Here is a 69,869-nt window from a genome sequence, read left to right as displayed (position 1 = left end):
GGGATCACTGTAATTAAATGTTTTGTCATTGCAAGGCAAAGCTGCATGTGCTTCAGCTGAGAGCAGTACCTAAAATGCAACCTCTGAGAGTTTGCTTTTTTGGCAGCTCTTTAAGGAAACTTTATGTAGAAGGAGTTTCAAGACACTCGTAATTAGATCTCACCCCCCTTCACTTCCTCCCCCCTTTAAATGCAAAGGGCAAGTTTTATTTTTTCTCTCGTGTCAAGGAAACGGAGTTTAAATCTCTCTTTTATTGTAGCAGGGCTTATCTCCCTGGTTTGCTGCTTTTCCGTGAGATTGCTGCTAGGGTTTCTAGTAACACTTCTGTGAAGCCAATACTTTCTGGGAAGTTTATTACAGCAGCTGCTTCAGGCAGAGCAGAGGCATCCAAAGAGCACAGGAACACGCATTTACCACACTTGCAACTCCAACAGATTTAGTTACAAGAACTGCTGCAATTTTTCCTGTATTTTTTTTTTCTCTCTCCTTTCTATACTGTGCAGTCTTAGGAAGGCTGAAGAAAGGCTGCAGTCCCTGGTACCACATTATAAGTGAGGCTGGAGGCTGGAGGCAGTGTGGGAGGGCTCCTGGTGCCAGAGAGGGGTTGAGAAGTGGGAAGGGGTGTGGGGTGCATGGCTGAGTATCCAGGGAGACAGCATCTTTTATGGGTTTTGTGCACACTGTGAGCTCTCTGCAGAGCTTTCATCACCCCAGTGTGTTGTGAGGATGCTCAAAAAGCAAAACATGTTGCAAACCCATGGCCTGGAGAGGTTGGGAAGCGGGACAAGCTCTCAAGAGGGAGCACTGCCAGTGGCTCTGTGGAAGGATCACCAGCCCACCTCCCTGCCCTTGACCCAAGGAGGTGGCAGCAGATGATGCTGACCAGGAGCTTTGGGAGTTTCCTGCGCAGGTTTCATTTCTTTCCTAATAGTTTTTCAGAGGGGATGCTGATGCTGCTTTGAATAGAAGAGCACACAAGACAGTCTTCATTTCCCTGCCCCCAGTGCTGCTGCTTTAAGTAGTTTCCCACCCCAGCCGGTAAGAGTCAGGAGAACAGCACAAGAGCAGAGTGTCAGAGAGGCAGCACTACTTGCACTGCTCTTAATGCTTTTTTCTTTTTTTTTTGCTTTAAGCTAAGCATTGTGAGCAGTGATTTCCACTTCAGTTTGGTGCTTTTCTTCCCCTCTGCTGGCATGGTGCCACAGAGTCGTGCTGCACTCCCAAATTCTGCTACTGCCGAATAACCAGCGTTGCTCCTGAGTGCAGCTCCTGCGTGCCAAGCTGCTGTGGACAACCTTCCCATAACACTTATCTCAGGATTTTCACTTTTCAGGCTCCACTCTTTCATATATGATATGAAAATATACCGACAACTGTGCTATGTTTTACTTTAGCTTAGCAAAATTCCCATTTTTGTATTTTATTGGCTTTAACCACAGCTCCTTGGGAAGGATGGCAAGGGAGACTTACTGGCCACATTGTCTTCAGGAGACAGTGTTTCTTAACAACACCTGCTAATTCATTGCAATGAGGCCCAACTCGAGGGCTCCTCGCCGCTTAGGCAAGGTTTTATACGAGCATGGGAGCGTGTGATTACATGGCCAGCCAAGTCTGAGCAGAACTCAAACCTGCAGCGGGCCGCATCACTTGGTCTGTTTGTTTGTCTTCTAGGTGTTGCAGAGGGATGTAATTTATTTTATTATTATTATTATTATTAAAAATCCCCCTGATCCATGGAACAACCCATCCCCCTGCATGCAGAGTCTTGTTGGGCCAGGAACGCGCGTGTGAGCTGCCGGCGCGCTCCCAAGGAGCCGCTGCTCTATGCCTGCCTCCACCAGCAGAGTCCTGGTGAACCTCAGTGCAAAGCTTGCTGTCAGCTGCAGAGCTGGCTGAAAAAGGAAGCAGAACAAGCAAGGCTGTTCTCACTCCAAGAGCAAGGAAAATAATTCAGTACAAGCAATGCAGCCACCTAATCCTATTACGGATTCTTCTGGAAGGCAAAATTCCCAGGCTGCTCCATTAATAATTTCAAAGAAATCCCAAATATTAACAGTGAAACCAGAGGGAGGCAGGGAAGCAGAGGTGCTTTTGGCTCCCTTGCAATGCTCCACGTGATGCCAGAGGGAGCAGGAGTGCCCTTTCCCTCTGCACCAGAGATGCTGAAAGCTTTGCTTTGCACTTTTGCACCTTCCATCATACTGTCAAAACAGCCTCCAAATCCCACGAAGTGGGATTTGTGGCAGCACTTGCTTTCTCTGGGCCAACAGAGCAACTGGTGTGCAGAGAAGAGGTCATTAGTGCTGTTCTCCAGTGGCACTTGAAGGGTCCTGAACTCCTGGACCTCGCTCTCCCTTTCGTTTTCCTTCTTCTTCCTTCACTCATCCATCAGACAAAGAGCATGGCAGCTCCAGCAGAGCCCATAACCCCACTGCATCCCTGCTGACGCCCATTCAGGTGCATGGCAGCAGCTCTAACAGCCCATGGACAAGTGCCACTGGCCAAGCTGCCAGCAGGAACACCTCTGGGATGGCTTGGGACAGTGTATTTTTCTTGATCCTGCTCCCACACTAATTGTTTCCCAAAATATTTTGCTACACTGATGTCACGTTTCCATCTGCTTGGCTCACATGGTGCACAGAAGAGTTATTTATGAGTGGCACTGGAGTTTTTTTGCACGTATTTTTCACCTTTTTGAAATGCTTGGCACAGGTTTGGGTCATGGAACAAACCTGTTGGAAATGCAGAGCTGCATCAGCCTAGCTGGGGCTACGAGAGGAGCACCGCAGTTCAACTGCTGAGCTGCAATATTCAGAGCTGAGATGGTACAGAGATTTGGGCTCCCATTCACTAAGGACAGGGCTCCCTCCCTTTTCCCACACCAGTGTAATTTGGGAATCATTACATGAATGCTTCTGCTGCTCCCTTGGCTTTGCAGCAGAGTGTTGGCAGTGAAGCTGAGGCTTTCCCAAATTCATTTCAAGCCAGACAGACATGTGCTAACTGAGACATTCACCTCAGCCCATCCAGATCCATTCCAAGCCTGTAGCCAGTGGGACATCAACCCAGGGACAAGGGGTGAGATATGGGCATGTGGCCATGGGTGCTGTTGGCAGGTGGGACCCCAGAGCATGTGTCCTGAAGGAGCAGTGTTAACCTGGCACCCTGGCTGAGCTCCAGCTGAATAACGAGCCACACAGCACTCTTAACCCCATTACTGCAGCTCTGGGGGTGATTTCAATTCACAGGGAACCCAAAGTTTTGCCAGCACGTGGGGCCATAACTGAGTACCAATGTTCTACAGCCAGACCACCATGGCCAGGGGACTTATGTCCCTCAGAGGGAGTGGACTTCAGACCCAACAAAGCTCCTCCTTCAGCTCTTGCAGGAATTAGGAGATTGATGGAGGAGGTGGAGACTGTGAATCTTAATGGGACCAGGAAAGATGCCTTGAGAGAGGCGTCCCCATGTTGGGTACATGAAGGTGAGAGAGCATTGCACCATGCAGGTGAGCACTGCGGTGGAGCTGGCAAAAGCACGGCAAGGTGCAAACAGAGCATTTGAGGCTCAAAGATCAGTCAGGAAGGAGGAAAAAGCACTTCCACGAGGTGATTGTCATGGAACAACCCCATTCAGACAGCCCTTCCCATGGCAGCCAGGAGCTGCATGCCACCCGCGGGCTGAGCAGGAGCTTAACTGTGTCCTACTGTAGGCCAAGGGCTTTGTGTCTGGCACAGCCAGCCCTGGTTTGGGGATGATGAAGTATCTGCCTGTGTCTATTATTGGAACACTGTCGAGGCGGCAGAGCCATTTTCTGAGCCGCCATCCCTACTCCCTGAAATCAGTGGTGAAAGTCAGCAAAGCAGCGTGTTGGCATTCCTCTGCAACTGAGTGGGCTTTCAGGTGCCACCTTGTAATTTTACTTATCTATTTTTTACCCCTCAGAAGTATGGAAAAAACCCCAAGGCGACTGCTTTCAATCTAGTTCAGGGGTATTTCCTCCAATTTTGCAGAATTTCATAGCTGGGCACAAACATACATGCAAAAAAAAAAAAAAAAAATCCTCCTTGCAAAACTGTGTAATTTTGACCAGGATATATGCTTATTGCCATGCAGTGATTTTTGAGCAGTGATTAATTAGCTTCTCCTAACTTGGTTTGGCTACTCAATCTGCTTCTTGACTCTCTCGTGTTTATGTTTTCTACTGTAGGAAAAGTGAAGTTATGCCTAAGTTCCCAGATGAATCTTTGCAGGTTTGAGATTTGCAACTGTCTGGACCTAATTTCTGTAGGAACATTCCTGACATTAGTTCAGGGGAGTTTCTTCTTTCTTTATATTTGCATTATTACAGTATTTTGGGGGATCTGTTGCTGTAGCTGGTTCTCTACCTACATAAGAAACTACAGTCTTGATATAATAAGCTGCAGCAGAACCCTATTTAGACCTCTTGTTTTCCAGTAAGTGCCCATCATATTATCAAATGAGGCAGCGCCACACTGTCTCATGCAGACAAACCCCCTCTCTTGCTAGCCAGCACGCATCACAACTAAGGAGGGCACCTAAAGTCAGAGAAAAGCAGCAGCAGGGCATTTTGCAGCTGGAAGCAGCTGTAGCTGGCATGTGGATGTGCTGGTAGAAACTCCCTGCTGTGCCGATACTGGAAATACACACAGCTTTCATGTTTTCTCAGTAAATAGCTGAATAAGTATTTATCAGTAAACAGAGTGGGTTGGTTGTGTTGGGTGCATGTGTGCATAGTTGTTGGGTAGGAATGCTTAGGATTGGTGGAGGGGTCGTGGCAGCAGAGTGGGATAACAGCAGCACTGCTTTTCCATCAGAAAACATGATTTTGATGGAAGCAGGATTGTTCTTCACAAAATGCACTGCTGATTGCAAAACTTTATTTAAAAATGAAAAAATAAAAATAAGAACAGAAAAAGAAGAGACAGAGAGAGAGACGGGGAGTTTATTTGAATTGCAAAATGCCTTATTTGAATCTTTTCAGGATGAGAAAGCTAATTTTTATTTCATTTCTTTGGAAGGGAATCCATTGAGAAGGAACTGAACAAGAGGCTCCAAAACCAGATGAAAGTGTGTGCACTGCACACTGAGATGAAACATTTTGTTGAACTTGAAGTATTTGTGTTCTTGGAAAGGATCTGGCTCTGTGTGTGTGTGTGTGTGTGTGTGTGTGTGTGTGTGTGTGTGTGTGGTTTGTTTTGCTGCTCTGCAAAATGTTCTTAAAATGCTGAGAACTTAATGGTGACTCAGAAGGTAGAAAATTTTCCTGATTTCTGCCTTCTTCAAAGCAGCTGAAGCTTTTCATGGCTTCACCTTGCAAAGAATTGTTAAAACAGTGAATAGATGGCAGATTTCGATGGGGACACGATGTGAACAGGCACATCCCATGTTGTCCCATCCCCGTGAGCTGCATGATGCTGTTTGGAGAAGCATGTCCAACTCCTTGCTCCCGTCACAACCTCTCCAAGTCAAGCACCGAGCCAGTTGGGTGCCACCTGACAGCACCACTCAGTGGCAGCCCACCCTGCCTGGGTATGGGGACTCTCAGGACCATTCATCCTCCTGAAATGCCTGGAAAGGAGGACCAAAAGAGGAAAACTTGTTATTCACCCATGCAGCTATTTTGGGAAAGCTCCAGTTCAAGTGGGATCTCCAGCAAAAGGTGAATATCCCTTGTCAGCCTTTCTGGGAGCAGGATCTAGAGCACTGAGAATCCCCAAACCTGCCTTGTGATGGAGAGGAGGCACCAGCAAAATGCAGGGCTTGGTGTTTTCAGAGCTAGAGAAGCTTTGCAGGTGTGTTTATGGATGAGAATGAGGATGCATCTGCTCATGTGACAGGGTTCCCCTCCCACTTGCAGAAAGGGTACACTTTTCTCTGCACAGATCTATGCACACAGAGTACAGGAGTAGGGTGGGTTTGGAGTGCTGCTGTATGTGTAAGGTGAAGAGTTCCCCATTTCCTTAAAGGAAAGCGTTTGGCTGAAAACACTGGAGAAATCTAATATTCCCACTTCTTTTAGCACGGCAGGGAAAAAGAGAAAAGGGTTTGGGGAGAGGCGTGGCTCTGGGTCAAGCACAGATTTAGTTGATGTGGAATGAAGCAAAGAAAGAAGCACAGGGATAGGAGGGGGTCCCCACTGCATGGAGTGCACACACTGCTGATGGGCCTGGAGGGGCAGGGGGCAGAGCAGGACCTGAGGTTTGCATCCCCACTGCTGCTGATCAGAAGGACAGTCTCTGTGCCAGGAGAGCAGGCTCCTTGTTCTCATGACCTGACATGGACACAGGGCTTCAAAGCTACAGCGTTGGGGTCTGTGCAGCTTCCACTGCCCTGAGGGCTGTGCCGAGCTGAGTGCTGAAGGAGCCAGCATCAAATGTAATGAATCAGGAGGGAAACACACAGTTGATGAGCCTGGTGACCTCTGGAGCTGGATAGCATTATGGGAATCACCAGGCAGGAGGACTGTGGAGAAACCAGGTTGGACTCGTATTTATTAATTTCTAGAACATTCTGATGTGCTTTCACGTTCAAACTTGCTAATTTTCCTTAGTGTCTCTCTCCCTGTCTACAGAGGCAATAGCTGGGGGCTGAGCATCTGCAAGTGTTAAGGCAAGAAAAGCAGAGAAGCAGTAAGGATTTTACAGCATTACAACAAAAAAAAAAATCTGAGCCCTTACAGTGGGTTCAGCTGCTCTTTGTTTTCTCTTTGTGTGCCGCAAATATATGTCTAAATATTGATGCATTCCTCGAGCATCCATCTAAGCCTGGAAATGCACAAGGGAGCTGAAAAGCACTGTGTGTGCACATGTAAATAGATAGTGTTACGCTGAGGCTGAGGGGCAGAATCAGCCCTCAGTGGAAGCGGATTATTTTCGTGCACTGATTGAGTTCATTTGGGGGCCAAGCATCATACAAACTACCGCAGGCATTTCTTTCTTTTTTTACTTTAAGGAAGGAAAATCCCTAAACTAACTCCAGCAACAGTGAGGTGAGCCCCTTCCTCGTGAGGACGTGTCCACACATACACGCGATAACTTTGCCCAGTGCTGTCATAAAACCAGAGACACTTATATGGGGGTGAGAGGGCATGGGGGCCTTGATTTAATACCAGGGGAAATGCTATTTTTCTGTTATTAATTATGCATTATCCATAGGACATTTGTTGCACTCACTTTAGATAAGTCACATCTATATTTTTATTAGAGAAGTTTCTCGGATCACATAGGGGATGTTGACTGGAGGCAGGGAAAGAAGCGTGCTTGGGGGAGCTGGGGGAGAGGCACCGCTGCACACTCCCCTCCTTCCTCATCTGGGGCCTAAGCCCAGTGCATTCTTGGCATAGCTCACTCTGTGAGCACGGAATGAATGGGGGCTCAGAGGAAACCTGGGACAGCACCCACCCAGCTCCCAGATGGATGCCCCTCTGCATATTGCTCTTTGCTGCATGCAGGGGGTGGAGGTGTAGCCACCAGGTCCCATGGGATGGAGCATGTATGTCCCCCTGAGGACTGCCCCAAAGGGAGAAGCACAGGTGTTGCTCTCCACTTCCTTCAGTCCCCAGGTACTAGTGCTGCTCTCAGGCTGCGGCTGACACCAGTTTCCCATCTGAGAATTCATGTAGGAACCACAGGAGGAACAGATGACCAATGTGAGACAAGGAAAAAGAGATGAGAGAAGAAGTACGCCCTACAAGGAAATGCTCTGAGCAGGTACTGGTGTGTGAAGAGCTTCTTCACCGCTTCTCCAGGTGAGCAGACCCTGTAGCAAAGGGCTGCTACTGCTCTGTGCCTCCATAACAGAGTCACTGGGGTTGCCAGGACAACCCCATGGGGCCCTGTCCTGCTCTGTACTGCCTGGACCAGGTACAGGGACTGAAATGGGAATCAGTTAGATTTGCTTTCATATCCACACACACCTCAAATGTTGATGCTTTTCTTTTCCCAATGTACTGAGCATAAAAGGATGTTAATCAGTCACTCTAGCTAGAAAGCAAGAATGCTTGAAGTTTCTGCTAGTTTGAGCTGCATGTAAAACAACACAGAGCTCTGCATTTCACATGTTAATTCATGTTGTATCACCTTTACACACTGCAGCATCACTCACATCAGTGGTAGCTGCTGGGTGGTGCCAGGAAGGGATCCCTGCTGGTTTCCCCCGTGGGGTGCAGTCATGGGATGTCCCATGGGCCCCATTAATATTGCTTGAAAATCATATCTCCGTTTTCACAGCTGGTGGACTGTAGAGAACGGTGTGGGTAAAGACTTAGAGTAAACTTCTCTTCAAACGCTCCTAAAAGCATGGTTGTGAAACTTCACTGCTTGAAAATACTTGTGCGTGCTCACGCTCAAGGGGCCAACTTAAGCATGAGAAGGGGGCCTTTCTGGAGGAGTAAGGATAGAGAAAAACGAAGCAATCCCTGAGCAGAGGCACAGAGATGTGCTCCCACACAAAGTGGAACGATTAAAAAAAGGCCTCTTTTGTTCTTAGTGTAGACCCAGTCATAATAGGCACAACAGGGAAGTACTTAATAGGGTTTCAGCTTGCAAAACAGTAATTAGAAATGATATTCCTCTGATTGCTCAGGGCTGCATTTGTGATAGGTCATTCCTCAGTCGTGGCTGAATGTATGTGATGTGGAGGCCCATGCTTGCAACATTACAAGGCATGCATGCTTTTCTTTAATCATTATTATTTCACTTACAACCCGGGTGAGTGATCCCAGCTGGTAGATAAGAATCAAACACACACAAATATGGCTCATCTTTCTTAACATATGGAAACCTGAATGGCAGAAGTATTCTCCATCCCAAGCCCTGCTCACCCCCTGTCTGCCCAGACGATGTCCTGGTTTAGCTGCAGCTAGCAGATGAGCAATTACCTCAACTTTTCTCTGAATGTCAGAGCAGGGTAAGTCTTGACCCTTCTTTTTATAGGGGACTTGGATGGTTGACTGGCTCTTTCCCTCTGCTTGAGCTTGAGGTGCAATCTTCTCCTGAACAATTCCGAGCCTCACTGTTTTCTAGCTTCTCCTGCTTCATTTCATGACCCAACTCTGGTATCCAGTCAGAGCTTTTCCTTAAGTCCAGTAGGTCATGCTGTAAGAGGTATTTCCTCTCTGAGTCATAGAGGGATTTGCCTTTGTTTCGGCAGGTTACCTGCACAATCAAAGCAGCACCAGAAAAGTCTTGAGGCATGCATGCATCTTCCATATGTCAAAATACTTTGCCCTTTACATTAAGAAGTTGAGGAGGTAGAAAAATCCCTGATGAAGGGGAAGGGGTAACAATGTCTAATCACTGCAGAACCATCTTGAGCTAATTGAGTTTGTCTAAAATTCATCCAGCCTTTAAGGTTTAATAGAAGATGATGGTCTTAATGCATCACATGCCTTGGAGTAAATGGATACTCTGCTTTAAAGGCCCTGTTGATGTTACGTGAAGGGGAACAACAGTTGTTATGATTCTGAAACTCAGATTGAACCCAATTAATCAATGCTGAGATGATTTGAATCATGTGGCATGCATGGTCACCTCTCTGATATTCTATCCTTATCCCTCCCTAGACTGAGACATGATTGATGTCAACTGTACACCGAATTTTCAGGGGGAAGGCTGAGCCAAGTCATTTGGACAGAGAAACAAATTAGATCAAAAGTGTGATCCAGGGAAAGAGAGATCAGTTTCAGGGTGGGAGCTCAAATTTCTTTTTATATTTTGGGTGCTGCATTCGGGTCCGTATGTGCCTTGGGGATTAAACTGAGTGCTACAAGCACGTGTGTGCATCAGCACCGTTTCGGGCTGGGATGTGTAGCCGGCGATGACTACACGTGCCTTCCTCACAAACCAAAGTGCAAATCTCACCAGGAGTCGTGTTTGCAGCTTCGAGCAGCTCTTCGTGTAAAAATAAATCTTGCCGCCATCCTCACGTCTTAGGTTACAGCCAGCCGTGGTTACCTTATGACTTTTTCCTCGGAGAAAGGGGATCTGGAGCGGGGCAGTGGGGGTGGAGCTGCCTTTGCCCACGAGCACCCGGTTGTGCCTAGTTCGGCTGCGGGGCCGCGGGGAGCGGCTGGTTTCCCCGGTGATGAGCTCGAAAGTTCGGGTTCCGCTCCGTGGGGCCGCCCCGGCCGCGCCACAGAGCCCCGTGCAGCCCCACAAAACCATGGGGGTTTGCGGGAAGCGTTTGCCCCAAACCTGAGCAAGGCTTCCGAGCTGCCGCCGGCTCCTTCACCCCTCTTCCTTTCTTACGGTTGGGTCTAGATGATCCTAGTTGTCTTTTCCAACCTTAATGATTCTATGATTCGATTCCTACCCTGAAAAAATAAACCCAAGCCTCCCTCGTCCTCTTGGAGCTGCCGGCGCGGCGCTGCGGGACGGAGCGGCTCCGCTGCTCCCGGGTCGTGCGGGGGATGTCAGCAGGAGCTCCTAGAGGAGCCGATGCCACTGCCGCTTCACCCCGTGTTGCTTTTGGGGTGGAGGAGCTGGGATCGGGCAGCGGCTCCTGCCGGAGAGGGAGCGAAGGAGTTTCGAGGTTTCCCAAAATCTCGAGGATCTCCGAAACCCCGAGCCGTCCCAAAACCCTGTGCCTCCTCAAAATCCCGAGCCTCCTCAGCGCCTTCCTATTGCAGGAAGCTCAAACCCTCCGTGTCCGCCAGACTTTCGGTGTCCGTCCTCAGCTCCTGGCTCTGGGAAGTAACTGGGAATGCTGAAGTTAGCTGATGCTGGGAACCAATTAGAGGGAGAAAAGTAAAAACAACGGGAGTTTGCCTTAATTACTATTTTTAAGAGATTCCGTCTAATTTTGATTGAAGTGAACGCTGTAACAGTTCAGTGCGACCTCGTCTCATCTCTTTAATAGCTTTCAGAGTGTCTGTGGGGAAAGAAACCTTAAGGAAGTTAAACGATGTCAAGATTATTTTTCATTACTGCAGTTTTGTTATAGTTAGAAAAGCAACAAACACTGTTAATCTGGTTCAGTGAGGGGGCAAAGCCTTTAAGTACAGATATATATTTTTTTTTACTCATTAACTTCATTTGTGCAAAACTCTTGCAATATAATTGCGTGTTTATATTACCTTTGCTCCTTCTCCTTTCTTTCTTTATATTTTTTTTTTTTAGTATCGAAAAATAATCACTGCTGATGAAAAACGCTGATTATCCAACACGTTTCTTCTCCCTCAGTGGAAACGAGGATGTGCTGAAGCAAAGCGAATAGGAAATTCTGACGAGAGATCTATTGTTTTTAAGAAAGAGCTGAGCAGTGTGTACCTTGTAAGGCTCTGCTTATGTGTATGCGTTAATTAGGGGCTGTATGAATAGCCCCACACAGGTACATCAGTAGTTTCCACAAGTTTCCAAACCTTTGCTATAGACTGCATTATAAACTAAAGAAAATTATGCTTCTGGGGAGAGATTTGAGCGCATAAAATCTTTTCACTTTTCTCACCACCGACCCTTCAGCCCTTCCTGCCTCCTCTTCCCTCCCCCTCACCGAAGAAACCGGGGAAACTGGCATGACCGTTGCCTCCGCAATTTGGGTGCTTTGGGTTCTTCCCCTCTTCCTCCACAGCTTTCTGCCGCGATGCCGGGCGGGCTGGGACAGGACGCACCCTGCCTGCCTGCTTCCTACCAGGACAGGAGGGCTTGGGGGGGGCAGCCGTGGGAAAGAAGAAGGATTTTGAGGGCTAAAACCGGGGAACACTGTGGCTGGGACCGGCTGAGTAGTGAGGATGGGGTGGCATATCTGGCACTCAGACCCTCCGGGGAAGCTGCAGCGGGGGCTATCCCCGTTGTCCCCGGCGCTGCCTCTCCGCCGGCATCCAGGGAAAAAGCCGCGTTTGCCTTCAAACTACCCCAGACCCGCTTCCCACCTCCAGTCGCTATCGATTTTATGTGCTCTCACAGAGCCTCCCACAAAATCGCATTTGTCGGGATTGTTTTTCCCCTCCACCACCCCCCCACGGCTTCCCGCTCCCTCGCAGCCTGCACATTGTCAATCAGCGGCAGAGCCCCGCAGAGCTCCGCTCCTTTAGTGTCCTTTCAGCCCTCTGCCTAATTGTATTCCCAATTGCATTTGCTTTGATGGATTTACTTCCTTTTATAATTTCCCTGTTATGGACCCTGGTTTTGCCTTCCCGACACTTAATGTGGAAAAAATGTCCCTTCTTTTCCGAGCTGGAGGAGCTGCGTGCTGGGCTCTGCAGGGGTTTTACCCCGCTTTATCAGGCCTTGCTGTATTCACCCCTCTTCTCACAGGTTTTACCGTGTCTCCTCTTCCCCTGCTTGATGTTCTTACGCAGTTCAAAAGACAGCGAGAGAGCAAAAGACGTGAGAGCCCTCGAGAGAAAAACGCAAAGAACGCGTGAAGGGGAGACTGAGGAAAGGCAGGAGTTACTGAAGGGCAGAAAATGGCAAAAAACGGGGAGTCGGGCCGCTCGGCTCCTCCCTGCAGCTCTCCGGTACGTGGCTGCACAGTGCTTAATGCATAAAACAGATTGTTATGCAGACTAAGGCAGATAAGGGCGGTGTGCTTGCCCTGGGCGCTTAGAGGACGCGAAAACACCGATGCAAACGGAACGAGTTTCGGAAGCAGGGAAGCAGCTGCGGCTCAGCGGAGCCGTGGGGCTGCCCGGGGCCCTCCGCCGGGTGCGGTCCCTGCGGGCGGAGCGCAGCGCTCGAGGAAACCGTCGGGGCCGGGCCCAGGGCCGCAGGGTACCGGCAGAGAGCTGGGATGGAGGGAGAGGAGCAGTCAGCCCTTGGGAGAGGAGCAGACAGCCCTTGGGAGATGAGCAGTCAGCCCTTGGGAGATGAGCAGTCAGCCTTCAGGAGAGGATCAGACATCCTTTGGCAGAGGAATACCCGTCTTATAGGAGAGGAGTAGTTATCCTTTAAGAGAGGAGTGCCTTGGGAGAGAGCAACCATTCTTCAAGGGAGGAGTACCCACCGTTTGGGAGAGGGGCCACCTACTCATTAGGAGAGGAACTGTCATCTTTTCGATGTGGAGTAGTCATCCTTTAGGAGAGAATCCCTTAGGAAAAGACTCTCCATACTTTAGGATAAGGATCTCCACCTTTAAGGAGCGGAATTAAGGAGAGGAATCCCCATTATTTAGGAGAATAATTAATATCCTTAAGAAGAATCTCCACTATGGAGCAGTCCTGGCATGGTGTTAGCAGGGACAACCAGGGCAGAGGGGCTGCAGAGTTGAGCCAGGTGCTGCTCACCAGCCCAGGGGCAGTTTTCAAGCCCCTGAAATCAGTTTCAAGGCTTTGGGTGTATCCTCCAGCCTGCACTGAGGAGCATGATCTGCTCTGGTTTGGGTAGGGCACTCACTCTGGACTGCAGGGTCTCAAACTGAGCACCCTCAAGGGAGCAGAGCAGTAATGGGATGTTCCCTAAACTCCATTCCTCAGAGGTGATTTTCTTCATGACCCTCAAGAGAAGAGAGGATTGATACTCCCTGACCCTAAGGTAGCATTTCCTACGGTAGTCCCCTGGTGAGAGAACTGGGGACAGGTTTCAGGGAGATCCCTGCCTCCCATTCAGGCTCCTCAGGAGCTGCGTTTTCCCTGTTTTTTCAAAAGCTGCCATTTCCTTCCCTTCCCATCCCAATATCATCATCCTTTAAAATGTTTTGGTGCTCCCAGGTCCAAGTCCTTCTTTCTTTGCACTGGGAGCCAACCAGGGCTGTTCCCAGCCCCACAGCCTGGCAGTGCCCACTGTGTGTCCCAGGGCTGCAAGGAGTGGAGGCTCATAGGATGTTTGGGTGTGCACTGTGTTGCACTTGTAGAAGATGGAAAAAAAAATCCTTTGGCACCCTTTTCCCAGTAAGCTGTGAGGGGTCAGTCAGAGGGAGGCAAAAGGTTACTGAGGGCTGAAATAAATCCCAACACCTTGCACCCACCATCCTTTCTCCCACCCCATGCATCAACAACAACAATAACAGTCAGGCTGACACTGCAACCATTTGGAGAACAATCCTTTTAATCAGGGAATAATCCACAGGACACTTTAAAGAAAAGCTTGAGCATTAACCCTATGCCCCAGTATAATTCTTCCAAGAAGCATCTGGCACTTATATCACAACATGGGATTAGCTTTCTCCTCACGAGTATGCCAGATCAAAGGGGTTTTCCACACTCTACAGGGACCTTATCAAGGTGTCCCCACTCCATGCTCATGGCAGCAGTGGTGTGGAACACACGTGGGTTCCTGCAGCCGTTCATGGGGTTTCAACAGAAGCAAACTTCAGCAGGCCTGGCTGAGGCTTCTGCTGGGGTTGATAGGGAGGATCTGGGTGGTGAAGGGATATCAATTATTTGGGGCTTTATTCTGTCCCCTTCTGTGCTACCAAGACTCTGTGCTGTGTGTCATATCCCAGAACACATCACCAAGGGAGCTAGAAGGGGAGACAAGAGACACTGTGCTCCTTCCATCCTCCCTCTGTCTCCCATCCCGCTGCAGCTCCAGTTTAGGCCTCACCGGTGTTCCTAGGTCATAAAAAGATTTACAAGACACTGTTAAACCAGCAATAAAAACAATTAACTTTAATGGTACCTTGGTTGGGTTTTTCTCCCTCCTCCCTTCCCCCAAAGTTGAAGCATGGCACAATATCTGCCCAGCACCATCCCAGCCAGCATCACCCAGGGTGAGACAGCCCCATATTTGGGCCATGGGGAGAAGAGATTTAGGGTCCCCTCTGGCAGCCCCAAAGGAGCTGATGAAGAGGAGTGGCCCTGCAGCCAAGCACCTGCAGCAGGACCTGTCCCACGGGGATGCAGTGAGAGAAACCTGCTCCTTCCCTGTGCTCCGCCCTAGGCCAGTGGGGTGGCTGCACCCTGAATGTGCCTTTTGGAGAGCATGGAGCACAATGTGCAGGAAATGCTCTGCTGAGCCTTCTGCACTTAGCCCTGTCTGACATCCAGCACTCCCACATTGGGGTATTTTTCTTTCTTTAATTTGCAACGAACTCGAATTGCCAGTGGCAGATATAAATCTGAAGCGGACAGAGGATGAGCATTATCCAAAGTGAAGCAATTTAGTAAAACCGTTGCTGTCCCTCCATCTTCTTCCCCTCCCCCAATGAAAATCAAATTAGCAGTCCAACAGTATAAATGATAGAGTGGCAGCAGTTGGAAGCACTGCTTGGAGTGAGTTCATTAGACAGATGACTTACAGAAAGACCTAGAAAAACTACAAATAAAAATTGATATTTACGTCTAGCAATCTGCTAATACTATGATAGCAAATATATTTCCTGTAATGACAGCAGGCAGGGCCTTCTTTCTTTGGAGTACTTCTATATTAGTGTTTGAACATCTGGACAGAATGTACAGAGCATTTTCTGAACACATCATTGCTTTGTTGATCTCAGGAGTTATTAAAAATAAAAGAGCTGGCAACATAAATGAATCATAAAGACTGCTTGGATTTCAGGCAAAATTTCCACCCCCAAAATAGAGCCGCAGTATTTTACAGAGGACAAGAGATCCAAACTGAGGCATCCTGCATGAGAATTCAGCAGCCTAGAGATTTTGGAGAAGTCGTTCGTCCCCAGGTTCTTCCGATGAAGAAAGTCTGATGGCAAAAATGAATCCTCTGAGCAGAGGATCAGCCCTTGAGTCTCAGGCCTCCATGAACTACACCAAGAGGCTTCAGCCCCATGTTCACCTGCAGGAGGTCAGGGTTTCCTTCATGGGGACGCACACAGCCCGAGGTGAGCAGGGACATCTTCCATGCATTCGGTGGTTCACTTTTTGCAGCTCATTTCTCACGCTCTCCAGTGCCGAAGCATCTTGTTTAGCACAGCGATGCCACCACGCAGTTTGCTGCAGGTTTCTGCCTGGAGCTCTGCTTTGTGCACATGTCCAGGAAAGCAGTGTAATTACTGGGCTGCTGACACAGGGCCACGCGGACGCGCTGCAGCCTGCCGCCCGCTCGCCTCTGACTGTCCAGGTGCCTGCCCTTCCCATCCCCAATGGGAAGTCACCCAGAGCAGATCCTCCTTCCCTTTCTCCCTCATGGGTTTCCTCTTCCTACCCACTTAGAAAAATGCTTGAAAGGCATCTCAGTGAGCAGCACTCTGAAGCAGGCAAATCAAAAGAACTAGAAAGCAGTTTTCCTCCCTCCAGAGCAGACAAACCCTCTGTCTTCGGTGGTTCTGCAGGCATACAAACTTTTCTCACAGTAGGCATTTATCTGCACACACTCGTTTGCTTCATTTTGTGTTGGGTTACCTCTGAGAGCTTGGCACTCTGTGTGAGTGGAGCAGAGAGCGGCTGCTGCAGTCGGCTCTACCTTGAGGAACCTGTCACACCAGAGGAATAAAAGCATGGACAGGTAGTTGCATGCAATTGGGCACTGTGAACTTCCACTTATCGGCATTCACCAGCTAAGGGCATGCTCTTGCCCTGCGATTTCCAGCCTTGTCCGGCCTCTAATGCTTTTCTTTTCCATGGAGGCGTGGATCCCAGCAGTGGTTTAGCCCCAGTGACAAGCAATTTAATTTCCTGGTGCCTTTCTCAAACCTCTTCACACCAGCCTTAACACTCGGGCTGGAAAATGTTGTCCAATCCCATTCCTGAAAAGAGTTCACTCCAACTATCCATGGGGAGTGCACACGCAAGACAGTTAATTTGGTTTAACTAATGAGCAGTAACTCGTTAAATTTCAGGGACTTAGTCCTTTATGTTTGCCTGTCTATAAGGGAGACCACACAGAAAGCAGCAGGCTCATTCCGCACCGCTGGTATCCAGTAGCAGGGGGAGGCGATAATTATTTGTTTGAGCTCTCCTGTTTTAGGAGAGTTGCTGTTTGTTTGTTTTTGGAGTTATCAGCAGCCAAGTTGTGGCTTTGTGAATTTAAATCCAGGCTTGTGAGGGAACAAGCGCATCACCTTATAGGTCTAAAAGTGGCTTCGGAGCTGCAGTGGATGGATGAATGAGATAGAATGGAATGGGTGCAGTGGGTGAGATGAGAGTGATGCGTGTGATGGATGGAATGGATGGGAGGGATGCAATGGATGAGATGGACAAGATGGATGAGATGGGTGCAATGGATGGGTGGGTGCAATGGATGGATGTGAGGAATGCAAGTGCATGACTTCACCAGGAGTCATTTGGCAATCTCAGATGATGATAATTATGTTGCACAAGGGGCAGTCAGCAGGCTTGATGGGGGGATCTACTTTGTGGGAGTGGGATTAGGGGATGTTTTAAAGGCATTTAAGTACTGTCTTTCCCTATCTCCACAACAGATAGCCAAAGGGAAAAGAAGTACTCTTTCCTCATGCAGGTTTTGCTAGAGCTCTCAGTGAAATGGAGACCAAGCCTGGGCTTAACCCCTGAGCATGTTCTGCCACTGAGCTTAGTGCTTCAGCTCCTCTGATTCCAGGTGGAGGCCCCTAATTCTCCCGCACTGTATGTGGGATGAGGCTATATATGGGATGGGGCTGCATGTTCTGCTGAGATGCCCAGTGCCCACCCCACAGAGCACGGCCAAGCCTCTGGCAATAGGAAGCCACACACAGCTTTTTAGATTTCTAGATTTTCTTTAGGTTTTAAGTCAAAGGCTCGAGCTGTGGAGTTCACTGTCACTGTTGGTAACTGGAGCCCAAACTTTCTTATCACCTCCCACGGGAAGGCAGGAGCAGCGTCACACATAGCTCCTTAGGGCAGGAGAGCAACGGTGCCAAGCTGCTGCTTTAAAAAGCCTGTCACAGATATGGTTCTCTGCTTTTCCTCTGATGGTTATACAAGTGCTGCTTGAAAAAAAAAAAATTGGAGACAGACTTGAAACAACTGCACTCTGCTGGAAGAGTGTGCGTGTGAGATATGGAGTAGATTACACCCTGACATGGCACATAAAAACACTCTTTCCTTTTAACACCTTTACTGCAAGATTTAAAGGGTAATCAAAATATGTTCCTAGCTGTTTGCTTGTATGCTATAAAAGGACATTCATACCTGTGAAATCCCATGACCTACAAGTAGTAAAATTGGTGTATTTTTTTTTTGTGCCCATGACCTTTTGAGTGAGGCTACATAAATAAAACAGAAGCAAAGTGTCGGAGATGCGTCAGGTAGCAGGAGGTGGTGGGAACAGTGCTACTTCTCACCAGCATGGCTGAAAAAAGTGCCACAAGTATTTGCTAGAGGAAAATGACTCTGATCCTGGGTAGCATTGTTCCTCTGAAGTTAGTGGAAGGATGCCAGTTGGTGTCAGGCCTTGTGGAAACACACTGTCCAACCTGTGGGAAGCACCTGTGTGTGCTTGCACATCCTCCCTGCACGCACTCCCTGGTCTCCTCATGTCTCTATCCCAGGGTCTCCTCAGCTGCTTTTTTTATCTGGAAGGTCTGGATGGGTGGGTCTGGCAGATTTGGAAAGGAGTAAGAGAAAGTGTGGTAATATAAAAAAATAGATAGATAGATAGATAGATAGATAGATAGATAGATAGATAGATAGATAGATAGATAGATAGATAGATAGATAGATAGATAGATAGGAGGAAAAGAAAAAGAGAAAAGGAAGGAAGGAAAGAAAAGAAAAGATGGAAAAAAAAAAAAGAAGAAAAGCAGTGGAAGTGATGTATGCTTCTCCTACCACCATGAGCCCCTGGCTGATGCTGAAGGGGTGTTCAGGTGACAGTGACCCCCCCCCAGTCTGCTACCCCCTCTCCCCTCCTGCTCTCATGTGTACTGCAATCCACAAGGGCTGCCCTGAGTCCATCCCACAGCCTTTACATTGCTCACGGTGACAGCTCACGGCCACTGCATCTCCAGCAGCACTGCTGGGAGGGACAAGCAGTGAGACAGCCCTCCCCACAAGATCCATCCTCTTCGCTATGATTTTTGTTTCTGATTCTGTGTTGGTTTTTGTTTTTCTTTTCCCCTCCGCATCAAACCCGATAAAAGGCTGAGAATGAAGTCGAACAAGTGAATTCTGTGGCCTTGCCCACATGAGATTTTGCAACAGATCATGGGCCGGAATGCCTCGAGCCCTCATGGTCAGCACTGCGCTCTGATTCTCCGGACTTCCTGCAGCTTTTGTAGCACACAGGGAGCAGGGACTGGCCCCACTCTGACACGGAGCTTGGGAGAAGGTGCAGTGGCAGCACTGGTTGGGCCAGATGGAGGCTGACTCTGTACCTCTGTGTGGAAAAGAAGCAAATGCCTCTGCGCTCGCTATCAGCTCCGTGCATCACATGATTCATGCTCAAGGAGTCCCAGAATTACAGCTGTAAGGCACATTGTGTTTAGGGTCACTGAAATCATTCTGTCATAAAAGAGCTGTCGTTGTGGGTGCGCTGGGTATGAAACAACACAACGGCCAGGCACTCAGCCATCTTGTGCAAGCAGGATGCCTTGTGTTTCCTCACTCCCAGCCCAGGTCTTTCAAAGTGCAGAGCTGGGAGCAGCTGCCCTACCTCCCCAGGGGCAGCAGTGCTGGGTGCCCACCTCTCAGCGTCACACTGCAGGAACTGCAGACAGCCTTCCCCTTCCCTACTCAAACGTATAAACATCCATCTGTTTCTGAATTATCCTGAGCTCATGTGACTTGATTAAGGCTGTTTGCAGTGTTTCACCTCCTCACTGCTGTTTTTCTGTGGACACCAGGAGAGCTGTGGGAAGCCCCGGAGGCATCACCCTCTCAGGTCCCTCTGGCACTTGCAGGCATTCTCAGCTCAGGTCCAGCTTGGCCGAACAATTTAGTTACCAACAAACACAATGCTTGCTGGCTCCTGTGTTTCACGGCCCGTACAGGATCCTGAAAGGCGGTCGGTGAAGCGAGGGGGAGGGAACCTCAGAAAAATTTATTGCAATCGAAAGCAAAAAGAAATCCTGCTCCTCCGCTTTCCCAGGTACTCCCTGCCAGCAGTGCTGGGCCAGCTGCGTGCAGGGGGAGCGTGGGCACCAAGGGGTGTCACTGGAATGCCTCTTTTCTCACTTTTCTGCTGAATGTATTGGAATAAGATGATTTTTTTTTTCATCTGAAGTAATCAAAAAAGACGGATAGGTTGGTGGCGATCAGACTCTTCTCTGCAGCACATGCAAGCAATGGAAGTTGGTTGAGGTTGTTGGTACAGTTCTGTTTATTATTCCACCAGGTCTAATTGCTGTTAGTCATACAGTCATGCTTACAGTTAACCACTTTCCAAATTCATCCTGGGGACACCTCTCCTAAATTATTTCCATGCTGGTCATTTGCCATATATTTCCTTCTCCTCTGTTTTCTGTCTCAACAAGTTTTTAATCTATGACAGCACTTTATCTCCCAACCTCATGATTATAAAATTTCCTTCAGAGACTCTACTGAAGGGCTTTATCAAAAGTCCTTTGAACCTCTCCATAAATTAGAATCTCTGTTCTCCTTTTCCTACTATTTTGTTAACTCTTTCAGGGGGTCGTGGGGGGACAAGGAAGTTTTAATTCACCTTGAGTAGGGCCAGATTTCCCCCTCTCTTCCTGTACTCCCGGTGGTTAATCTACCTCACTCTTTTGGCATTATTCTCTCTTTTTATCATCCCCTCTCTCATTCTCTCTGACAAACCCCAGTCCCTGGACTGAGATCATGTGTTGGTGCTCCCCTGATGGGGGTATGGCCTTGATGGAGCTCACAGCTCCCCTCTACCTGTCACCAGAGATAGATAAGGTGGAGCAGATCCTGCTGATGTCCATGGGCATTTGACACTGTGTTGTTTTTGTTTTGTTTTGTTTTGTTTTTCTGTATACAGACTCTTTATTCTCAGAAGTGTTTGGTATTCTCTGATGGCTGCAACAATCTTGTCTTGATATTCCTCCACTTTCTGCTCTCTGGCTCCTTCCAAACTTCTCACTCTGATACGAGGCCGTCCTTGCACTTGGTGATAGGAACAAAGCAAAGGGGTGGGTGGTGGCAACCATGTCTGAAGGATAAAGCATCGCACTGGCACTCTGCAGATACAGATTATTTCTCCCTGTTTCTGCTCTTGACCAGATAGGTAACCCAGGGTGAGTCAGTTCAGTTCTCTTTAACCCTCCTATTTACCCTCCCACACTCTTTCTGTCTCAGTGGCTTAGATTTTAATATACCTAGTGCAGGAAATTGTCTCTCACTATGTGTTTGCACAGAGCCTTTTGCAATCAGATCCTGGAGGAAAAATCATAAGTCAACACTGCAATCCCTTCCTTGTATATCTGAATCTCCTTTCCTTCTTTGATTGATTCTTTCCTGTGACTTCTTCTCGGTCTGCATGTGAAAAATACACTATCAGTTCCTTTTCTTATGTCAGTTGCTAAGAAAATGAGGTCTAAGTGTCTTTGGCCTGCCCCTCTGCCCCCTTCCACCAGTACCTCAAATAGAAGCAGTGGCTTCAGTCAAGGTTGACAAAAAGGTGAATGTTCCCTAAGACTTCTGTGAAAATTGATGACATCAGGACAGAGGAGGAGCCCAGCAGTGAATCCCACCAAGGTGGTATTACAGCAAGCATCCATTTCTGCTCAGATGTCCAAGGATCCACATCAGGGACAGCACCCAGAAAGGTCTGTCATGGGTGTCAGTAGGGTCTATGTGTTGTGGGGCACTGGAGAATCCGCTCTGAGGGTCCTTCTCCCTTGCGCAGAATCCCGGGTGATGAATGAGGAATGTACGTTATCCTGAGCCTTAACATTGCACAGTTTAAAAGGACAATCAGCCATGGAAACCGGGCCAGGTATGCTTGGTTCTCGTGCCCATGACAGAGGTGTCTGGGGGCACTTGTTGTCCCGCATTGCTGCTTGGGAACACCTGCTTTCCACTCACTCATTGTCCTGACACTGAGTTCTAGGGCAGAAGTGAGGGAAAACATTACCTGCTTTCATTTCCCCCTCTAGGTGTCTCTTCTTTGAATGTGCAAAACAGTTGGGATTTGGGCCTCAGCAATTGCACACCCTGTTATCAGCTGAGAGGAACAAACCACCGGTTTTGGATGCCCTGATTCTCTCTGAGTGGGTGGTTTAGAAGATGACGGAGTTGACTTTCTGGAGTGCCGCAGAATCCTTCCTCCAAATATTTGGCTGCTCAGCAGTCCTGAATACTGAAATACTGAATACTGAATACTGAAACCCTGAGGGCATTTTTGAGTTGGGAGTGTGGAAACGAGGAACCCTGAATGAACAGACTTGTGAAAATTAGAGGTTCCTCTATGCTGTGCCTCAGTTTACTCATAAGTAAATTGGACAAAGTAACCCTCGGGTTCTTGCCTCAGGGGGCCCCAAGTCAAAATTCTTCATGCTTCAGAGTCCTTAAGGCACTTGAATGAAAGACTCCGGCCCCAGTAATTACAGAGCATCATGCTCCCTATGAGATAGGAAACCTTTTGCTGGGTGAGGTTTTGAAAAGAAAATCAACATTGCACTGCCAAACCCTCCAAGGGAAAATGGAAGATTTTGTATGAGCGTCAAAATCAGCTGTTGTCATTTTAGGCCACTGCTAATGGATTTGTGGCCAGACTGCATTTGCACAAACCTGACTAGCAGGAGAAGGGAGCAGCCGGGTACAGTGTGGCTGCTGGTTGTGGGGCAGTGATTTGCATACGGGCCGGTTCAGAGACGGTGCTTGCCCAGCTGGAGTCTGAACAGAGCTACACTGCTCTCTTCCCTAAGCACAGTTTTTGGCTTATTTCCTTCAACAACATCTTCTCGGATAGAGAGAAAGGAGGTCAGCTGTGACGGAGGATGTTTTGCCTGTCTCCCTTAGGACTCAGTTATGGATTTAACAGGAGATTTCCTTGAAGCCCTGGGAAAAAAAAACATGCTCCAAATTGTAGGTCAGAGCTATGATTCACCTCTTGGCTTCTCCTTCATTTCAGGAGGGAGGAAAGTCATTGGGGTCAGGCCTGGGCTGAGCAGGGGCGTCCCCGCTCCGTGTGGCTGCAGTGGGGTGACAGCAGGCAGGAAGGAGCTGGGTTGCTCCATCCCACCACTCTCCTCCCAGCTGGAGAGTGAGGTGTTGCCCTCATAAGCCACTGCCATCCCCCTGAGCTGTGCTTGGTGCTGGAGACAGAGCAGAGAGCGCTGTCACTCATTCCCAGGCAAAGCCATAAAACATGCCTTGGGCACTCCCATGCTCAGCTGTAGGAAAAGTTACAAGACCCCTCACTACTGAAACCTCTTTGAGAAGTGCCACTCAAGAGCAGTCTGCATCAAGGAAGGTGTCGGCGCGAGATGATAAATGCTGAGGTGCCTGTGTTGTTGCTAAAGGGACCATTAAAAACAAGACATCTTTGAATTTGCAGGGTAATAACAGGCACGGGTTATGGGTTATTGGTCTCTTTTAGAGCAGAGAAATGATAAATGCTTCTACGGAAAGGAGTACCACACCTCCTCAAACAAGACACCCTTCCCTCTTCCATCCAAATTCCTGGGTCAAAGGAAAGGATTTGATTTCACTGCTAACACTTAGCCACAAGAAGTATGCGCTAGGTGTGAAAGCCACCTGTTCTCAGCACAAACCTGGCAGGGGAAATGTGCAAAGCATGAGGGCTGCGAGGCAATTTGCCTGTCACTCATCTTCACAGGGAATTCGGGAGTGATATGTGTGTTTGGATGTGTGTGTACAAGGCACGCACACGCCCCTGGGAAAGCTGTCACTTCAGGGGAAAGTACAGACAACTTCTTTCACCATTTCCTTTCTTTAGGACAAAGAAATCCAGCTGCTTGACTGCAAAAAGAGCAAATGAAATGGCAGGTGAATGTTTTGTTCCTGTCTCCTTGCACAGCCCTTGGAAGTCCCACCACTGATGACTGTGCACAATGCTCATCTCTGCGTCTTTTTGATCTTTGTACACTTAGGATTTGACCTCAAGTCTGGGGAAATTGATGGGAGCCTTTCTCTCGCTCTCACTGGGTATTAGCTTAGGGACTTATTAATTGATTTTTAGCTTTGTTGACGGTGCCTGCATCACAGACTTGAAGTACAACATGAAAATTTAATGAAATATTAAAACAGGATATTTGTTGACAAGAGTAACCCTGTGTGTCATGCAAGAAAAACTGCACATTTGGAAGTGTCTTCCGAATGTCCTCAACGTCTTCCAAATCTGATGTTTCCCATCCATGTGCTCCATCTTCAGGACTTCTTTGGCTGGACAAGGTATCTGATCACAGCACGTCATGGTTAGGCCTATAAAATATCTGAGGTTTCTGAGCACAGCCTTTTCCATGCTGGGAAATTATGCCTAGGTAGAGAGCATCTGCACTTCCCAGTCATGGAATACATGCAGACAGGTTGTGCCTTGGGGACACGCAGCACGTCTAGCACTGCTGGCATGCCTCCGGGGTGCAGTGCGTGCTCTGCAGCGGGGAGCTGCACTACCACAGGCAGGAGGGCAGAACAGGCTCTTGTTCCCATCTGGGAAATCCACATTGGGAAAAAGTGCATCTCCACCAGGAGGAAATTAAATGGTGAAGGGAGGTGGGGGGTGGGTTGTCCTGCTAAGGACCAAAGCCTGCTGTCAGCAACCACCTCTGCTATGAACTCCAGCACCTCCAGTCATCCCAGCATACTGGGGGAAGGGGATTGTCCAAGAGACAGCATTCACACTGTGTAAAGCAATGGCATGTAAGGACAAGAGCTTGAACTTGGTTTGGTGGTTGCTCTGAGATCTCCAAACACAGGCATAATGCATGCACTGCCTAAAATTCCAGCCAATGATGGCTGTGTAAGTGCCTGCATGGAGAGAGGGACTCTCTGCAGTGCCTAATCCTGCAAGCTCATGCTTCTGGACTAATGCTTCCCTTAAAATCATAGAACAGAATCATAGAATTGTTTGAGTTGGACAGGATTCTTAAAGGCCATCTTGTCCAACACCCCTGCAATGAACAGGGACATCTACAGTTCCATCAGGTGCCCAGAGCTCCATCCTTGGCCCTGAATTTGAATGTCAGCCCCTCAGAGCGGTTGGAAAAGCATGATTCTACATAGCTTTTTATTCTGTCTACTTCTTCCTCTTAGCAATTCCAAAGAACACCTCTGCCTCTCCCTTGAGAGGCTTTTCCTTCATGGCGGAGTCCTGTGCAGATTGCTGTGCCCAAGTGTTCATGATAAAGATTATGAACCAGCCACATCCCTGCTCTGTTTCTCTCTGCACTGTTATCTGAGCACTGGCTCTCACCTTTGTTCTGCTTGTTGTGCACAGCCTGCAAAAACTGCATCAAAAAAAAAAAAAAAAAAAACGTAATGGAAAAACAAACCATTTTCTAAAAGTTGACGAAGGATATCCTTGGCCTCATTGCTTCCTTCAGTGTCTTCATTGGCAGAATCCTCCTAGCTGAGGCAGAATCCTCAGCTTCTGAAAGGCAATGCAGCAGAGAGAGTCAACTCTGATCCTTCCAGGCTATACAGGGTTTAACTCCATCCCCTTTGTCCATCTCCCTTCCTGATATCCTCGTCCATTTTCCTCAATAAGGTGAGTCTTAACTGTGGAAGAGATTATCTCATGATTACTATACATTAATGATGAGATTATCTCATGATTTCTATACATCAACAACATGCACTGTAGGTGAAATGCTGAGTTATTAACTCTCTGTGTACCCTACAGAAGTCTCGCTGAGTTGCACACCAATTTTTTCTGGCCACAGAATCAAAACTCGGCTATTAAGAGAAAGCAAGCTGCTGAATCTATCTCTGGGCATCTGAAAAAGCCTGAAGATGTTTTCAGAAGTGCCGAACCCTTAGATGTTCCCAAAGATTTTAGAGGAATCTCGAGTGCTTGCCTCTGGCCATAACCCAAGCACAGAGCTTAGGGCTGTGGCCATGAGCAGGGGGACCTGTTTGCAAATCCCTGTGCTTTCCTCACTTAGAACAGGTTTTCTACACTTTCCTAGCCCCTGGGGAGGTAAAGCCTCCTGTCAGGCATTCCCGATCTTCTCTGTTGAAACTGCTTGACTTTATGTCATTGGGAAATCATCGTTGGAATGGGCCCCAGAAGAGGCAGGGGGAGAAACATGAAAATTTCTCTTGCATGTGTGTGTGTGAGTGAGAATGGGTGATTTGGCTCAACTGCTGATAGCAGCAAAGGTATCACAGCTGGAGACCATAAGCAGAACGTGGCACCTATCAAACTTCATGTAAAGATGCCTATTAGAGCGGCCTAGGACTTGGCAGTCACTCTGTGCATGGCATCCTGTGTCTTGTGTATCCCATGTCCAAGCACTTTGCTGCTCTGTCCTGGAGAATGTGGGCACCATGGTATTCATTGAGAGAGCTCATTCCACACTGCCACATCATGCCACCTTTATATCTGGATCATTAAGATACCCAGACTGGAAGAGCATGCACACAGGCCCTGCTCAGCAGTGTTTGGATGATGAGATGCTGGGCTGTGCACTTGCTCAAAAGATGTTTTTGGGTCAGGGCTATCAAAAAACATTCCACCCCTCTCTAAAGGGGACAGGACTCTCCACTATGTCCCCATTGCCCTCAGGCTGAGTGGTGGCGGCCAACCCTTCACCCAGGAGTGCTGAACACGGGGCTGAGTGGCCCCGGCTCCACCAGACGCCACACTTGAGAGCTGGGTTTGAGGAGGGTTTTCAGCAGGCACTAGGAGGTGGCAACAGGCTCTTGGTGGGGAGATGGAGAATGCAGCCTTTGTCCTCTCTGCAGATGAAGATGGCAGCCAGGTCCAGACGGATTCCAGAGGCATCTGGACAGCCTCTGTCATCGAGGAGGGATTGCTGTGGGAAGCACATAAGGGGGGTTATCTCCCCTCTGCCTTCTTGCTGGGAGTGGCCAGCTGAGGTTTAGGGGAAGCTGAAGGCTGAACAGCATCACAGGTATAGCAGGGAGACTGCAGAGTGGCAGCTGTGGAACACTCATCACAACTCAACTGCCAAGAAGGGGACTTGCGGTGACTTGCTGTGATGTTTGTCTTCTTGGGGCAGAGGGAGGCTGGGAGACCACAGTTATCAGGGAGATCTCTCTCCACTTCATCCTATGACATAAGGAAAAGGGGAATAAGAATCCAGAGAGGAAAAGAAAAAAAAGAAAAAAAAAGAAAAAAGAATCAACAACAACAACAAAAAAAGCAGAGTGAACCTGCTGGCTTCCCCAGACTACGCGGCACCACTGGTCATTTCTGTAGGCTATAGGGGTTGTCAGAGTAAGCTGTAAGGACAGGTGTAAATCTGTCCTGTCATTCCACCCTTCCAGCATCTTCTCACCTGAAGGGCTACCATTTATTGCAGAGAGCAAGCAAATAAACCCAGCCATCACTTTGACTCAGAGAGGGGCATGAAAAGACGCCAAAAATCCTCTGTTCTCTGCTTTCCCCTCGGAGCAGATCTTTTACAGCCAACCTGAAAGCACCCCGCTCCAACTGTTTGTCAAAGCAAAGCAAATAAGGGCTGTTGCAGCTCAGACCAAAATCCACTTGTTTGCAGTTTGATTTTTAACTGTCATTCCCAGCAGAGAGAGCTGGAGGGCAGGATGCTGGCTGCAGCCCAGGGAGATAGGGGCTACTGATCTGCCAGAGCTTGGCAGCTCCCAGATAGGGACATCTGAGAAAGAGCCCCAAAGTGGGTGTCAGTGGGATCACGACCCCTGGACGTGGTCTTGCTGCAGGCGGTTTCCTCGTCCCAGCTCCTTCTCCCTTCTGCCAATAGTGCTGGGGGATTTTGTCTTCCAATCCAAAGCGAGGCTTTTCTGTCCCACTTTAAGAAGCCATCCTCAGCATCATTCTCCCCATGGTTTTCATTAAGGAGGGGATGGTGTGTTTCACATCAAAAACAACTTTAATCTCGATTGAGTTCTGAAAGCTAAAGGTTTGCAGTTTTCTCCGGCCACCTTTGATTATTACTTCTTCTGTTTCCCAACTCCACATTATAGATCTTCCATCCTGGCTGAGGTCCTTAATGGCCCTGTCCGGCACCACTCCCCCAACTACCCATTCTGTGGATGTAGCAAACTCTAATTAATTATAACTTATCTCAGGACTTGTCAGCATCACATGTTTGATCCTGTTTAGAAACCATATTCCCAGGGGACGGAAAGACTCGGGAGTAGGTTGATGCTACTCAACAGTGATTTAATGGACGCATTAATGCCGAGACAGATAATTGTGTAGCCATGTTAAGTAATACATCAAGAATCTTTCCAAAGAGGCAACTTTACAGGTCACTGCAGAACTGCTAACTGATATTAACCCGCTTTGCATTGTGCTGCGCGTACGGGTGCTGGGAGTTCACACACTTTCTATTGTTGTTGAGGATTTTTTTATTCTTTTTTTTTTCCTGAGCAACCTCTTCCCGTCCACCCCTGGAAGCGCCGGAGATATTAGACGCCTAATGACAATGTTTCACACGTGGGGGTGGGGTGAGGAGGACAGCAGGCTTGTTAGCGGGGTTGATTTTAAGCCCGCCCAATTATCAGCCCGGGGCGAGCTGCTGCCCGTCCGGCCGCGGGGCTGCCCCGAGTGTCCCCGGCCCCGCGGGTGGCTCCGGCCCGGGAGCACAGTGCTGGGAAGGCGGCGGACCTCCGAGGCACGGAGCGGATGCGTTCCGCTCTCTTCCCCGCCAAAAAGCTGCGGGAACGGGAAGCGGAGGGTTTGTCGGTCCCGGCTGTCCGTCCTCTCACCAATTGTAAGCTGGGAGACCCATCTAGGGGAGTTCCCGTGAGCTGAGGGCTCCCCCTCTCTGCTCCCCGGCAAGGCTCCGGGGGGGGGGGGGGGAGGGTGCACCCGAGGGAAAGGGTGCAGGGGGTACTTCAGGCTCAGTGCTGAAGGTGTCTCCCCCGAAAAGAATCGACCTCGGCGGCCGGGGGAAGCTGCTCCCGGCTCCCCAGTTCCCCTCCATCTCTTTTTTTTTATTTATTTTTTTTCCCCTTACCGATAACCTTCAGGGCAGGTTGCAGAGGGAGGGAGGGAGGGAGGCTGCTTGGGAATTCACCTTTCTGTGTGAGCGAAGGGAAACTCCCCGCCTTGCCTCCTTCCGAGCGGGGCTGACATGTTGGCAGGGCCCCGCTAGCCCCCGCCCGGAATGGCATCGGCAGGCGGACCGCGGTCGGGCAGCGTCCGCCGCCAGCCCTCCCCGTCCAGCAATGCGGGGCGGGGGTCTGCCCTATGGAGGCAGCGCGGAGACCGAGCCCTTAGCTAGGAGCACGGTGGGGGCTGCGGGGCCGCTCCTGGCCTCCCAGCGCGGAGCGCGGCCTCCCCCAACGGGCTGGGGCCGGTTTCTTTGCATTTGGGACCGGGACCGGCATCTCCCGGCTGCGGGGCGTGTGCAGAAGGAGGTGGGCTTCGCGCAGGTTGCGAGGGGCTGGTGGTGTGCCACCGCTGATTACACGCTCTCCCCTAAAGATGGTATCCGACATGAGATAATGAGGCTCCGTGACCGGCCCCAGGTTCCCTTTAAGTTTTCCCATGGACTCGAGCTGTCGCCAGTTCACAAAACGGCAGTGTAAGACAGCACCACGCTACTCAGATCCAATTTACGGCGCACAAAAGCTGATCCCCAAATCCCCACTAACAAACCGGGACCCGCAGACAATTCCGATAATGTTTAGTTTTTATTCATTTCTCGACTAATTAACTGGAATCCCACCTCCCCACCCCCACCCCACCCCCCTCAACAGTGCCCAATTAATCCGCAATGTATGTCAAAGGTCTGGAACCCACTGTAAACTGCTGAACCTTTGCAAAGATTTGTGTGTCTCTGTATTGATCTGATTAGGACCGGGGTGCTTTTCCCTCGTTGTTACTGAGTGTAAAATAACGTGGCTCTCCTTTTTCCACATTTTTAAAAAGCTTCGCCTTCCCGATCTCTAATAGGATTTTTCCAAGTCGCCTCCAAATCTCCCTTTGGTGTTCGCGAAAAGCCTCTCTCCTTCTCTCTCTCTCTTTTTTTTTTTTTTTTCTTAGGATCTCCGAAGGGAATAAAGCGAAATGAAGTGATCTGCGAGACAGGCGGGAAGTGCGCGTTGGAAGGGGATTTAGAGCAAATCTGGATTCGCTGTGAAACGTCCCGTGCTGGAAAACAAACAGCACCGGGATGGAGGGGGGTGTGGGGGGGTGCAGAAAGGGCTCAGCCTTCGGGCGGGACCCCTCTGCGGCCGCCGGGCGCGGAGCGATGGCCGCCGGTCGGGGCTGGCTCCGCGCTCCACTCCGCTCCGACGTTGGGGCCGGGCAGCTCGTTTCTAATCTTCGGAGGGAGCGAATATAAAAGAGGAATTTATTAGCTTTCAGGCCATCCGAGGAATAAACATTGATTTTATTGACCTAATTATGGGCCAAATGACTCCTTCCATCGATCACGTAAAATACTTCATTTGGAGAAAAACAGGCGCGGGAGCCCGGAGGCGGGGAGAGCGGGTGGATGTGCTGCAAAAGGCAAAGAAGAGCAATAGCTCGAAAATGTATGGAGAGGTTTTAATGCAGTTAACGTTCCCGTCGCGCTGGAGCGCGAGCCCTGTCTCCCAGACGTTGCAGTGCGGATGTTTTGCAAACTTAAAGCTTTTATGTCGAATTCCAATCCGGCCAGTCAATTTGGCTAAAATAGCATTAAACAAATGGACAGTGGTTTATTTATATTCCGCCCACTGTATTTTATAGACAGAGAAGAGTTATTTGAAATGCATTTTACAAGCACAAGACAACACTTCGTTTCGGAGCGAGCGCAGCGATTTCTCGTAATTAGAGTAGACTCAACACTAATAAAGCAGCAAACACGCTCTTCTCTGGGCTTAAACCCTGCTACTGTCCTCAGCGCTTTCCTGCGGGCTGGGATTGCAGATTCGTTGGCGAGGGACGGAGCGCACCTGAAGGCACCTGTCCGGGGCTCTGGGCTGCTTTCCTGCTCTGGCCAGGGAGGGCAGCGCTCATGAAAAGCGAGTTTTTAATTTTTTCTTGCTGGGCGGTGACAGGAGAGCTGCCTTTGGATTTATTTGCTTGAGAATTGGCGGGGGGCGTGCGCTGCATTTAGGGGGAGGGGGCGGCGCAGGACGAGATGCAGTTGTGGCAGGATGTTTGCTCCCTTCTTATGTCACCTGAAATATTAGTTCTCACCCACCTCCCTCCAGCCCTGAGTGCGAGGGGCTCCGGCAGATACATTCAGCGCAACTGTTCCGCAAGTCTCCAGCCCCTAAAACTCTGCTCCGCGTTTCTCTCTCCCCAACGCGTTATTCCTCCCCCGAGACGAGCTTCGCAGCTCAGGGGCTTCCTCCCTACCCCTGCAGCAAAGCGTGACGGCCGAACTCCTGCTGCCTGCAGCCGAACTCGCTGAGTTCCTCGGTCCCGTAAACCGGTGCAAAAACGCCGGGGCCGGGCCGGAGCTGCACCCTGCCCTCACCCACCTCCGCTACCCCGGCAGTGCTGGAGAGGGCCCGGGGCCACCCGCAGGTGAACGCGGGTCCCGCAGGTGACAGCGGGCGGTGGCGGCGCCATCACGCGGCCGCAGCCCCGAGCAGCCCCCCGCTCCTGGAGCCCGGTTCTGCCGCGCGTGTTCCCTCCTCCCTACAGATAGGGCTTTATGCAGAACATCTGGAAGGGAAGGCGAAATAAACGACAACGCTTTTACACCACTTCCTACTTAACTTTTCTTTTTATGTGGCTGCTCTGGATTTTCCGACGCTTTGTACTGCTCCAATCTTCTTTGGATGTTTGTACATGTAATACTCTGCCCACTTCAGCTCTTTGGGACGGGCTTTTCTTATGTTTTCTCCCTTCCACCCCCTTCTCAACCCCCCCCCTCCACGTCCCAGCACGCACGGTCTTTCACAATCCGCTCTGCTCACTTCGCTGCCCGGGACGGACGGACGGTCAGGGTCTGTGCGGACTGTGCCTCCCGTAACCTGCCCCAGGGCAGGGACATCGGCTCCGCGGGCGGCGGACACGATTCGCCCCCAGAACCCCCATTCTCTTGCCACCCTGTCTCCTCCTTGTCTCCACCGAACGGGATTTTTCCCTGACCTCGGATCGAGACAATTGTCCTGATGGTATTTAAAGAAAGCGTGGATTAAGCACACGTGAATGTTTTCTCCGTTATTTAAACTGGAACCTCCGAAGCAAGCGTTCCCGGCCTCGCTAACGAGGCAGGGGTTGTTGGGGGGCAGCTCCCACGGCCCCCGAGGTGCTTCGCGAATTCGAGCGCTCTCGGCGAACTGGGAAACGTCTTCCCAGCTGCTTCAGAGCTCCCAGATTCCCCCAAATCCGGCGCAGAAGTTGCGAGAAAGCACTTCTTCCAGGCGGGAGTGAGTACCCAGAAGCCCTCGGTGATGCCCACTGTTCCCTCGTGCTGTCCTACCCCCGCCATCCGTGTCACCACTTTACACCACCGCCGCATTCCGAGACCGGAGCTCTTGAATTTTCCTTTAAGTCCCTGCCTTTACGGAAGTGGCTGCAGCAACAGGTGAGCGGAGGGGAGGAGGTCCGGGGCCAAGGGCTGCAGGCACGAAGCCGCTCGGCTGCTCGCAGAACCATGTGGGGAGCCCGGCGCGGGGCGAGCGGGACCCGGAGTGAAAAGTGACCCCTTTTCCCTCTCCTCTCCGCGGAATGCAGCGAGGGGATGAGAAGCGAGAGCTGCACAAATATTGTTTACACCTGCGCCGCGAAGCTGGCTGCTCTCCACTCCGCTCCGCTCGGCTTTAATTGGAAATCCTTTCCGTATGCCCCAACTCCCGAATCATCTGGGTTTAATAAGTGTTCACAACACCCCTGCTGCTCCGGAGAAACGCTGGGGTAGGAGTCGGCTGTGCCCGTGCTTCTGGATCCCGGCAGAGGATACTGCGGCGGGAGAGCGTGGCCTGCGACGTGCTGCGGGTCCAGGGAGGGTGGGGTGACGGGGAGAGCCATCAGGTGGGGGCTGCAAAGCACAAGTATGTCTGTACACACACCTACAGGAAAGTGAGGAGCAAGTGCAACATCGAAAGCAGATCCTCTCTCTCCTGCAGCCACGTGTGCCATTAAAAGCAAATCATTTAAAGTAGTTTTAAACCATGGAAGCATGAGAACTTTCCCCTTCTGTTACGTTTTTATTTTATTTTACTTTATTTTATTTTATATAAAGGGGTACAGATCCCGTCTCCCCCTCTAGGGTGACCTCGAAGGACCGGTTTTTTCACTTTCCCATGTGTGCGCGTTTGCGCTTTCTGGAAATCAATCTGAAGTTTGTTCAAAACTCTAAACTAAAATAAAACGGCGCTTCAAAACCTCCTACGCCCTAAAGACGGAAAGGAGTCCTTTTATAAAGAACATTCCCAGCTCGTTCTGCTCCCCACGGTGACCATCTCTGGATGGTTTCGCTGGGTCCCTTCTCTATGTGTGCAGAGCAATGAGCTTTTCCCTGACGTGCAGAACGGACGGGGCTGCCGGTGGCACTGCCCGAAGTCCCGAGGACAGCTGGATGTGGGGGGTCAGACTGCTGGCCCCGGGGATTTGTCCCCTGTCCGCGCTGAAAGCTGGAAAGAGATGGGGGAGAATGAGAGGACTTTACCCGTCGAATATCACTTTTTAGAGTGTCGCTGGGACGCAGCCCACAGCTCCCTCTCCTTCCCTCCTCTGCACGTCGGGTGTCATCTTTAGGCTGGCCGCAGTGGCCAAGTTGTACGGGGAAACTCTACGCCACCGAAAAGTTTCCCAGGACCGGGCTGGCACACTTCGGTGCCTTTCGCATCTCCCGGATGGATGCAGGGCGGGCGGAGCCCCGCGATGGGGCTGCGGGCAGATGCCTGCGGTCAAATGGAGGAGGAAAAACTGTTCCCAGACGCTCCCCAAACCCCTTCAGTGGGGCACTGAAAATAAATGAAGCTCTTTCCTCCTCCCCTAAAAATTAAATTGTTTGTGTGTGTGTGTTTTCGGTGCCGAGAACTCTGCGCTTTTTATCTCACTCGAGAGGGAGCAAGTGACATGCAGTTACTGGGACGGTGTCACCCCGAGGGTCCCCTGCTCCGAGCAGCCACCCAGCTCGGGGCTTCTCCGCCAGGCAGGAGACGAGAGGAGTTGAACAAAATGGGAAAACGGGAGAAAGAAAATGAGCGGAGATAGACAGGGAGAAAAGCAGCTCTTGGGGCCGGCACACCGCGATCACCGCAGGGAGCGATCCCTGCCCGGCCGGCGGAATTGGCTGGGGCACGGCGGCAGCTCGGGTTTGGCGACAAACGTCGCGTACAGACAGGACCTGCCCGATGCCTCCCCTCCCTGTCATTTATCTCCTGTCAGGGGGCGTGCGTGGGGGGTTAGATCTCTCTTTAATTGAAACCTAGTAAGGAAAATAGTAATGGATACCAGGCTCCGTTTGAGAATACGTGTCCGCGGCCACATAATGAGTGTTAGTTCAGCAGACTTTAAGAAGCCAATTCTTCTTCTCTGTCATTTCTCTATTGACAGTGGCCCCTATTAGATTTACCATGTCCTTCTGCAACAGCTGGTTCTCCCCCCTTTTCTCCCCCGGGCCGAGGTATCAATCGATGGTCGGATGGCTCCGTGGCATCTCGAAGAAAACGGGAGCGAAGTGTGGCAGCGCCGGTGCCGGAGGCTCCCGCTTTCCCTCCGTGCTCCGCTGCAGCCGGCGCCCGCCGATGCCTCGGGATTGCACAGGGGGTGCCCGGGGGAGAAGATCGGAGCAGACCCCGGGGGCGGTGGGCAAGGTTCCAGCGCCGGGGCTGGGTTGTTAAAGAACACGGCCGATGGTCAAAGCAGATAAAATCGGTTTCTCTGCCTCGTTCTACTGTGTCTGCAGGGAGCGGGCGGGGGTTTGGGGGGAATGCCGCATCTGGAGAGCTGGAGGGCTCCTTCGGGAAGGCTCGTCCCTCCTCGGGATTGTTGTTGTGTTGTGTGTGTGTGTTTAAATAATTGAATAAACGTAACCACTCGCTCCCTCTTTCTCTCTCTTATGCAGACACACAAAGACAGCATTGAAAAGGTAGATCTGTTTGACGGTAGGAAACGACAATTAGTTCTACTTCCTGAGCGGCAAACTGTATGTATACGCCTGGCTATTTAAAAAAGAAAGTCTTTATCCAAATAGTGAACTCTATTTACAATTTTTGCTTAGCCAGCGGTGGTGGGAGCAGAAAGATCGGTGTAGAGAGAGTGTGTGTTGGGGGGGGGGAAGGGGGGGGGGGGGGGGGAAGAGGGGAGAGGGGGGTGGAGTGGGGCTCTCATTGCGCCTCTGCTAGAAGCAAGCTGCAGAGGGGCAAGGCTGGGGGAGAGGGCAGCCCGGGCTCGGGGGCGGGGGGTGCTCTGGAGTGGGGACTCGCCTCCGGGTGCCCTCTGTTTTTTCCTCTCCCATCTGAAGCAAAATGGATCGGGCTGGAGAGCGTCAGAGCTGTTTGGGGATGGGGACCAAGTGACAGCAGGTCTTGCTGCAGGGATGTGAGCAGTTAAGGTGTTAGGGAGGTGTCCAAAAATATATAGCGTCCTGGTGACCCAGCTGGCTACTGAGCTGACAAGCGAGCAGGAGCCAGGCCGTGTGCCGGGCCGGGCAGTGCTGAGCCGAGCCAAACCGTGCCAGGCAGCCTTTCCCACAGGGGCACACCCCAGAGACGGCTGGAGGATGAGAACATTTCTCCGACCACACTTTCCACTTGTATTTTTTCTGGTGCCTTGAGGAGGTGTGTGTAGAAGCATCTCCAGCTCCCTCCAGCTTTGCATGTCCCAGGAAAGGGAACTAGTGACCTGGTCAGAGAGAGAAGCATGTCGGGTTGTTCTGTTTTGTTTTTCATGCTCTTCTAATCCCTTGTCGTACTTCTCTGGACCTGGGCAGGTTACTTTGCAAAGCGTTCAGGTCAGGTTTTCCCTAAAATTCAGCCGGCGACTGGAGGAAGAGCTCTGCGGAAGGGAAGGCAAAGAGCTGCCGCAGTGACTCCCTTCCCTCCCCCGCAGCAGTTCGTGAGGTCTGAGGGTACAGACTGGCCCCTAAGGGACCCGTTTCATCGTGCTCGGGGCCTGCAATGCGGCTCTGGGACGGAGCACTACCAGCGCCAGCCCCAGTCCCTGACACCTTCCTCTGGATCGAGAAGAGCCCGCATAGAGAGGGGAGCAGCGCTCGGAATAAGCACGTCATCGCCGCCCCCCCGAGTATTTACGGCAAAGCTGCCAAAGTAAACGAGTCCACTGCGTTTTATTTGGGATAAACATAGCCCAGCCACAGCTGCGTGTTGCCTTCAGAGGGCTGGGGGCCGAGCGGAGGCTGTGGCTGGAAGAGATGGGGATGCCTGGAAGGAGGGATGCTCGGACCTGCAGTGCCATAAAGAAAGGCACCGAGAGGATGGAAAGTCACGCTGGTGCGGGGCTGCGGTGCGTGCCAGCCCCACTCCTTGCACAGCACCCACAAACACCGCTGTCAGTCGGCACGCACGGGGTGCAAGGGGACTCCCCGGCTTTAGCTGCTGGATCACGGATTTGTGGTGCACCCAGTGCACTCCATTCCCCCCCCAACCTCCCCCTCCGCGGGGCGCGCACACCCACGCAGCCTCCCCTGCACACGCACACGGGGCTCGGAGCACGCACGCACGCCTTGGAGCGGCTCCTGCAGGCTTGGGAGAGGACGTGTGGGCTCCGCAGTCGCGCTGCCATTCTTCTCCTCCTGCCTTCTCCCTCCAGCTGACTCTTTGGGCCACCGGGAGAGGCTCGCCACACGCCCCAATCTCTCGTGCAAACGCTAAAAAGTTGCTTAGGAGGGCGAAATCTGAGCGAGCGGAGCTTTCCCAGCCGCTCTGCAATCAGGGCAGCTCTGCTTTCCCTCGGTCTGCATTGAACCAGGGGAAAATCAGCGAGGTTGCTGGCTCAGGAGGAGGCCAGGGGTGCTGGGAGCCCAGCAAGCCGCTCCCCCCCGGCCCGGCCTTTGGCTTCTGCGTTCCTAGATTAGAGAGCCGCGGCCCGGGGAGCCAGCGGGGACCTTTCATGACTCTTTGAAGAGCCAAGATAGTGTCGGCCTTGGTGCAGCACGGCCTGCAGACGGGTCGGGGGCAGCCGGCTATCTCGGCGTGCTATCACCCGGCCTCCCCCCGTCACAGCCCCGTTCCCACCTCCGCTCGGCTCCCGGCCCTTGGCTCTGATCTCTCTCTGGTGGTTTTTTTTTTTTGTGTGTGTGTGTTTTTTTTCCTTACTCTCTTCCTCTCCTTCCTCCCCTTTCGCTCTTCGTTTTTGCGGGCCTCCTTATTTATTTATTTTCGCGCGTCGCTTATTTATTTATTTCTGGCAAAAAGGCGGCTAACAAGTAGCTGGAAGCACTGGCCAATATTTAACTAAGATGGCTGGCCATCAGGTCCCCTTTTGTTTGCTTGCAAATTAATCATCCAGCGCGCAGTCGGCGCCAGGGTAGATTTATCACACACAGGAGGGGGAATGAGGCGGCCGAAGGGAGACAAAGACTGTTCGCACCTTCCCGCTTTTGATCTTAGATTAGTGCAGCCTCCCTTCATAATACGAGTCTCCAGGGGGCTTCGTCGGGGAGGTCACTCGGAACTGGCGGAAGTTTGCACGCCATTAGCCAGACGCTGACATTGGAAATCTAACGGCAAACGCTCGATTTCCCTCCGCGGGCCGCCGCGAGGGTGGGTGCCGAGCGCTGCGCAAGGTGCGGGGCGGTCGCCGAAGACGCCGACGGCTCCGGCCTCCACCGCGGCCCCGAGGGCGCGTACCGGCGGGGCGGGCGCGGGGAGCGGGACGAAGCGGCGCTGGGAGCGGCTGCGCTTGTCCTGCAAGAGCCCGCGGGCACCTCCTGGTCCCTGGCAGACAGCTGCGGCCTGCTTGGGGCAAACTGCGGCCAAGTTTCTCCGAGCCGTTCCACCAACAAATAACAACGTCTTTGGGCGTTTGTTGTGGGTTCCGTAAGGGGAAGGTTTTGGGGTTCCCGCTGAGGCTGGAGGCGGGAGCCCAGGCCCCATTTCAAAGCAGAGCTCTAAGAAGGACTCTCTCCCTCCACCGCGCAGCCAAGGCGAGCGCTGCACGGGCAGCTAAGCTCCTGGTTCCTTGAAATACATCACGCTCCCCCCCTACCCCCGCCCTTGTCTTTTCCCCACATCTTCTTTGAATGCATTACTCCCGCTTCCTTTCCTCCCTCCTCCTCCCTTCCCTTTTCCACCCCCACCCCCGACCAAAGGGGAGATATTTTGGTGAATGCAAAGCGATCCTAGACGCTGGTTACTACAGGGACTTCACCAAGCTGGCGCCAAGCGCTCTTAACCATGTGCGTCAAAAATGCAATGCTAGAAGAGCTAATCACTTTAGAGGTTCCGCTCCCATCTGCGCGCAGGCAGCTCTCCCCGCTCCCCTCCCGCAGGATTATCTCCCCCTCTTTTAAGGCACGACGTGGGGCGCAGAAGTATCCCCCTGGGCCCCGACTCCGGCGGGGATCAGACACCTCCAGGCATCGCCCGAAACGCGCTTGTCCTGCGCACCCACGCCCCCACCCGACACACACGGCGACCCGCAGACACGCACCCACGGACACACGCACCCCCCGCACACGCTGACTTTCGCGCAAGCCCCATCTTGCTGTCCCGCACTGTCACTCCCCCCGGAAACACGTCTCCCAGAAACTCGGCAAGCGGACGGAGGCAGACGGGGACCCACGCGTGGGGGCTGCCCCGCAGGGAGCGGGACCGAGAAGTTGGGACCGGGCCTGGGCCCCCCGCCCCACGCTGCCCCGCACCGCGGCCCGGCCGCGGGGAAAGCCGCACTTCCCGTCTCCTCCCCGCGCACCTCATGGAAGAGGAGGGGTGTGGGAGCGTTAACCCTCTCTGCGCCGGAGCCAGCCGAGCGGCCGCACTCCTCCCATCTGCACAGAAAGAAAGAAATAACCCCTTTAAATAATAATAATAATAAATCCATTTTATTTTTCAATTTTTCAGTCCCTCCCAGTTGCGGGGGGGAGGGGGAGGGGGGGTGCTCTACTGTCCGCAGGCGATCAGCAGCCGCCGGGCTGGGGCTGAGCGGAGCGCGGCCCCCGCTGCCCGCAGCCATCGCCCCGAGAGCACGGCGGCCGGGCCGAAGCGCGCAGCCGAGACCGAGCCGCCCGAGCGCCGTTTCCCACCCCAGGGTCTCGGTCCCGGGTACGGACGGATCGGGAGGGGAGCGGCCCGAGGCCAGGCCTGGAGCCGTTTTTTTGCTTTAAAGGAAGCGACTTCCCGGAGGGGGGGGGGGAGCGGGAGCCGGCTTGCAGGCGCAGCGAGGATGTGTGCGGCTCGAGAGGCTCCCGAGACCCAGGGCTTTTGGAGGGGGGTGCGGGGGGAGCATACCGAGGTTTCCCGCAGCTGTTTTCCCGCTTCCTCCCCACCGGCCACCCCTAAGGGCCGGGCCAGAGCTCCGCTCGGCGTGGCTGAGGTGTATGGGGGTACTCGGATCCCGACCCCCACCTCTTTCACCCTGCCGGGGGGCCGCCTCCTTTCCACCCCCCCCCCCCCTTCCAACCTCTCCCAGCTCCCGATCCGCCCCCGCCGCCTTCCCCAGCGCTGCCGGGAGCCGCAGCGGCGGGAGCTCCTACCGAGCGCCAGCAGCGCCCAGCTGCCATCTCGCCGGGGCCGGGGCCGCTCTCTGGGCACGGCGGGGCCGGGCGGGGGGCGAGGCGGCCCCGAGAACCCCCCCTAGAGGCGGCTCCCGGCCGCCCGGCCCGGTGCCGCCTGCTCCCTCCCCTCTGATCATGTTGACATATTCACACGGCACGGAGTACTAGTGATGCTTTGCTGCAGCGTTACAGTTTCCGACACCTTCTTTTTATAACTCGGCTCTGTCCCCCTTCCACTCGACCTGTCAAAACCACGCCTATGGAGCCACACAATTGGTCCGAAAGCGTCAAAGAGCCAATCAAGGAGGCTCCAGCTCCCTTGTAACCCACAACACATCCATACAATCTGGTGCACGCAGAGCACAGACTCACAGGGAATTCTCAGAGCTGAGAGGCTCCTTCTCTCCTCTCTCCTTCTCTTTCTCTCTTTCTCCCCTCCCCTTCTCCTCCTTTCTTTCCCTTTCTCCCTCTCCCCTTTGCTGGAGTATTGCTGGAGAGGAGACAAGAGTATCATTTTTCCAGATTTATTTTCTTTTTTTTTTCTTTTTCTTTTTCTTTTCTTTTTCTTCTCTCTCTCTCTCTCTCTCTCTCTCTTTTTTTTTTTTTTTAAGGCAGAGTGAAAGAGAAAGAGAAGGGGAAGGGAAAAAAAAAAAAAAAAAGGAGGAGGGTGAAAGAAAGAAGAGATCCTGATGGAAATCAGGGCACTCTGACCAGCTCCTGCTCGGAGCGGGGGAAGGCGAGGCGGAAACGAGATTTCCCTACAAGTTTTGCTGCTGCCGCTGCCTGAAGGTTGCTGAGGAGCCTTCCCTGCTCGGCGAGGGGGGGTGGGTTTGTTCGCTTCTCTCTGCTTTCCCTCCCTCCCCAGCCTCTGCTCTTCAGCCTGCCCGCACGGAGGAAAGGTGGAGGAGTGGGGGGGAGGGGGGGACACAGCCAACTACCCAAAAAGCGAGCCCGGCTTCCAGCCGCCACCCTCCGCGACGGAAGAAGAGGGACTGAGAGCACGAGAAAAAAGAAGAAGAGGAAAAAAAGGATCTCGGCTTGTCCAGCCCTTCCGCGGCAACGGGAGCACACAGCGAACCCGGTGGATTTTTTTTTCTCCCCTTCTTCGGCATTGCTTTTCAAGCGCAAGGACTTCCACTGGGGAAAAAAAGACTCAGAGACAGAACAACAACACAAAAAGCAAGACGAATAATGAACAGTTCTGTTACCCCGCTGTCCCGAGGGCCGAGGATGTGCCCCGGCTCGGGAAGTTGTAGGCTGTAGAAGTTCTGCCTCTCCCCCACATACTGTGCTGTCTAGGGCTTGTTTCTCCCCACCTTATTATTATTATTTTTTTTTCTTTTTGGTGCTTTCTCGTTGTTATTGTTATTATATTAATTTTTCTTCTTCGTGATGTGCTGTTAGAAACCACTCCAGGACTACTCCAGCAGTAGGAAGACCGAGGAGTGGAGTGGATGAATATACCGATGAGAGATCCAGTGATCCCTGGGACAAGCATGGCTTATCATCCTTTTTTACCTCACCGGGCACCGGACTTTGCCATGAGCGCTGTGCTGGGACATCAGCCCCCCTTCTTCCCGGCCCTGGCTTTGCCCCCCAATGGGGCAGCCGCCCTCTCCCTCCCCGGAGCCCTGGCTAAGCCCATTATGGATCAGCTAGTGGGGGCTGCAGAGACTGCTATCCCCTTTTCTTCCCTGGGCCACCAAGCAGCAGCCCATTTGAGGCCTTTAAAAACTCTGGAGCCAGAAGAAGAAGTGGAAGACGATCCGAAAGTGCACCTGGAAGCCAAAGAGCTTTGGGAACAATTCCATAAAAGAGGCACGGAGATGGTGATCACCAAATCGGGAAGGTAGGTCTGGGGCGGGGGTCGTGCTTGGGTTTTCGGGCTCCCTCCTCCTCTCTGTCTCTGTACCCGGCAGCCTGCTCCGGAGCAAGGCTTTCTCCTTTCTCCAGCATTGCCTCCATCGAGCTTATTTCATCTGGAACTAGGAAAAGTGTGAGGCAGCTGCTAAGCCCTGCTGCGGGCAGTGCACTCCAGGGAAAGGCTCAACTATTGAACCACGAACCGGCCGCTCTCGGTGCACACACAGGGGGCGAGAGGGGCTCTTCATGGTTCAGCAGCTTAATACTTTCTGGGAGCAGAAAGAAAATAATTTGGGGCTGAAAAAGGCGCCGGCCTGATTGCAGCCTTGCTGCACACGGTTTTTCGTTTTTCATGAAGAGAAAGGGAAATGTAGCAAAAAATATTTGTAGTGACATATCTCTGCTGGTGAGGTGGTAGCTGCAGGAGAGCAGGGAGATTCTGTTTATCAGCTGCCTCTCTTGTGCCTGTATCTCTGCCGTGATACGAGCACGCATTTCTGCTGACTAATTTTGTCTGGAAATGCAGAAAAAGCGGCGAAAATCACCCGCGCTGCTGCAGGGAAGGGTTTGCAGCTCCTGCAGGAGCACGCTGCGTGTCCATGTATTTATATAACCTTCACGTGTGAATGAATGAAAGCACACGGCGCGCACCACGGTCTGCATTTCGGCATTTTATAGGTTTGCAAGTCTGAAATCCCTCTCTATATTCGCTCCTAACTGACGTTTGTGCTCCTTAACAACTCTACCTGTGGATGTGATGACACGCAGCGAGCGAACCCTTCGCGCTCGGCCGTGTTTCTAACGCACGCCCTGGGGAAGGCAGCGAACAATCGGCGTGCCGTCCTCCGGGAGAGCGACCGGGGGAGAAACCGCTCGTGAGAGCCGCCTCGGGTTGCCTTGCTGCGGCTTCAGCCCTCTCACCGCTCCGCTTGCAGGGTGCGGGCTTAGGAAAAGAAAGCCCCGAAATCAGCAGGGGGAGAAAACAAACACCCCGGCCCGTTCTACCGCCTTCCCCAAGTTTTCTCTCTTAATTGTGGTCGAAAGTTTTGCGCGAAAGCTTCAGCGAGTGTTAGTCTCTCTTACGTGTTGCAAAGTCATGTGTTTCCTTTTAAGTTGGTCTTGCTGAATGCCAACCGCTCGATATAATAAACAGCAAATTTGTGGTATCCTGTTGCAGTTTGGAGCCGGACATGGGAGCGGAGGGGAGCGCGGTTCGCAGGGAGCCCTCCGCACAGACGTGTGAGCAGCCGCTGGGACCTTGCAGCTCTCACTGCGGGCTCTTCTCCTCTTTGCTTAATGAAAAAAGCACTCCCTCTGCTCTCTAACGATGGAGCAGGTCGTAGAAGTGAGGAATATTTTTAACTGGGGAAAGATCTGCTCCTATCTCTTTGTTTAACAGAGGGGAAAAAAAAATAACATATATCTATAATGATAGATATGAGAGAGCTGAATGAGGCTTTGCTGTTTAGGAACAGAGAGGTGGGTGCCCGCTGCCCAGCAGGGGCACGTTCCACTCCCCACCTGAGGGACGGCTTTCTCCTGAATCTTAGGAGTGTTGGAAAAATCTTTGCACTGGGGGCGGGGGCAATTTTCTGCTTCTGAGGGACGGAGGGCTACCAAGCTCCAGGAGCACACTCCAACGCTGTGATGTTTATACATATTTTTTTTCTTTCGTCTTTTCTTTATCTCCCCTTTCTCTGCCCATAGGAGAATGTTTCCTCCATTTAAAGTGAGATGCACTGGACTGGATAAAAAGGCCAAGTACATTTTATTGATGGATATTGTGGCGGCTGACGACTGTAGGTACAAATTCCATAATTCCCGGTGGATGGTAGCCGGCAAAGCTGACCCTGAAATGCCAAAGAGAATGTACATCCACCCGGACAGCCCGGCCACCGGAGAACAATGGATGTCCAAAGTCGTCACCTTTCACAAGCTGAAGCTCACTAACAACATCTCCGACAAGCACGGATTTGTGAGTCCTTTTCCCCTCTCCCCAAGCAGTGTTCCCCCGCAGTGCCCGGCCCGGAGTTTTCCCAGGCGCTGCAAATTGGGGCACCATACATGTGTGGAAAACGGGGGATAAGCAGCCCCCTCCACGCAGCTTGCTGGTGTGCGTGTGTCCGGTTAGAGTGTTCCTTTCTTTTTCTGTTGCCGAGGTCAGGATTAAACAAGCGAGTTTATTCTGTAAGCTTTCCAAACACTCAATCTGTGCCATTCAGAATTAACTTCAGAGATATATTTCCAACTTAGTGCAACTCGATATACCTCAGAGCTGCATTGGCTTGATATATATATATGTGGTATATTTTTAATAGAAACGATCACACTTTTTAAGCATAGGAAAATGATATGCATATGTGTAAAAAGGGCTTAAAGGCCTAAGTATGCAAACATTCAAACATATATTAATCTGGATAACATGGAGCAAGCCGGAGTGAAAATAAACAGGAACCAAAAGCAAAGGTCAAGTTGCCCATTCATGTCTATCCACTCCTTAACATTTACTGGGTGTGCAGAGATAAAAAGCTCCCCCTGCGAGCGAAATCAAACAAACTGCTGATAAGTGCCCGCCGCTCCTCGCTGTTTCTTTCTATTCCTGGGAATGTCTGGAGCCGGGGCTGCGGCGGTGGCCGCGGCCGGGGGATCTCTAATGCGCCGAAGATTGCATTGGCTGCCCGTGATTCGATTAGACGATCCGCTCTTGCCTCTCGCAGAAGGTCTTAAGTGGATTGAGGCGAGCAATTAGACCTGACCAAGGCGCTCGTGGTGGTGTTGCTATTGTAGCTGCTGTCTCTGCTTTATTTTTATTTTCTTTTTGTTTGCCTTGAAACATAAAGCCAACGCGTCCGAAGCCCACATAACATTCCCAGCACCCCTCCCCCCCTCCCCCCCCCCAGCGGGAAATCTCCCCTGGTGTCCAGCAGGAGAGCCTCAGCGCGGCGAGCCGGAGCTGTCAGTGCTTTGTGCTGGATGCTGCGCGGCGTGTGCATGTGTTTGCGGTGCGCTCGGGGCACACAAATGAGGAGAAAGTGCGGGGCAGCGCGGGCGGGTGCTGCTGGCTCTCACCCTGTTCTTTTTCCCTCCATCCCACCCCCTCCCCCGGTCGCTCCTCACCGCAGACCATTTTAAACTCCATGCACAAGTACCAGCCCCGCTTCCACATCGTCCGAGCGAACGATATTCTCAAGCTTCCCTACAGCACGTTCCGGACCTACGTGTTCCCGGAGACTGAATTCATCGCAGTGACCGCATACCAGAATGATAAGGTAAGGAGATTAAGAAAGGATTTGTTTTACATGTTTTGGCTTTTCAGAGAGCTTTTACTCTGCATTGTTCCTTTAAAAATCACCAAGCTCGTCCCGCTTCCCCCACTTGTTTCCCCAAAATCTTCCCACTCCGACTTTGGGACAGTGCTGGGGGAGGGGGTCGGGCACTCTCCTACAGCCGACCCTAGGCAGGGCAATTAAAATGAGGGCCGTGTGTGTGTGAGTGGGGTGCTTAGGTTATACATATGTTTTTGTTTTTGTTTTTTTGCTCCCCGGCATGGGGAAAGGGGGCAGGATGGGGTGGGGATCACTGCTTTCAGTGTGGATTTAATCTAAGACGCATCAGAAAAAGAATCTGATCCGTGTGTCGAAAGACAGAGGGGGGAGAGCAGTGTGGCTGGAGATTTTGTAATTCTTCCTGGCCTTTGTGCTGTTTTAGCTCCTTTAACAGCAATTGGCAATAAGGCTGGAGAACATGTCTGGTTCCTATTACTATTATATTATGATATTTTTTTTTCATCCTGCAGTGTTTTATTATTTTTTGTGGTGCAGAAATATGCTCTGATCAGAGAGGAGTATCTTGCTCAAATTTAGCTGGAAGGTCTCACAGAGCCAGGGCGAGAAAGTTTTCAGCGCTGCAGACACTGCCTTCCCTTTTCTGTCGCTTTATTGTCTCTCACAACCAAGGTGGTGCATTTGGGAGCCTGGCAAAAGGCGAATTTACAATAATTAAGTCAAGTGGAAGGAAGTCAAAGAGCCAAAAAGGGGCTCTTATTTTTCTGTCTATAAATTAGAACTTGGTGTGCGTGTGCCTGAAGCGCAGAGCTGCGCAGACCCCGCTCGTTCCATCCCGCTGTCCGCTGCCATTCCCCACGGCACAGAGCCGGGCGCGAGGAGGGGCTGCACCCCCCCCCTTTCCCCGCATCCCCTCTTTGGCAGTGCTCAGCATGCATTGCTCTCGCTTTGCTCACCCATTTGCAAGGAAATGGAAGGTGAACGCGTGCAGAGACTTTGCTTCGCGCGGCGTTGTCTGTCCCGTCCCGCAGCTGGAAGCACAGGAGCCGCGGCTCCAGCCGGGTGCTCTGATATCGCGGGGGGGTCGGGGTGTGGGGGTCAGGAGCACTGCCCAGATTGCATAGCTGAGGGTCTCTCCACTTCTGGCAAGGGTTTTCCCTGCTCCCTCCAGTCTGTGCATGCAAGAGGAGTTGCAGGGGGGAACCTGGGAACCGCTGCTGCTCAGGGTCCAAAGCTGTTTGTTCACTGGGTCCCGCTCTCCTCCTAAACTGGAAATTCTGGAGCGAGCTTGGATCCCATAGAATCCCCAAACCACCGCCAAAATCCCTACCACCCCAACCTCTGGCCCAGATCAGCCTGCTCCTGGCACCCCCGGTGCCCCAACACATGTACACGCGCGGGGCATAATGCGATTATACGAAGTATTTTATTATAGCAAGGGGGTGGGTATGATTCCTTTGCGGTTTAATTATGGCATTTAAAGAGTTTAAGCGCAGGCATAACTCGCATGGATCGCGTTGCACGGCTAAATGAATTCCGATGCGGTGGTGGTGACACGGAGCTCTTTCACTGCCACCACCGCACGTCTCACTGGCCAGCACCGAAATGGGGGGATTCACCCCAAAATCCTGCCCTATGCACTGGGTGCTGTCACCTGGGCAGTGGGAAGTGGGGAAATGGAGGTTGGGTCAGTCGTTCTTTCACCGAATCTCCTTTCTGCCCCAACCCTGCTTTGGTTTGGTTTTCTTTTTTTCTTCTCTCCTTGTAGATCACTCAATTAAAAATTGACAACAACCCCTTTGCCAAAGGTTTTCGGGACACCGGGAATGGAAGGAGGGAAAAAAGGTGAGTCTGGAAAGATTATATATGGGCACCTCATTTAGTTTTCGTGTGCAAGGCTCAGAACATGACCAGAGGTCAAAATCACCTCGCATTTCCTCCAAACCACACTTCCTCCCGCCAAAATTAATAAGGATCTTGTCGTTAATAATGCAAAACCGATTGCACGTGAGCTGCTCCGTGCTTTCTGTGTTTACTTTTTGCATCACACGGGAGGGCCGACGAAAGCGATGGTGGCAGATGAAGGGGAAGGACAGTGAATGCCACCAAAGAAATGAGTTTTGCTTAAAGTTTTGGCAGGAATGTTGCACCCCCACGGATTGTGGCTGGGACTGGAAGAGGGGAGAAGTGGGGGCAGTGCTGCTCTGATCTCCCTCAGCATTTTCCAGTGAACTCTCCTGAAAAGCACGGGGGAGAAATGTAAAAAGAAACTGCTTTGACAGAATGTCCCAGAAATGTGGGAATAACACCAATAGATTCATTTTAACACAACACATGATTTTTTAGTTTTTTTTAATATTGGCCAAAATAGGGAAAGGGATTTTTTTTTTTTTACTTTTTTTCCCTCCCTTGGTGAGGAATAAATCTTTGCTTTGTTTTGTTACATGAGACAGGATATTTTAGTTATTTGCATTCAGTTTTAGATCATGAATAAATATGTCTGTTCCTTTTTTTTTTTTTTTAAGAAAGAAAAAAAGAGGAGGGGGGGGGATGTAATGTTAAACAAGAGGCTTTTCTCCATGCCCAGAACTGAACCCAGCATACCACACACACACATGCGCCAACTCTTCTTGTCCATCAGTGTGAAAATAAAGCCAGTGCTGGAGCCACAGGACGGAAATGATTTCTAATTTCTCTCTAAATATAAATAGATTTTACTCCGGGTTAATTGTTGGTGAAAAGATTACATAAAGTGCCTAACAAAATAACCACTTCCTAGCAATCTTAGCAACCATTAAGATGGCTCATATCTCTGGAACATCCTCGTGTTTTAAAAGTTGATCTCCAGGGAGCAGTTCCCTCTGCTACCCCTCCCCCCTCCCCCCCCCCTCCCCCCCCCCCCCGTTCTTTAATATCTGCCATACTCAGAATCGCTGCTAACAGCTTCCAAGAAATCTCCTCTCATTAGCAGCCAAGCTCTTGGCTCTGTCTGCAAACAGTGCATTCCCCCAAAACCCTGTGCCCAGTCCCCCACACACCCATCCATAGGTTCCCTAAGGAATATAGGATTCCCTAGAGGAGATCCCTATGGGGTGTTGGAGGCCGGGGTGGGGTGGCAGGGTGCTGCTCACCCAGCAGCTCCGTGTGCCTGGCAGGAAGCAGCTGACCCTGCAGTCCATGCGGGTGTATGACGAGAGGCAGAAGAAAGAAAACCCCACTTCGGACGAATCATCCAACGAGCAGACAGCCTTCAAGTGCTTTGCGCAGTCCTCCTGCCCCACCGTGCCTGCCGTCGGCACCTCCAGCCTCAAAGGTGAGTGCTGAGCTCCGGCCCCGTGGAGACAGCGGGGACGGACGAGTCCTGCTTGGGAGCACGGACCATGCATCGCTGCGCCCCGACCCCAGCCCTCCTCCTGCCTCTCTTCAGCTTTCTCTTTTCTCACCTTTTCTTTCTTTTCCCTTTTCTTTCTTTTCTCCCGCTCCTTTCTTCCATTTTTGTTCTTTCTTTTGTTTCATCTTTTCCAGTCTCCTTCTTTTCCTCTTCCCTCCCTCCTCCCTTCTTTCCTTATTTATCTCTTCTCCTTGCATATTCTTCCCTTTCCCTCTTCCCCTCTCTCCCGTCCTCTCTCTTTCCCCCCTCCTCCCTCTCTCCTGGCCCCTCTCCTGCTCCTTCCTCCCCTCCGAGCTTCAGAAAGGAGCCAGCTCCAAGTCAAGGGAGCAAAGACAGACCACGGGGCAAAAGTTCAAAACTGGAGTCACTCCATTAATATTCCTCCCTGAATCTGTTATTAGAGGAAGGATCTTTCCCCTGGATACAGTCCCGAACTTTGTTATAGAAAAATCCCCCTCTCTTTCTCTCCGTGCGGGGTTGGAAGCTGTCTGCAGCTCTTTCACATGAATTAATCCATCCAGGGGCCGGGGGGGTGAGCACAGAGGGAGGAGGAAACAACCTCTTTTTTGTTGTTGCTTTACTCGTTTGTTTAAAGTCCTGCCGAGCTGAGGGGAGGGAAGCTGGGAGGGGACCCGAAAAGCAAACCAGATCTTCGCACCTGGGGCGCTGAAATTAGGAGATGAAGTGCAGAGGAATCCAGCGAAGCGTTTTGGGGAGGAGGAGAAGGGGGAGTCCTCAGCATGGCGGAGGCCGAGGAGAGGGAAGGCTACAACCTTCGACCGTCGAAAGGGCTCCAAAGTTTGAAAAAGTTGATAGGGTACAAGGCCTGACGGGGCGGGCGGGCAGGGGATGTTGCCCTCGGGGGAGCGGTGCCCCTAGGCCTGGGGTCCCCGGGCTGTACGGGGTCGCTGCACTGAGACCAGTGCTCTCTTCCCGCTGGGAGCCGGGGCGGAGGGGTGGACATACTTATCTTTTAAGAAGTGATCCCCACCCTTGCCATTGGAATTGCCGGCAGGCCGGGGGAGTGTATGCGCCCTGCCGCAGCCCGGCGGGGGTTAGGGACGCGCCGTGCCGGCTCCCAGCCCCGGGCTGCCTTTGTCTTGCAGATCTCTGTCCCAGCGAAGGTGACAGCGATGCCGACAGCAAAGACGACCCTTTGCTAGAAGCCAGCGAGTCGGGCAAAATCAGCACGACCACGGCCACTACCCCCGCGCCGGCCAGCTCCGGGGCTGCCGCGAGTGACGATCCCCGGGACAAGGGAGGCAGCCCTTCCAAAAGCCACTTCTTCCCCAGCGACTCGGCGACGAGCCGGAGCCGGGAGAGGACGGAAAAAGCTCCCCCGGACTCCCGGCACAGCCCGGCCACCATCTCCTCCAGCAGCCGTGGGGGAGGTTTAAGCGGCGAGGAACTGAAAAGCCCCCACCGGGACGGCCCTAAAGTAGACGAGAATCGGCTGCTGGGCAAAGAGCCCTTTGCCCCCCTCACGGTCCAGACCGACAGCACGGCGCACCTGAGCCAGGGACCTTTGCAGAACCTGGGGTTCCCCCCTGCCCTGGCCGGACAGCAGTTCTTCAACCCTCTAGGGAACGGGCACCCGCTGCTGCTGCACCCCGGGCAGTTCGCTATGGGGGGGGCTTTCTCTGGCATGGCCGCGGGCATGGGCCCGCTGCTCGCTACCGTGTCGGGGGCTTCCGCCGGCGGCTCGGGACTGGACAGCACGGTGATGGCCACGGCGGCGGCCCAGGGACTCTCGGGAGCATCCACGGCCGCTCTGCCCTTCCACCTGCAGCAGCATGTCCTGGCCTCTCAGGTACGTCTTGACGGCCCCAGGTGGGCAGGTTCCGACCGCCGCGGGTTCCCCGGTGCTCCTCCGAAGCAAGCAGGGGCAAGCAGGTCACCCTGCTCGCTGAATAAGCAGTTGGATCGGGGTTGGGGGGGAGGGAAGCCTCACCGGTGAGGAGTGGACCAGCTGGAGCCCCTCCAGCTCCTTGTGCCCCACTCGGGGCTCAGTGCTTCCCGGGGCAATTTTGGTGCAGAGCCTTCGGGGACCCAGGGTTCTGGAGTGGGCAAGATGCCCGGCTTCGTGGGTCATGTTGTGTGGGGAGCATTGGGCAGAGAGCGGGCACGTGCTGCTAACACTTTTTCTCTCCCTCCTCCTCCCTCCCACAGGGTCTGGCCATGTCTCCCTTCGGCAGCCTTTTCCCCTACCCCTACACCTACATGGCGGCGGCGGCGGCGGCTTCGAGCGCGGCCTCCAGTTCAGTGCACCGGCATCCCTTCCTCAACGCCGTGCGGCCCCGGCTCCGGTACAGCCCCTACCCGCTGCCCGTGTCCCTGCCCGACGGCAGCAGTCTCCTCACCACCGCGCTGCCTGGGGCCCTGGCCGCGACCTCCGGGGAGAGCAAAGGCAGCGCTCTGGCCTCCAGCCCCGGCGCCGTGCCCCTGGACTCCGCCTCGGACCTCACCAGCCGCTCGTCCACACTCTCCTCCGGCTCCGTATCCCTGTCCCCAAAGCTGGGAGCCGACAAGGAGGCGGCCACCAGCGAACTGCAGAACATCCAGCGCCTGGTCAGCGGCCTCGACCCCAAGCAGGACAGATCCCGCAGCGGTTCCCCGTAGCCGCCAGCTCATTTCAAACCAGTCTCGCAATGCACTTTGTTTGAAAGAAACCACATCCTCCATTCCTGTGAAGTCTTTCAGCACCCTTCCCTCCCCCCCACCCCCTCCGTTTTATTTTATTTTATTTTATTTTCTGAGTTTTTAATTTGTATTTTTAATATAAATCGCCCGGCGTCGTGTGTGCGCTGCTCAGCAAGAAGTATCTGTCGAGCTGGGGGAGGGGGGAGCAGGGGAGGACCGGGCTGGGAGCCGGGCCGGGGGCTGCCGCGCCGAGGGGCCGCCGGAATGCGTGTCCGTCCCACCCCCCTCCCCGACCCTCCCCCCCTTCTTTCCTTCACTGTGTAAAAAGGCAAAAAAAAAAAAATGGGGGGGGGGGGAAGGAAAAAAACAAAACAAAACGCCTGAAAACGAAATAAAGCAAAGCAAACCACCAAACGGACGTATAAATAAAAGGAAGTAAGAAAAGTGATTTTTTTTTCCTTGAGAAAACTGTATAAGTAACTCGCATATCACTTATTCGACAGTTGTTTCCTGGGTGGGTTGTTAGCAACAGCCCTCTTAGTCGATATTAAGGGAAGCTGTGTGTTTGAAATATTATTGTGATGTCTGAGAGCCAGTCGGTGGCTTTTTTTGCATGTTCTGTAGTAGTCTGCTTTTTTAGGGGGGGCGGGGTGTTATATTTCTATTTCGTTGGGGTTTCGTTGTTTATTTCTGACGCTCGTTTCAAATCCCAGGGACAAAATAATAATAATAATAATAATAATAATAATAATAATAATTGTAATTATAAAAACGAAAAGAAGACCCTCTTCCCTCTTCCTTACAGACCCTCCCCGTAGCAACAACAATAAGAAGTGTAGCTGGAAAGAAAAAAAAAAGTGGATTTATTTTATCTAAAAACCTCTGTAGCTCGACTGTAGGTTTATCACAGCTTTCCCTGTTTCATTGTATATGCAATAACAAGGTTAAAACATGCTGAGAAGAAAAAAAAAAGCGGACACTATTATTAAAGCAAAGTATTTATGTAATTATTTGATAACTCTTGTAAATACGTGGAATATGAATACTCGAAATTAAACTTTAATTTATTGACGTTGTACATATCTCTGTAAATACGGCTGCAGCTGTCTTTTGTTTTCTTCTCTTCTCATTTCAAGTCGGTAATTCTTACCCACTCCCAGCCCAACTCCGACCCAGAGCGACCCGGGCCGGACCTGCGAGTTCCGAGCTCAGCTTCTCGCCTTCAGATCACCCCTCGCCAAGAGCCGGCTGCAAGAGGCAGAGGGGCAACAAACAGCGTTCATCAAAGAGCCCACAAAGCGAAAAAAGCAGGAGAAAACGAGACGTGCCGCGCTATTGCTTTTTTAATCCTCGCTCTCCCCGGTGTTCAAGTGCTACTTTCCGATTCAAATTTCGACCACGGGAGAAGAAAACATGGATTTTCTATACGTTCATCCGCGACAACGGGCTCTGCCAGCGGCTCGGGAGAAAAAAAAATGTTGATGGGTGGAGGAATTTCTTCACTTTGCGTTATTCTTTCCTATTTCTTTGGTGTGTCAAAGAAAGAAAACAACAACGAACACGAAATGCGACGGAGTTTTACTACTGTGCTTGCTGTTGTCTTTGAGTGGGTGCGTATTTTCTTGGCTTGAACGTCAGGTGCTGGTTCAAAGGAAAAAAAAAATGAAGGGATATTTTGTGCGATATCAGTGTCGAGAAGTGCTTTTTTTTCTGTATTTTTTTTTCTCTTTTAAAACTCGCCGAAGTTTCAAATAAATTTTTATTGAAATGTGCCGGGCGTCCTGTGCTGTGCCTCCAACCCACCTGCCCGGCAGCGGGGGCCTTGCCCTGCCCCCCCACGCTGTCCGCCCATCTCAACCCCCCTCGTGAAAGGATCCTGCGCGGATCGGCCGGGGAATCCCGCGGTTTAAGCAAGCTGCTTAATGTACCTTTCCGTCTTCCCCCCCGCCCCCCCAACTTCTTTTAAAGCGGATCCAGAGGGTACTAAGTCACCTCTTTTAATGGAATGAGATTAAGTGGCGTTTGAAAAGTTAATGAGAACGGCTCAGCGATGCTTTTATCTGTCATAAATTAATAAAGCAAAAGTGAAGAATTGGAGAATAGATCGGTTAAAATTTAATGCAGAACCCTCCTCAAAAGTTTCCAGGTAAAGAGTTGTCGAACCGCTGGGGTTACGGCGCTGTCCGGGCAGGGGCCGGCTCCTTCCAGTCAGCACCCGGCCGGGGGGTCCCCCTGGGGCTCGCCCCTTTTTGCTGTGGGGCTGAGGATACGCTGAGAATAATCTGTGGAGTGGCGTGGTGCTGGGGAGGGACGTGGGCTGGGCGGTCACCGGGAGCGGAGCGAGGAGCTGGCAGCCCCCGCCTGCAGCGTTGCCAGCCCGTGAGTACATCCCTAAGCACAACATATATATTCCTCCTCGTTAAAGAGATTTCCCCCCCTTCAACAGTTAGTGGCCCGTATATTGGAAAGTGATTCATCCTCCGCCAGTAATAAATATTATAAGGATGTACTTCCAGCCCGGATCCTGTTTTATGCTCTGCCTGCCCCTCGGCCCGCGGCCTCTGGGTCCTGTGCCGGTGAGAGAAAGAGGTTCTCAGGGGGAACGCGGTCACGGAGCTTTTCCCCCCTCATTTTCAAAGCTGCTCCGCCGGGCCCAGTCATGCGGGCCGGGGGGGACCCCCGGCTGCAGTGCCTAGCCGACCGGCCCCGCTCATTTTCTGGGGGAAATTCTGTCAGAAAAGGACATCTCCACCCCTCCAGTTGGGAGCTGCGGTCGCGGAGGGGTCCTTGCCTCTGAGAGCTGGGGGGTCTCGATGATGCTGAGCACATCACCCGGGCACCCAGCAGGAAACTCCCGCACACCGCTAGTCCTTTTCCCTGTTCGTTTCGGACCCTTCACTTTTCGGAGGGAGCATTCTTATTTTAAGGGGTGTATTTTAAGCCCGGGACACACAGCCCGCCAGGTCGCTGGGGGTTTGAACTGAGCGGGGCTTTTCTCTCGTTCTCCCCCAAGATTTTTCGCTCCCTCTCCCCCCTTCCCGGCCCGACGAAACGCTGCAGTACGCCGACGTGCCTCGGAGCGAGGTGGGGTTTTTATGGACGGAGAGGTGGGGTCGGGGCTGGGAAAAACAAAACAACAACACATCAAACAAACAGGCTCCGGGCTGCAACCCCACGAGATGGATGTCTCTTGTCACTCAGATCCTCTGCTGTTCCCGGGGTTGTCGGACCCGGGTGGGGGGCACAGAGGCCCTATCAGCCCCTGGAGTCGTAGGATCTCCCCGCAGACTCGTGGTTCAGCTTTTTCTCCTTAGAACCGGCGGAGAGGCACTTTTCAGCGCCACACTTTCCCCCCCTCCATGTCGTTCTCATTCATTCGGTTTCAGGAACGCCTGGTTTTGTTTTTTTTTCCCTCCCCTGCTGCTTGTCGTCCCCTCCCCCCATCCCCCCCCCCCGCAATCTCTCACAAAGGGAGGGCGGTTGTCGTATGTGTGTGGGGGGGAGCGAGGGATGGTGGTAGATTTTGGGAGTCGGAGAGGAAACTCAGCGCCGATCCTGAGCAACCCAACCGTCTCCGCCTCCCTTTGCAGGCACCAGGTAGCCGCTTTGCAGGCACCGGAGCTCACCGTTGCGTTTTAGGCGCTGGGGGTGCGGCCTGATTGATTCTTCCCCCCCCCCTCCCACGGGCCTAACGCTGACCTCCCCCTCTTCATGCCCTCGCAAGAAATCCGTGTACCGCAGGTGTAACTCTGACTTGCAAATGGCTTTATCTCTTGTGTATCTTATTTGTATATAGTAACGTTAATGAGTAACTCTTGTGGCGCTTGTGGATGGAGGTAAACAGCGAGCAATCTCTCTGGATTATCCTGTCTATTACTCACCTGGCGCCTGTCTTGATATCCTCAATGGTTTTATGGCTGATGCAGGCGACCCGGCGCTGGGTGGGGGGGGCTCGGCGCCGGGGGGGTCCGGCGGGGCGGCGGCGCCACCTCTTGGGCAGCCGGGGCAGTGCGGGGCGGCCCCGAAGGGACCCTGGGAGGAGGACGCGGGGACATCCACCGGGGATGGAGGCCCCGTGGGGAGATGGGGAGCGGGGAAGGAAAAAGCGCCCACTCTCTCTCGCCGGGCAGCGGAGCTTGGTCGCGAGTTCTGCCGGGTTTTACCCGAGGGAATTTCGGCCGCCGGTCCAAAGTCTATGGGAAAGCGGGGCTGAGGCGGTGAGGCCAGCCCGGAGAGGGGCAGAAGGGACAGAGCAGCTCGGGGATGGGGGTGTGGGAGGAGGGTGATGGGAAAGGCACGGGAGCCACCTCCATGAGGCCCAGCCGCTCCCGCCGCCGTCCTGCCGGGCCCGCTCGGCCCATGCTCTGTTATTAGTTAATTATTGATTGATTACAAGCGCAAATTTACGGCCCTCTTCCCCCCCTCCCGGCCGCGGTGCACGGTGCGCTCCGGCCCCTCACGCGCGCACATGCAGCTGCCCTCTGCAAACTGCCGGCGGGAGGAAGGTTGCTGCTTTTGGACTTGACAGCTACCAGGAATATGAAATATTCGAGCCCTTCGGTCGATCCCCGTACTCTGGCCGCCCTTTTTCTCCTTTCATGTCTCGGCTGCGGGAGCCCCGACAGGCCCCTCTCGCACCCGGGCTCACAGCGCGCCAGGCCTCGTAGATCAAAGAGACCTCGAGAGAAAGGTTTCCTTCTTTAAGGATTGTTCGGAAAATCTTGGAAGCGGGGATCATTCCGCCTCCACCCTCGCCCCGGGCTGTAGGGTTGCACCGGGAAGAGCTTTTGGGAAGGCAGAGAGGGAGGGCTTGGGAGAAAGGAGAATAAAAATAAAAATAGAAAAAGAAAGGGAGGAAGAAAGGAGAAAAAAAGAGAGAAAGAAAAATAAAAATGAAAAAAAAGGAAAAAAATCGTTGCTTGAAGTTCATCAGCCGTGTGCGTGGGGAGAGCAAGTAGCGGGGCTACGTGTCACGGTGGGCAGCACCCGGGGGTGCGGGGCGGGGATCCCACCCGGGACTTTCCTGCGGGACTCGGGGAGCGCGCAGGTGGTGCGCGCTGCTGCCGTGCCGTGCCCTCGTGAGGGGCTCAGGGAGGGACGGAGGGATGGACGGACGGATCAGTTTGTCTCGGGGAAGGATAAATGAGTTGATGTGGCCATTTCCTCGAGGCTCCAGCAGGACGGAGAGGGAGCTGACGAGCAGAGGTGGTCCCTGCGGGCACGCCGCTGCTGGCCGCCGGCCCCCGCACCTCGGGTCGGGCTGCAGCCGAACGGGGCCGGGAGCTCCGGGGGCACCGGACGGGGGGGGTTTCCGTGACGAAAACTTCGGGAATATCGGGGTTGGAGTGAACTGTGGGGAAACGGAACAGTAAAAGTCGAAAACACCTTTTTGCGGCTTCGTGTAAAGAAAGCCCCGATCCCTCAGCCCCCGCACACCGCACCAAAGCAAACAGACACGCACGGGGACATTCCAAGCCGTGTCCTGGAGGCTGGCAGCGCGTTATCTCCCTGACCCGCCGACCTCTTTCTGCAGTCAGAACCCTCTCACATCCCCCGAGCTTTCACAGAGCGGCCGTTTCCACCTGAAGGCTTTTGACTCCGAACAGAGAGAAAAGCCGATAGCGCCCGGGAAGCCAACTCGTGGGGTTGCTTTGGGGTTTTTGTTAGCTTTTCTTTTCTCTCCTCTTCTTCGTTTTTTTTCTCCTTTTATTTATTTATATATTTTTTTTCCAGCCGGCCCTATACTTCCCACGTGCTTTTCCCAAACCCCGCATTATTAACGAACAATTAAGGCGTGTAAAAACACGGCGAGGCAAAGCCCTCGGTTTGAAGTGGCCGTTCAGGGCATTCGTGTAACTCCTGGCTCCGGCCGCTCGCAGGGGGCCGCAGCGGGTCCCCCCCCCGACAGGGCGGCTGCTCCGGGCTCAGCACCCGGAGCTGCTCCTCCTTCGGGTTTTCCCTTCACTAACCTCCCACTTATTTGTTTATTTTAATTATTGAACGATTCTGGAGAAAATGCTATTTTTTTCTCCTTTTTATTTCTTTTCCTCCGTCTTTTCTCTCTCTTTTTTTTTTTTTTTTTGTACCTCCTCTTTCACTCTTTCATTTATTTATTTACTGTTGTTCACTCTCGGACGAAGTAGCTCACCGAAGCCGTAGTTCCTGCCGAACTTCACGCTATTCTTTCTAGAGGTAGCTTCCATCACTCCGCCAGACAAAGCTTTTTCTAGCGAAGTACCCTATTTAACTGAGCACTGAAAGAAAGAAAAAAATAAAAACCACCCCAAAAACAAACAACTACCAACAATCCAACTGCTAACAGCGGGCTGGGCTGTACAGACCCCGTCGAGCTCTAAGGTAGCCGGGGAGCCCCGACCCCAAGGACACCCCCATCCTTCCCTGCCCCGCAGCCCCCTCTCCCCCCTGGTTTTCTCCGAGAGCCTCTAGAGCACCAATGGCAAAATACATTTAGCAGGGAAATAAGCCCGACAGAAAAAGCCAGCGGTGCTCTTTCCCATGGACTTGCTCCATGAAAAGGGATGAGCGGGGCCCCCGATGGAGGTGGGGGTCCCCGCACCGCCTTGGCCGAGGGATCGAGGAGACGCGGAGCCTTTTCTAAGGAAAGGTGCAGGAGGAAGAGGAAGGCTTTGCAGGGCAGGGCGCACGGTCCCGTTGCGGGTTGCTGTGCGGGCAGGGCTGTCTTCCCGGCCGCCCCGCTCGGAGCGTGGTTCCCCACGGCTGCTCCCGGCACGGTGCTCTCCTTTCTGCTTCGCGCCGCTGCTCCGGCTTTTGTTTCCGATGGGTTGCTTCGAAACTTATTTTTAAGCTCTCCATCGTAGTCACTTCGGGCCCTTTCGCGCGGATTTTGACAGACGTTTTCCAAACTCGTTCCCTCTCCCGAGACCTATTCATTCCGGTTTCCATTTCTCCCACGTCCGAGCTACAAAACAAACAAATAAACAAACAAAACACATCCAGACAAACAAATAAACAAACACAGCCCTGAGCCTCAAACACAAACGTACACAGGTAGGGACGCTCCTCCGCTTCGCTTGCCGGAGCGGATGGGGGCAGGGGCCACCTCTAGGAAAAGTGAAAAGCTTATTTTAATGGGCGGTCATTGCTAAATCTCACCTTAGGGCCAAAACGACTCGCGACCCATTGCCCTCCTTACGATGTATTTATTTGTCTCAGTGGCACCAGCCGTCAGTCATTAGGGGGGGTTAACCCGCGAGTCGCACGACGGTGCTGGTGGTGGTCTCCTCGGTTTGTTTTAAATGTGCTTTCTCACCAGGAACCCGGCCCGAGGCGAAGCCGAGACCTGTCCGGGTTGAGCCCCCGCGGCAGCGCGGCCAGCGAGGGCTCCTCCGAAAATGTGCCGCGCTCGGTCGGAAGAAAAGTGAGCTTCGCTTTGCAGCCAGAAAGTTTGTTCCACCAAAAGCGACATCGCGGGCCGGTAGAGATTTTCTGTAATAAACCGGGCGATTTTTTTTTATTTTTTTCATTTTTTAACAGTTATGAAGGGAAAAAAAAAAAAAAAAAGAAACTTTGAAGAACCCCCAAAGGGTGGGAGCAGCGGGAGCAACCCGCCGTGCTCCAGGAGCGGGGCGGGCACGGAGCAGCTCCCGGCACCCGCATTTCTACCATCGCGTTCATACCGCGAGCATAACCGTGCAGAGTCCCCGGAGCTCCGCGTGACTTTATTTAGCTGTACTTCTCACTGTACGGAGCGCGTATATCGCGCTAAGCAGCTCTAATGCATTTCAAATACTTCTGCAGTCCAAATCCACGTACTTGTGCGTACGGCGTTATATAGAGCTGGTGGGAAGGGATGAGGCTGTGTGCGCATTCTTTTCACTTCGGTTAAGACGTGCACGACTCGAGACACCGGGCACGGCGCGTCCCGGCCCCCGGAGCCCTCCCCCGGCCCCGGCCGGCGCCAGCTCCCCCGGAGGCTGCAGCAGAGCCCAGCTCCGTCCGAGAACAGCCGGGAGCTGAAGCGGCTGCATTCGGTGTCTGCCCCTTGGGTAGCGCGGCGTTACCGGCCTTATTGCGTGTCCCGGGTGAATTTCAATCTGCTGGACACTTGGGAGCATCAGCTCGCCCAGCGGCCCCGCGCTGCTCCTCTGTCCGCCCGTCGTCCCACAGGGACCGGGGACATTCAGGGAGGTGCTCACCCCCTTTTACAGACATACGGCTCTCTGCTTTGTCCCTGCTGCCGAGTGTTTAACCGTGGGCGGAGTGGGGAAGAGACGTGAAACGTAAATGTGGTCCTCTCGTTCCCCCCATCCCGGCATCCCACTCCTCCGATTTTTCTGCCGTCGGGAGATCTTTCCCGTACTCCTGACTTAATCCCGGCAGACTCCGGGCAGAGCGATGCATGGAGGGAACCTCCACCCCCAGATGTCTCCAATGCCCCAGAATCATGAGCTCATGAAGTCCTGGCAGCAGCAGGACCTGCACCAGCAGCCCATGTTGTGGAGTGGAGGAAGGGGCCGAGGTCACAATGCCCGGGGTCCCTCCGCTCCGCCGCTCCTGGAGTGCCACCTGGTGGGGACAGCCCGGCAGCGCGGCCGGGGATCGGCTCCTCCGCCCGGGAAGCGGTCCTCCAAGGCAGGAGGGGGGAACCCCGGCGGTACGGGAGGCCCCAGGTGCCTGGACATGAGCTGGTTGCGAGAAGGGGCAAAGAGCAGCAGTTATAAAGACACGGAGAGTGTGTCTTCAGAGCCCGAGAAAGAAGAACTGGAAGTCCTTCGTGTCCAGCTTCTGTACTTCTATAATAGTGCATGCAAAAATCACACCAACGCTGATGTGACAGCTCCTGAAGGTGAACGCCAAATGAGTTTCCTGGATATTTGTAGGGGAGCAGCATTGGGTTGGCATTTTCATAGGAAACCTCCCAGAGTGTTACAGGTGTGTGTGGCTGTGCTCTGAGAGTGGGTGTGGTTCTTCAGTGAATGATCTCTGCACTGCTGCACCCTTGGGCTGGTTTGCATGGCACAGGGCCTCCCTTGCTTTATCTTGATGCTTTTCTGTTGTCCTCCCGCACATATCCACAGGGACGTACTGAGCTGTTTTGCTTCCCTGTTTTCATCTCTTTTTACGTGCTAGCCTCACATTCTGCTCACTTGTATGCACATACATACACGTACACACAGAAAACAACTACTTCCATTTTGTTTCATAGTTTTATTCATGTTGTTCCCTACACTTCTACTCTTATACACACATGCAGCTGATCTTTATAAGCAGTTTGCCTTATTATACGCTGACTTGCATTTTCTGTCTCTTCCCTTGCTGCAAAACTGTTCTGCACCAGAAACTGCCATTTTTGCATGAAACACTTCTCCCTGGGTGAGAGATCAGCTTGCTTTGGAACCGGGGGCACTAAAATGTGAGAACAAGGATGTAGAAACAGGAAGACATGCATCAAACTTCAGAGTAAACAATAGGAATGATATTGATTGTGTTTTAATGTTCAGTGGTCATACAATGGGGAAGAAAGCCTTCCCAGGGAAAGAAGACACTCGCCTCTTAAGAAACTGGTAGCAGACACGTTTTGCTGAAACTTCTGAACTAGCATGGAGGGATCCTTAGGGAAGAGCTTTCCAGGTTCGACAGAGCTTCCAAATCAATGCTGTCCTACTTTCTGACTGCCTCTGATTAGTGATGAGTGATGTCCATTGTCCCTCTCCATGCTGGTGCGCACCCTCATTAAGAAGCCTGAATTGTGTGTGTGCATGTAGGCGTCAGAGCTGGTTTGCAGGGAGCAACGGGAAGGTAATTCCCAGGTTCCAGGGCCCTGAAAGACTTCTGAAGGAGTTAAATCCTTCGTGCCTTGTGTTAATGCTTGCAGGACAGGCAGGGGAAATGGCTGTCGTGCGAGAGAAGTGCCAGTTGTGCCACAAAAGCTTAGTGAAGCTGTGTGAACAGGGCTCTGGGGAAATTCACAAACTGGGGGTAGAAGGATTCAGCCAAGATGCAGCAAGGGAGCTGCACTTGGCTCCTCGGTGACAGGTTGCTAGGAAGTTTGGAAAAGAGCAGGAAAGTCCCTGCTGTTCTTTAATGAGTTATCTGAAGTCCAAAGCATTTCCAGCAAGGATGGTGTAATGCACAAGAAAAAAGTGTCAGAAAACATGAAGGCACAGCTGCTCTTTCCACTTGAGTAGCTGCGATCAGTTTGGATAATGGATATTCTGTTCAGATCCTTCAAGAGGAACTTTGGGTCTCCATTTCCTTGCTAAGAGGAGACATGCTGATTTATCATTTATTTATTGGATTATAATCTTGTTTTACGGGTAATCAATTTTTCTGCTTTCCCTTCAATCATATCACCCCAGAGAAACTGGGGGGTGAGACCACTCCAGGAGCACAAAAGTTTCCCTTTGGAAAGCTTTTCTGTCAGGTTGTTAAATGTCGATGTGAGCAGCTGGCAGAAGGGTTGGCAGCCATGCTTCAGTTTGGCTGTGGCAGTTGGGTTTGGCAAGTACCCTCATGTCCCTGTCCTGAGTGGCTTGGGGACTTAGGTGCTTCCCCCAACCCTTCTCTGAGCACCGTGTACATGGGGCTCACCCCACTTTCTTGCACTGAATTGAGTTGTAGGTAGAAATGAAGCCAACTTTGGGGCTGAACTCTGCTCGGTTTGGAAAACTGGGGGGAGACAGGGAATGATGGGTTCTCGTTAAGCACGGCCATAAAGATACCCTTTATTAGTGGCATACAGTTTGTACACTCTGTATGCTTTCCCCACCTTTGAGGGGAAATCTGACACTCTGTGGGGCTGCACAAAGCCCCACATTGCAGCACTTGTGCCTCCAAGTTCTGTTGCAGAGCACGTTCTTTTCTGTGGGGCTGGAACCAGCTTTGAGAGATTCCAACCTGGCTTTTGTTCCCCAGACACCACTTCGGCCTTGCAGAGAGCTCTCAGTCAAACTATGGTGTGCTGGAAGTGAATGGGAAATGGCTTGAGATACAGGCCAGGTCCTGTGGTATCAGACTCCTGTACTCTGATTTTTGGAGATCCTTGGCTGGGGAACAAAGGTGACCTGGATTTGGGAGGATGTTGAAACGCAGGGATGAGTGTGGCAGAGGCTCAGAGTGTAGCTGGAGGGGAAGGAACTTGCTGAGCAAGTGACATGCTCCCTCTAGCTGGGCTGGCAGCCTTTTGTCATCCTGGATGCATCCGCCAGGCCGGCTGGTCCATTCAGCACCTGCTTCCCTATGTGAGAAGTCCCAAAGCTACCTATGGGGTTTCCTTATTTTTAAGGACCTCTGCCAGTTAAAGCATCAGTATGTAATTTTCCATTCCAGGCAAGGCACACCCAGTCCGTCTGGGACAGCGCTGCTGATAAGGAGTGGGCTGTGAGTTCTCTGGGGCAAGCACTGCTGCTAACAGCACGCAGTAATAGAACAGTCATTGCAGCAGGAGTTTCTGTTACTCTACACTATAGTACTGTTTGGTCTGAAATGAATAGAAATAAACATCACTTTGGAGAGGTTATTCTCAGGAAACTGTGATGGACAGAGACTTTCTAAACAGCCATCTTTGATCTTTAAAGCCACCTGCTCTCCCATCTGGAGATTTAATCTAGCAAAATGAATAAAACTTGGAAGGATATGAAGAGAAACACAAAATGAGACCATCTTTATTTCTGGTGACTGTTCTCATTAGTACTAGCTATTCCTCCACTGTAGCTTGCAGATTTTGCAGAATATCCTTACCTTCATGGGTGGATTTGTGCCCAACTTGTCCAGTCAACGACACTTTTCACAATGGGAGAATTAAAAAGAGGGTTGGAAACTGAGTAATGGTAATTGACTTGTGCTAGAGGAAGCTGTGTCTCAGCCATGACTCAAGGTCTCCAAAGCAGAGCTGAAATGTGCACTGCTCAGGATGGATTGTCACTGCCCTGGGGTGATGGGCTTGGTGGCCTCGGCCTCCTTCCTTCTCATTGCAGTGTGTGCACTGCCCTGCAGACCCAAGCTCCATGTCCCGGCTTTGCAGAATGCAGGGAAATAACCACAGAATCTCCTTAGAGTTGCTATTTGAGGCTTTGCATGTATACAGATACTTGCTTATGTTGATTTTGCAAAAAAATAAGCCTTATTGCAGAATCACAGAATTGTAGGGGTTGAAAGGGACCTCTCGAGTCCAACCCCTCTGCCAAAGCAGCTCCCTGGCCCAGGTTGAACAGGTAGGTATCCATCTTGAACATCTCCAGAGAAGGAGACTCCACCACCTCTCTGTGCAGCTCCAGTGCTCCATCACTGCACTGTGAAGAAGTTCCCATGCACATTTGTGCAGAACTTCCTATGCTTCAGTTTGTGGCCATTTCCCCTCATCCTATTGCTACACACTGCAAAGAAGAATCCAGCCTCCTCCCTTTGCCTTCTGCTCCTCAGATACTTATAGACATGGAGCCGTCTTTTTTCAAGGCTGAACAGCCCCTGGTCTCTCAGCCTTTCCTCATAAAGGAGGTGTTCCATGCCTTTTATCATCTTTGTAGTCCTCCACTGTACTTCTTCAAGGAGATCCCTGTCTTTTTTGTACCAGGGAGCCCAGAACTGGACACAATACTCCAGGTGAGGCCTCACCAGGGCAGAGTAGAGGGGGAGGATCACCTCCCTTGACCTGCTGGCCACGCTCTTTTTAATTCACTCTGGGATAACACTGGCCTTCTTGGCCACCAGGGCACACTGCTGGCTCATGGCCAACCTGTTATCCACAACACCCAGGTTCCTCTCATCAGAGCTCCTCTCCAGCAGCTCATCCCCCAAACTGTGCTGGTGCACGTGGTTATTCCTCCCTAGGTGCAAGACTCTACACTTGCTCTTTTTAAACCTCATCTGGTTCCTTTCTGCCCAATTTTCCAGCCTGTCCAGGTCTTGCTGAATGGCAGCACAGCCTTCTGACATGTCACCATTCCTCCCAGCTTTGTATCATCAGTAGTTGTTGTTATTTCTGCCATATTCTGAAATTTATTTTTTTTCCAGAACATACCAGTGCACAGAGTTGGGTTTAGCTGCAGTTTCTGGTTAGGAACCTGCTTGTCGTGGCATCTGTGTTGTGATGGAGAGGGAGTTTGAGGATGTAATAGACTTGTGGGAAGGATTTTCCTCTTTTTGCACTGCAGAAAAAGATCTGTGTATGTGTGAAAAATGCTGGTGTCTTTGGTCAAAGCTTTAGGCAGTTTGAAAGCTTGAGGGAGTCGACCAAAGAGTGACTCCATGACCAAGTGGACTGCATTCGCTTTTTCTCAGCTCTCAATACTAAGATTAACCTTCCTAACCCTCCCACCCGATGCTTGTGTTAGAAGCCATGGGCTTGGCAAAGACTCCTTTCCCATGGGCAGCATGTCTGGCTATAACAGCTTTCACAAATACTCAAGTCTAAAGCTGTAAATAGGATTGAACTGCAAATAGAAAGGCAAAGGCTTCTGCTGGGGGCCTCTCTACTAAATCTTCAGGGCATTAGGTCTGCACTGAACTAGTGTGAATTTATGCTGAAATGAAACACTGCATGTGGGATATGTGTGTCCCTGTGACTGCATCCAACAGCACTCTGAGATGAGGCAGGTGTTGTTCTTTAGGTTCTGTCATACAGACTACTCTTCTCTTGGGTATGGAAATTGCTGAGATGGTATTGATTGGAGAATGTCGAACCAATTTTGTCTGGATTATTCAATTCAGGCAGGATAGACCAACCTTCTACTGTCACTTGGAAATAGAATATCTGTCTTGAACCAGAGAGAGCTGAACTTGAAGCTGAACCTGATGTCAATTGCAGCTAAATCCAGTTAACCAGTTGTCTGATATTGGAAAGGGATGGATAAAAATTTGTCCGAACCTGACTAAGAACTCTTCAGGGCTCAGAAGCATTGGGCTGGTGGGTAGGTAGAGGGATGATGCATACTGTAGCACTTGCAGTCACCTACACTAGCTACTTGGGCACAACATGGGAAAAGTTGGGCTCCAATAACCAAATCTCCTGGGTATTATTCCACAAATAGGGTAAGATCTAATAGTAAAGCATTTACTCTTCAAAACTTTGCCACAAGGCAACACCAGACACTTGATCGCTGAGGAAATATCCTTCTCCCAGAAGAAGCAAGTAGTCTAGTAGTCTAAAATTCTTCATTCCTAGAAAATGTGATGTTGCATGCAGGAAAGAACTATGCAGCCTTCTAGGAAAATGCTTGTGTTATGTTACCAATAATATCCTTCTGTATAAACATCAGTGAAAACTAGGAGCATAATAAGTGTAATGTTTACATGAGGAGCCTATCTTCCTTCCAGAAGGGCTTGAGGAAAGACCAAAACCTGTCCAAGTCCCCTGTGCAAATGCTGGCCTAGCAATGGCTGGTGACCTGTCAGGTGGAGAGGAGAGAGCTTGTTATGGATGTGCCTTACATCTGAAGGCTGAAGAGCCAGATGCAGGTCTTACAGTAATTGGCCCTATGGACTCTGCAGAGGCACGAAGGCAGTAAACAAAGCAACAGGAGGGGGTCAAGACCACAGCTCTGGCTACCTGGGGGCTCAGAAATCAGTCTTCTGTGCTCTGTGAGAGCTGGATTGCCTAAGAGCACTCTACAAGCAACATTTCCGTCCGTGCTGTCATCTCTCTCCTTACTGTGGGAAGAGCTGCCCTGAGCCCTTTGCTGCATGGCTGCAGCCTGCATGCAGAAGCAGGACTGCCCTCATCCTCCTGCTTTGTGCCACTAATGGCTCAACCCATTGGGGCTGGCTCCTCTTGGGGCCCAGCTTTGCAGGCATTGATCCTTTGCTCTACCACTGTGGGGAAGAACACCGCCATCCCTTCACAGATCTGGTATGGCTGTAGACTCCTCTGGGTTGCGTAAGATTTCTTCTTTCCAGGCATGAGAAAGATCTGTAGGAATCTTATGTTTCAAAAATCAATTTTAGGCCAGAAGTGATTTCTTTTGTCACAGAAGTTAGTGCAGAGAAACAGCTCTCTCTAGAAATATTTGCAAAAAGTAAGTTAGAAAAATGTCTGCTTTATCAAAAGAATGGATATAGAGACCCTGAGTCAGGGTATTTCGTTTGGTCCTTTGAAGGACCAAAGCCTTGGAGTGAGCAGTACTGGCACTTCTGCCTTGGCTGTGAGGTGCTGGACTCAGTGGCCCAGAAATCTTTGTCAGCCTGGTACTTTGGTGAGAGCTCCTTCTTGGTTGAAGAAGCCTTACATACTCCATTTGTGTGTAGATCGGAAGTAAAGAAGTGGGTGCTTGTGCTGCTCCTGGCCTGCCAAAGGGGCTTGGGGCTGCTGCCAGAGCTGCTGGCTGTGCTGCACATCCTGGTTTGCTCCCAGGGGCACGAGGATGCACATCAGGCTCTCAGGGACACGTTTGCATAAACCCCAGGTGAATGCGCTTATGTTTTAAAGAACTATATTAAAATATGCCACTAGATGGCCCCAGGAAGAAGCCCGTTGAGGCTGTAGGGCCCAGGGGACTGAGGCAGGCACCTGGCCTTGCCCTGGGGCTGCAGCTCCTCTCATCTCTCTGTTTTGGGAAGGGCTGGTGCAGCCCAATTTCTGAAACACGAGCGGTGGGAAAGAACAAGAGGAAGGCTGAGGGCTCCCACACAGCCTTATCTCTTGCGGCACCTTCTGCTGGGTGTTGCATCACAGGAGTGTGCAGGTGTGGAGCCTGCACAGAGGAATGGTATGAGCTCCTGTTGTAGCACTATGCCCTATCTGGGCACCCATCGTGGAAATGGGTGACTGCCTGGTGACACTGCCTCTGTGTCCTGTGTGGAGAGGGCATTTCCAAGTGCCACAGACCAAGGCAGGTTGGAGAATAGCCAGGTTCCTTGGAGTCCTGGGTAAGATACAAGCAGCTCCCTCCATACCAAGCCAAAGCATTGTCTATGTGTGAAGTCCTGAATGAGGGATAATGACACATGCAGCCTTTTGATGAGTGGGCCTGCGGTGTCTGCTGGCCTCAATGATGGCACTTGGGCACAGGGCTGTGATTCAGGGGACTATCTTGTAGCTAAGATGGTGAAGTAAGGTGTCTTTCTGCCATCTATATTCTGTGCAGTATATGCTGTATTGGAATCTGGCCTTGCAGAGGAATGAAATATGTCCTGTTTCCTGGCTACTCCAACCAGAAGCAGGATCCCTGTTGATATTTAGGTCCCTGTATAACTCCAGGACTTTTCTAAGGCAGAAAATGGCTTTTTCTGGGGTTAGGGAAGTGCCATGTATCATGATCATGTATCATGGATTTTTCTGGGGTTAGGGAAGTACCATGTATCCTCTGCAGACCAAGAGGGATATGAGGCACTGAATAGTGACAACAGAACCATTCTCTGTGGTGTTGATGAGCTCCTGTGGAGGTTTTAATGAATGGAGCCTCAGTGGTGATGGAGAGATAGAGAAAATCACTAACCTGGGGAGGTGTAAAACAGGGAATGGGCCTTGCCATAGTGTGTACTGCTGAGCCTGGCCTGATAGGCTTTTGGGAAGAACTGGGTGCTGCATGCCTCACTTGGGAGGGGAAGCATGGGGAGGGAACAAGTTGTCTGTTTGCCACAAGACCAGCTTTCTGGGACGTGCCGACACCAAAGTCTGCTCTAAAATGAGATCTTGGAGGCTTTACAGTGATGCAGGATGAGCAAGTGCTACTGGGGAAGGCTGCAGGGCAGGCTCCCCTCAGGGCTGCTGGGGCTCCATCCCTGCTCACACCTTGCTGCAGGCTGGGGAAGTACCTGCTCTTGCAGACAGCGAAGTTGCATCCTCTTCCTTCTGATATCAACTTCTCACGGGGCCCTGGGCAAGCTCCGCTTCTCTTCCATGCCAGGCTTTGCCCCCTGGGCAAACTGGTATGAATCCAAGGGTTTGTCTGGTTTCCTTTCTAGGTTTCCTCCCATGTTTAGTGGGTTTAATAACACCTAAGGGTGTCGGAGTTAATTACTCATTGGGTTTCAAGTGCTCTGAAAAAAAAAGCCTGTAATCTATTGTTTGAGGCTGCTGCCTCCTGTCTTCCAGAGAAATGACAAATGTGGAAAGACCAAGATCTCTTAAATTGACTTTGTTGAAAGACGCAAGATGAAGCCCTTGAAAGAACTTAAGTGCTGTCCACTCTGTCTGCCAATGCTGGCAGGGAATGATGGTACACAGGAGGGGGTAATGGTGCTCATAAGAGTAGTTTGATTTATAAGTTGGTCAGAGAAAAGATGAGGGCTCCCCCACAAGATCTCTTGCTCTATAACACCAACCTGTCTTTAGACACAAACCACAGGATGAGCTGCTGTTTCCCGTGGGTCCATTAACTGGCAGTGGGAAAAAACCCCAAGATAGAGCATGGGTCCTTATGTGATGAGAAGTATGGTTGTCCTCCTATGAAATTCCATCCTCTGTGTGAACTGGTGTGATGGAGCTCACGCAGTTGCAGATGTTTTGGGTCAAATATCTCCCTTTTTGATTTCAATACACCAGTGAGTTGAAATAACACTTGCTAGGAAAAGAGGCTCTGGGTAACCACGGATAAATTCAGCAAAGCATGGCCCAGAAAGAGATGGGCAAGCCTGAGATGCCTTCTTCTGTATCCAGGAGCTTTTTACCAAGTAATCTTTATCTTAGATCTATTGACACCCAAATGCCAATCCAAAACTTTCATTTTCCTCCTGGTTTCTAGAGAGCATTCTTAAAAATAAAAAATAACAAACAGCTGTTCCTGGTATAAACTTCCTTTGTGATAGATAAAGTGAAGCTTGATATTGGGCCCTCTGTGGCTGGGAAGCCAAGGAAGCTGCTGTATTTGAATTTTGCTCCTTTAGTTCCATTGAAACATGGCAAGTAACTGCTGAGTGTTGATAGGAAGGGAAATGCACTGCCTGACACCTGCTGAAGATCTCAGCCAGGGTCTTTACCTGCAGCAGGAGGAAATCCTGGAAGGTGGAATGCAGAAGAGTGCAGTAATTATTTCTGAGCATTTTGAGTCAAGCTGAACCTGCTCTGCAGGATGCAGGTCCTGCTGCAGTACTTGAGCTCATACCACTGACTTGTTTTTTGGGAGTAGGCAAGTGAACCTACCAGTGTTCTGCTGAGAGGAATTTGCTCACTGACTTCGTTGGTCTGTTTGCTGCTGATTTAGGTGGCTGTGGTGGTGGATGGGGATCCGTGTGAACATGGGGAACTGAGGAGTGTTCTGTGGTGCACGTGTTGGATGCAGGAGGGGGAAGTGGGCATTCCATGGGACTTTGGGGTTGGAGAATTTTGTGCCTGGAGGAAAACGGGGTGGTGTTGCCTCACATGGTTTCTTGGGCCTTATATTCTATGTCACTCCCACCCTATAGAGTCAGTGTGAAAGCAATTGGACACAGTGCTGGGAGCCCTTGGACATATCACTGTGAGGTGAGGAAACTCTTGCTAAGGCGGAAAATAATAAAATAGCCTGTAAAAACAGGCTCAGCTGCACCAAAGGGCCCTGCTGCATGGCTGCTTGAGCAGCTGGTACTGATGTTTCTTGTCTGGCTCACCAGAGTGGGGAAGTGTGGGGCAGAGAATGAACAGGCCATACTGGTGCTGTGGCTGGGCTGGAAGGAGGAATGCCAACCACTACCAGCCATGCTGCTCCCAGGCTGGGGTAGCATTGGCCCTGCTTCTGGAGGAGCTTTGATAGAGCTGCTCCCTTCCCATCCCCTTAATTGAGGGTAGTTTTGGCTGGGTCACCCATCTTCTTGCAGATTGCTCGCAGGGAGGGATGCAACCTCCACCTAATGCCGCATATCCCTGTCCTCCCAGTTTGCAACTAGTTTGATCAAGGTAAAGGAGAAATGAGTCTTGCTTGCCCCCTTCTTCCCCGAAATGAATGTAGAAGGCCAGTCCGTGGGCTGGTTGTAAATCAGTGTGCATGAGGAAGGCAATTTTTTGCAAGTGAAACCTGCCCTTACCAAGCCCTGGGGGAGGGAGGAGAACAGCAAGTGTCAAGGTGAGACGGAAGAGCAACAGTACAAGATTTAATTTCCTTCCCAATAATTTTCTCAAGCTGTATAAACTTTCCTTATTTAAAATAAATACTCCCTGAAAACACATTCTGTGTCAGTGGCCCTGTGAAAACACCCCCAGTCACAACCTGTGCCTGTCCTTTGCTCGCAGCCTCAGCCAAAAGCCAGCAGTTTTACATTTTGCTCTATTAACTCAAGCTGTAAATTTACTTGTGCAAAGTCTCCCAGGCTGTGGAATG

The 69,869-nt window shown here is 51.7% G+C and overlaps 1 protein-coding gene and 2 long non-coding RNA genes across 3 annotated transcripts; 2 read left to right on the top strand and 1 right to left on the bottom strand.

Annotated features, from left to right (window-relative positions):
- Window positions 1–28,904: 28,904 nt before the first annotated feature.
- LOC136050020 (uncharacterized) lies at window positions 28,905–30,258 on the top strand. The gene is made up of 2 exons (XR_010622367.1): window positions 28,905–29,436; window positions 29,898–30,258. It is a non-coding gene; the product is annotated as an uncharacterized LOC136050020 (long non-coding RNA).
- Window positions 30,259–33,001: 2,743 nt separating this feature from the next.
- On the bottom strand, window positions 33,002–34,483 carry LOC136050018 (uncharacterized). Its single transcript, XR_010622366.1, has 2 exons — window positions 34,378–34,483; window positions 33,002–33,430 (listed from the first exon to the last, which is right to left on the bottom strand). It is a non-coding gene; the product is annotated as an uncharacterized LOC136050018 (long non-coding RNA).
- A 5,627-nt stretch (window positions 34,484–40,110) lies between these two features.
- Window positions 40,111–50,836, top strand: TBX3 (T-box transcription factor 3). Its single transcript, XM_065738738.1, has 7 exons — window positions 40,111–41,329; window positions 43,051–43,318; window positions 44,466–44,612; window positions 46,396–46,472; window positions 47,783–47,940; window positions 49,125–49,828; window positions 50,188–50,836. Exons 1-7 carry the CDS (start codon window positions 40,935–40,937, stop codon window positions 50,635–50,637), a joined length of 2,199 nt encoding a protein of 732 aa, XP_065594810.1. The 5' UTR covers window positions 40,111–40,934; the 3' UTR covers window positions 50,638–50,836.
- The last annotated feature ends 19,033 nt before the right edge of the window (window positions 50,837–69,869 follow it).

This window comes from Cyrtonyx montezumae, unplaced genomic scaffold, assembly GCF_038088225.1.
Source record: "Cyrtonyx montezumae isolate F1298 unplaced genomic scaffold, pur_monq_1.0 scaffold_23, whole genome shotgun sequence".
In the NCBI taxonomy this organism is placed as follows: domain Eukaryota; kingdom Metazoa; phylum Chordata; class Aves; order Galliformes; family Odontophoridae; genus Cyrtonyx; species Cyrtonyx montezumae.
Note: the sequence above shows the minus strand (reverse complement) of the source record. Positions and strands in the feature narration are given on the sequence as shown.

Excerpts from the sequence above, each read along its gene's own strand:
- TBX3 (XM_065738738.1), top strand. The coding sequence starts at position 40,935 with ATGAATATACCGATGAGAGATCCAGTGATCCCTGGGACAAGCATGGCT. Across the intron at positions 43,319-44,465 it reads TCTCCGACAAGCACGGATTT|ACCATTTTAAACTCCATGCA; the intron begins GTGAGTCCTTTT and ends TCCTCACCGCAG. Across the intron at positions 49,829-50,187 it reads AGCATGTCCTGGCCTCTCAG|GGTCTGGCCATGTCTCCCTT; the intron begins GTACGTCTTGAC and ends TCCCTCCCACAG.